Source organism: Callospermophilus lateralis, unplaced genomic scaffold, assembly GCF_048772815.1.
Source record: "Callospermophilus lateralis isolate mCalLat2 unplaced genomic scaffold, mCalLat2.hap1 Scaffold_1277, whole genome shotgun sequence".
In the NCBI taxonomy this organism is placed as follows: Eukaryota; Metazoa; Chordata; class Mammalia; order Rodentia; family Sciuridae; genus Callospermophilus; species Callospermophilus lateralis.
Genome location: NW_027512457.1, coordinates 178,238 through 250,326, shown reverse-complemented (window position 1 = coordinate 250,326; position 72,089 = coordinate 178,238).

Below are 72,089 nucleotides of genomic sequence, written 5' to 3'. Positions count from 1 at the left end.
GTCCAGCTATATCCCAGCTAGGAAGCTCTGTCCCACTATGTAAACTAACATGTCTTTTATGAACCCAAAAGTGCTTTGCCCAAGGCCTGAGTTATGAGACGCCTCTGGCACAGAACTATTTCTTCAAGAAGCCAACATCACACCAGAAAGGCCACCTAGCCTCACTGAGTCCACCTGGGAATGAGCTCAGCGAACACCATTGAGCTGTGGTGCCCAGTGTGTGGGGGCTGCTCCACAGACCTCTGTGGACCACCTGGAGTCAGGATGGTTTCTCTGCCTGAGAGGGGGAGTTCATTCCCCTTGCAAGGCTGTGGCAGGCACCTCCATGATTCATCCCACTCGGGGCTGACATTCCACTATGAGTGCGGTCTTCTATCCCACTAGGTATCACAAAACTTTGGGTCCCTGAGAGGTACATGGCAGCCCCAAGACCCAGGCATGAGGGGGCTACACACTTGGGCTTGGTGGTCTGGTGCTTACCTTGGGAACAGCAGGTCCAGCACCTGCTGGGTGGGGATGAGATCCCAGTAGATGAACCCCATGTTGCTGCTGAAATCTAGGTTCCTCCCACAAATGACAGGCAGGAGCCAATTCCTAAGCTGGTCCTGCCTGTAAGGTACAAGGCTCTGTACCCTGCAGGGCTCATCCGTGTTCTGATCATTTTCACCCTGGGTTGGGACCAAGAATGGTGGGTTCAAAATGGAAAAGGTGACAAACAGAAAAATGACTTGAGTCAAAGCACAATGGGACAGTTCCCATCAGTACAAACACACACACACACACACACACACACACACACACACATAGTCAGAATAGGAGTCCTGGGCCATTCATCGGGGATCAGACTAGAAGGCCTGCTGGGCTCACCTGCCCTGTGCTACACAGGGTTACTCTTGAGCTCCTCTGCGACATTCGCCAGAGGCTCTGGCATCTAAGATGATGCCTCCAATGTTTCCCCAAAAGGGCTACTTGGCCCCCCTGAGATTCCTGGGGGCCTGAGGCTCGGCATTGTTTGCAACCACAGGAGAACATCCTTCTCACTCCAGTGACTCCAACCAAATGAGCTCGGATGGCTTGGTCAGTGAAGTGGGTGCCTGGATACCAGGGTTCCATGTTCTGTTTGGTCCATTGTCAAGGCAATGATGTCATTTCCTGTGCTCCCCATACCTGAGACTCTTTTCACATAAGACCACCTTCAAAAGCTCTATATGGGCTGCTGATTTCTCCCCCGTGCCTACCAACATCAACTGCACATGAGTTCACCAACAAATACCCAAATACCCCCACCAGTGCCTGCCCAGCTTGGTTTCAATAGAATTCCAGCTTGGAGCCTTCACAAATGCATTCACAACAAGTCCATCCCTCTCACCAGCTTTGGGACTCTGATCCCATCATTGTGCCACTCATGGAGTGCCCAGTCTTTTCTGGAAAGTAGGGTAGCATCTAATTTCTAGGGATTCTTGTGTCTATTGGCCCATAAAACCCTGTATTCTCTCGGAGACCAGAGATGGGACTCATAGGTGGCTAAAGCACAAATGTAGAGATGGGACAATCACAAGAAGGGGAGAGACAGAGAATGCACCCTAACTCAATCAGGCCTGTGTCCCACACAGGGACGTGGCCAATGTCTGTCCCATCGTGGCTGCAGTTCCCACTCTACACCATGGCAAGTTGGAGGTGACTGAGATGCAGAGGCTGCTCCCCTCTGCCATACAACTTCCCAAGGCTTCTCCTAAGATTTCAAAAGGGCCAAGTGTGTCTACTGTTGGGGTCCCACAGAGACTCCGAGGTACCACAGCATCCTGCTGCCCAGAACCAGTTCACCCCTCACCTCAAGGGGGCTCAGACTCTGTCTCTGGATTCATGGGAACAGAACAAATCCATTTAGCAAGTGTGTCCTGGGATAAAGACATGACAATCACCTATCCTCTCATCACAAAAGCCCTGAGGCTAGCCAACATGGATCCCACCAGGAACACAGGCATGAACTCAGACTCTGATCCTCCCAGCCGAGCCTCGGTAGGGCCTGGACTCCCAGCCTCCTGAGACAAGGAAATAGAGGTGCCTACCCGAGCCATCTTGGATGAGCTGCACACAAACTGAACTCATCAATGCCTCTTGCTCTCAGTTGTGAATAAGAGGGGAGGTGGCGTTTCACAACCCTGGACATCAAGTGCAGTCTCTAGGCTTTAAGGTGTGCCCTGGCCTCTCTCTATCTGCCCAGGCCCTCCAACCCACACTGGCCTTTTATCCAGCCTCCTTCTAGGGCCAAACTCAATCCTGCCTCTCAATTTCTGCTGCCTTCCCCAACACACTGGTCCCAAAATTGAGCAGGGCTGGCTCTCTGTTATCATGCTGGTGCCAGCAGCAATGCCACCCCACTGACATAATTCTGAGTCCCAACCTAGGCACTCAGGCTGTCCTTGCCACACCTGGCCTGTTTGGGCGCTGGCTCTTGCTCTTTTCTTTCAAGCGCATGTGTTTTGAGATTTTGGGTTTCTACAGCCACAGATCTGCAGTTACAGCAGGGTAGAGCTCATGAGGTTCCATTCTGAGCCATGTTCAAGCCTGTCAGGACTGTTAACTGGGGCGACTGCTGGAACACGGTGATGAGTGAACACATGAGAGGTGGTTGGACCCACCTTGCCTCTCAGGGGCTTCCTTTCAGGACAGGAGTGCTAGGGATGGGAGCCCCTGGTGTGGGATGCTTTAGACAAGGCGTGACCATGGGCTCTCTTCCCTGGAAACACTGGCTCCACTCAGCAGGGAGAGCACTGTCATTCCTGGTGGCTCACAACAGCCCTGGACCCCAGTAAGGACCCCACACTCAAGACCTACCCCTGAGTGTGGGTGTCCTTGAGGAAATGAGGTCTCCTGATCCCAGGTGCAAAGGGGTAAGTCCTCTCAAGTCCAGGGGCAATGAAGGGACATCTGAGTTTCCCTTGTCCTTCTTTCCCTCTGCTGAACCCAGGGTGTCCTCACACTAACCACAGTTAGGACCCTGGCCTCAACCTCAATGAGGATCATTAGGCTCCATAAAGGACAGTCTCTAAGGTGTTCAGTGGACAAACACCCTCTGCACAACCCATAACCCTATTCATGAAGATGCAAGAGGATTTCTATTCAGGAAAACCAGGAAAGGGAGAGCATTTCTCAAGGACACAAGGACATTAGTGGGTGAGGGAGTACTTAATGGATGGAGAACTATGGCCACCACCAACTTCCAGGAGCATATGTGGCCCTTTGGGCACAGGTCCATACCCTTTTTTTCCCATCCATTTTTTCAGAGAAGTGAGGCTGTCTCTTAGATGGCACCTCCACACTAGGAGGGTCGTCTCCTTCTTCCACAAGAAAATAGTGGGCAACGGGCTTCCTACTATGTGCATCTGAATCATTCAGGGGGCATCTGTAGCCTTTCAAGACCCTGGGAACCATGGGGGCACCCAGCACCAGCAGAGCATTTCTGCACATCACAACAATCACCCCGGGTGGGAACTCTCCATTCCACTCTGTACTATGCCCTGTCATCTGACCTGATCAGTCGGACCCCTCTCCTTTCTGTTTCTTGATTGTACTGCTATGGTTCCAGACATGGATGCCAGGGTGCTTGTGGCCCACCACAACCGTCTGGGTGCCAGGAACAAATGACACAGTGGAATGTGTCTGGGAACTTCGGGATGATGGGAAGTCCCACCCTCCAGGTTTTCATCTTCAACACAATGAGTGCAGAGGGAGCCAGGAGGGCTCTGTCAGGTAGAGAGAGGTGGGAGCTAACTGAGCCTCAACTAAGTGCCCAAGACTCTGGGTTCAGAGCTGGTGTTATGTGGAATTGTTGAGAGACGTGAAGAAAACCCAGCTCACTATATGCAGAGACAGCAGATGCCCTCATTGTGGTCGGGCAGCTGTGCTTCTAAGAGCCCTGAGATGTCCCATGGGTGTGGAGGTGGGGAACCCAAGTGCCATCCCAGGCTTCTCTTGAGCACCTCGACCTGGATTTGAAGTATGTGACTCTGCATCAGAGTCATCACATCAATATATCCCGGCCCCCCCACCCCAAAAGTTCTCTCAGAGACACTGAGATTCCGCTGGCTCTGGACTTGCCCTTTCCTCTGGGATCCTGAGGGCCTATTAATTAGGAGGTCACACCAATTCTCAGCACACGGGCTGGGCCCCCTCACATCCCAGGAGTATCCAGGCATTGGTTCTATTTATAGTCCATCATGACCTACAACACAATGCACACATCCTGCAATCAGCTAAAGAAACCACCAGGCACAGAGCCTTCATGCACACTGGCCTGTAGAGACCTGGAGGAGGAGGGGACTTAAAGGCTGCGTGGAACCCAAGACCCTAGATCCTGGGATCTGAGCTGGACAGACGACAGCTCATGTGAACACAACCACCACCGTCACTGACAATGCAATTGAGACACCCGCAGATTTGGCAGTGAACCTGGTATGCCCACGAGTGGGGGTGAACTGCATCCCTTGAAAATGATGATGTCCAGAGAAAAACAAATTTTGTAGGATCTCACTCATCTCAGGTTCCCAATTATCAGGTTCCACAAAAGATAAAGTACAATGTTTCTTGCCTGGGCCTGGGAGGGCACTAGAATTCAGTATTGATGGCAAGAGTATGTCCATGTGAGTTCTAGAGATGCATGGTGGCGATGCCTATGCACCAATATGAACATGCTTAATGCCACTCAACTGTGCACTCCAAAATGATTCAATTACAAAATGGATGTTTGGTGTTGATTACCACAATGTAAACACTTGGGAGACTACTGATTGACTCATCTTAGCATAGTTTGTGTTGTGATGGCAGAATACAAGACACTGTTAATTCATAGCTCAGATTTTATTTCTCAAATTTGGGAGGCTGGAAGACCAAGACCGGGGGCCAACTTGTAAGAATGTTCTTGTTGTGTCCTCCTGGGGAAGCAGGTGAAACAGGGACAAGGGCTGCTTTGAGAAGCCCCTTCCCAGGAAAGAAGAATCCATGGCCTAAGCACATCTTCAAGTTCCCACCCTCTATCACATCATAATGCAGAGACAGAATAGAATGACAGCCCATGCTCCCCAGAACATCCCAACTTCTTGGCATGAGTCCATTTCTGCAACATTTCACAAGTCATGATTTTGGATAAAAGACAAGAGCTAAGCTAAACACATGGGGAGAGGGCTCCCTTCTCATCTGCTGCTTGCAGTGTTGCATGTGGCCTTACAAGCCATCACTGAGGTTCTGCACAACAGCTCAGACTGCCCTCCTATCACATCCCCATGGGGCTGACTCACACTCAAGTCCTGAACACTCCCAAGCCCAGAAACCAGAAATGTCACAGGAAATCCAAGGGAGATTTGTTCAAAGTCCTCCAAAAACACCAGCCACACAGGCTCAAGTCTCTTACAAAAATGCCAGAGTATTTGCATCTAAATGCTGCATATCTTCTTCCTGGAGCACTTCCATTATCTCCAGATGACTTCTGACACCTAATACAATGAAAGGGCAGTGTCATTCTCTGTAACACTGTAAGATCCAGGAAACAAGGAGGAGAGAAGTATCTGTCCAGAGAGACACAACTCCTTTCCTGATAGTTTGGATTTCCAGCTGGTGGGGACCATGGATGCAGAAGAATGGGTGCAGGGCCAACTGCACTTTCTTGCTTTGCATTGAGGCGAGGAAACACTGCAGCCAGGATGAGGGCTTCTAGGAGCTGATATCGTTCAAGTCAACATCTGGACACATCTGACCTTCAGGCCAGAAGACTTTCTTGCAGGGGATCCAAGGACTTGCCTACTGTGGGAGGAATCCAAAAGAATAACTTACCTCAAAGGGCATCAAAGAGGTTCAGGAGGGAGGGAGCCAACCCAATTGTCTAGACACTTTTAGAGGTCAGGGCGTGGGTTTCAATGCAAACACCGTAGTCCCATGGAGAATTCTGCAGTGTGTTGGTGATTAAAGAGAATGTATGAATCTAGGGGTCACTAGGTCCTCTCAGCCATAAGGAGGAAACCTGCCATAAAGGAATTAGAACAAGGGTGCAAGGAAGGCTCAGTGGGGAGAGATCCGAAGGAAGGAAAGTTTACTCATTAGAAGAGTGTCCCCTGAAAATTCTTAGCCACCCAAAATTTGTGCGAACTTGTGTAGAAAAAGAGTCTTTGCACAGTGATGAAGCTAAGAGCTCACATGATGGAATACAGCATCAACTGGGCCCAAATCCAATATCTGATATTCTTTTAGGAAGAGGAGAGTCTGGACCCAGAGACCAGGGAGACTTGGGGACACTGCCTACGTGAGGTTGGAGTCAGGAGGGGATGCCCATACGGGAACTACAGATCGTGGGCAGCCGTAGGAGAGTGGGCAAGGGCTGACAGAGTTGGGGGGACACTCCCCTAGAAACCTGGGAGGGGTTTTGGCACTGGGACAGCCCAACACCTACTGTGTTGAGCCTCTGGATTTCAACCGAAGGCCCTTCCTCTGCTGTAGGCCACCCAGTTGATAGGGTTTGGTTGCAGCGCTTAGGAACCAGCTGAAGGTTCTGAGCATGTTGGCCATGCAGGGTGGATCTGGGCCACAGACACACTCTAATGACTGTAGGGTCTCAGCCCTGAAGCAAGAAAAGCGCCAAGTCAGGCCAGGTGGGGAAAGGGCTAGGAACACACTGTGGGGGCTGGTGCCTGTGTTACTGGGAGCACTTCTGATCCCAATTCCCTAATCTGCTGCCAACACAGGCTACGAGGAGGGTACAGGGACACAGAGCAGGGATCTGCCCCACTCAGTGGGCCCAGGCATATGTCACATCCAGCAGCCTAGTGCCATACCCAGTGAGTCCCAAAGTGGCCCCCTCTTCCTATCCTGAGAGCTCTTCCCTTCCTCAAGTGCCGCTACCTCCCCACTGTCTCTGGCAATATCTACTCGGTGAGATGACAACATCCCTGGGTACTGCTCTCTCATCCCAGGACAGTGTGGTTCCACACACCCTGATGAAATGGTCCACCTGGACGCTGGACCTGGAGGTTTTTGAGGCTGAATGGCAGGTGTGGTCCTCTGGCACTTTATTATTTAAGTAAAAAAACAAACAAACAAACAAACAAAAACAGGTCTTGGTGCTCAAAAATATTTGATTTGTACATCCTCATCCCCCAAACCCAATATTTTCATTATTTCTTCAACATATGAAATTTGACTAGCAGAAAGTTAATTTTGTATAATACGAAGTTGATTGAAATGACATTGGTATAAATAATCAATCACCATACTTTCAATTTTTGTTCTCCTTTCCTGTTAGAAACTGCTTGGATACAAGAGAACAGAGGACAGACTCATGGAAATGCTTGAAATGACAAGAAGCTCCCATTCAAGCTCAGCATTCAGTCCTGGACAGGGTAAGACCAGGCCACTTTGATGTCTGCTCCAAAGAGTCTACCAGACAAAATCCGCTGACTGATCCCTGACTGAGTCATAGGAACTGGCTAGAAAAGCCTTCACATCCTAAATACATTCTTCACCTCAGAATACTGGACAAGCTTTGATATCCATCTCTCGTTACCTTGCTCCCCAGCCAACCATTCTTCAACAAATTCGAAGAAGCAACTCATGCAAGCACACAGACAGAGATATTCAATACACAAATCAATGTGTGAAAAAGACAACTGGTATTTCTTGTTTGGGCTATTTCAAATGAAATCCCTTCTGCATGACCTCCACAAACCAAATGAAAATATTTGTGAAATTCCCAAGTACAAGACAAGATACACTTGCCAAGGAGACAGCGCCATGAATTTTGACACTGCAAATGTAGTGTGTGTGTTTAGGAGGCAGTCACAGTTCCCATGAGAGAGTCCCATGAAATCAATTAGGAAGATCCATGCTCTAGCCCTATTATACAAGTGATGTGACCTTGAAAGAGTCACTTGGTCTTAGCAATCATCATCACTAACCACTAAGTCAATGAATAAAGGTCCTCAGGTGTCAAGCCACACGATGCGGGATGAGCATGGATGAGGATGGGTGGGAGAAGTCTTCCCCTCTAACACAATTGGGGAAGGCTGTGCCTGCCCTCAAGTGGTGGGGGGCCTGGGATCCTGCCACAGAGGGGGATTCCAAACCTCACATCCCCTGACCCAGGCCAGAAGACCAAGTAGAGTCCAAGGACCCTGGGGCGGCCCAATGGCAATAAAGGTCAAAAGGAACTAGGGATCTGCCTGGACCCTCAAACCCAAGACGAGGGCAGAGGCCATCCATAGCAATCTGCCTTAACGGAAAACTGAGGGACTGCAGGCTGCCTCTGGCTCCCTGAATCAGGGTGGTGTTTTCACAAAGCAAGACCACTTCCTCACATTTGAGCAGCAGCTCATGCGCTGACAGCATCATGGCTGGCTTGACTCAGTCCCTGAGAAATGAAATAGAAAATTCATAGCAAACCCATCTTTAGCTCTTCCACATCATCAGGGGCTCTGATTCATTTCCGTCAACAAAGATGTCTGAAATGGTATCTAAACATGCTGGGGACTCACCTCTGTGTGGAACTCTTCAGGAAAAAGGAGATCAAATCTCATGCAGCAACTCCTCTCTCTTCTAGCTCATGGGCAATGCAAGGAACCTGCAGGATACCAGAGGCTCACTTCTCATGTCTTCTGGAAATGAATCATTAATGCTTCCTTCAAGGTGAAGCAGAAGCCTGGATTCCCAGCTGCACAGAAGTGTTTGAGGGCACTGTCTCCCTTAAAACCCAAGAAGAAAAAACAGGTCATTAAAGAGGCATACGGATTAGAGTACATGTTCAATGATCCGTCCTCCCTGGAGCCTTCCACATGACCATCTTCCGCATTCACAAAGCAATGCTTGGCCGTTCTAAAGACCAGGAGACCATGATGCTCATCACCAGAAAGTCATTAAAGGACTCGAACAGAGCAGCATGGATTGCAGAAGGTGGGACACCAAGGATATTCAGCACAGCTGCTAGAACACAAGAGCTTAACTTCAGTATTGACTTTCTGCCACCTACCAAGTACAATGTTAGTGTCAAGCACAACAAGCAGACATCCAAGTAGCAGGTGACTCTCTGCATACATTCACAGAAGTGGGCATCATCTGCATTGGAACAAGGAAGTATCTTATCCTTACTCATAAAAATCATCATACACAAAGAAAAAAATGGATGCAAGATTTGTCATTTCACGATTACGTAGCTGTTGAAATTCCCCATTAAATAATACCTCCTCCAAAATAAAAAGTATCTCAGACATATGTCAACTGCACAATGAATGACATTTTAAAAATTACGGTCTTTACTTAATAATTCCGTATGCGATATGCCTAGTAAGACTCTTTGGGAGAGGAGCACATAGAATTGCATCTTGGAAAAGCGAACATTTGCTGATAAGTATTACTGCTGATGTCAGGCATGGTGATGTGAAAACTGGATTACTTTAAATACTCAAAGAATGCAATGTTGTAGGACTGGAATCCCTGATTCATAGACAGCATGTGGTTTCTATGAAAGCCAGTGACGGAGCTGGAGGAATGAAGCTGATTGAACAGATGACGTCGGGGGATACTGAGGGATAGGCCAAACTGAAGAACCTGTTCCAGCTAACTACTGGCATGTGGGCTCGTGAGCCCAAACCTGTGTTTGAAAAAGCACTCATGTAAAAAGGTCTACCATTTAAAAGTGTGTCATTTAAATGGGATCTAGTTGCACATCTGATAAAATGGCCTGTAAATTGATGAACTTCATGCAAGCGAAAAAAAAACAGATGATGGTAGATATAAAGATAAATCCTTGTCTGCACCAGGATGCCTAGAAATAGGTTTTGTTTGGCTAAGATGCAAATATCTTTAAACAGAATTTGTGATTTCTCAATGACCTTATTCAATATTATACTACACAGATCACAAGGTTTTCTTTACAGAATAGTCTCTTCTTCAAGCCTCACATAGAAAATGTCTCACAGGACATATGAGGGGAATGATCTAAGGGATGAGAAAATGGCTGGAAGCATTCTCAAATGTGCACATGGAGCCTGAAGGGGGGAAATGGGACCAGACACATTGCCTCTTCAAGACTGCACTAGGGTTGCAAGTGTATCAACAACTGTCATGGCTCCATGTCACTAACTATGCCGAGGACAGCCAACAACCTCAGTTTGAAGGCACCTAAGATAACCTAAAAGAACTATCACCCTATTGGATCCATGAATTAATACATATCACAACTTGACCACTTAAACCAAATCCCAGAAAATTGGAAACAGATGATTATTTCCTCAGATACCCTGACTTCCATTTCATTGCCCAGAGATATTTTGGAAAGAATAAAATAGAACCTCATGCTTTGAATATATCATCCAACACTTTTCTTCCCAAAATGCTAGCACAATTTCTGGGCTCACTTTCTCTTTAGGAATTTACTAATTGTTTGAAAGTTCTAGAGGGCCTGTGTTGGTCTCATAATGGACAAACAATCCAACATCTCCAGAGAACTTACATGTGCGATAAGAAAAAAACAAGGTCAAGCAGAGGAATGGGTAGGGGGATCCAGAGGAAGCTCATTTTCACGGGAGAGAATCCCCCAATGAAAAGCATCAGAATAGACACTAAGAAAAATACCAACAAAAACAGTGTGCTAGCTACTCAACATGCACAAGTCAGAAACCTAGAGAAGAGAATGCTGGCCATATGTGGACAGGTTGAGCTCTTCAGAAGAGCCACCTGGCACTGCTTAGTCAAAGATGTAAACAGACATTCTTTGACCCAGAAATTCCACCTGTCCGTACTTTACCTACATATTGCTTAAGCAAGGGGACATGCATAGGGATATTTATCCTCATGTTCCTTATAGACTTGTCTGTGTTGACAGGGAGTTGAGGGCCATCAGGATGCCCACAGCTGGGAAACTCAAGAGCTAAAACTGTGACGGCCACCAATCTGGATCTATTCAAAGATATCAATGAAAAACAACAGATGGACCCATGACAGTCAAATCCCTGAATTCAAGTTCTTGCCATCCTACCTACCAACAATCATGCTTGGTCAACACACTGGCATACCTCAAGGCAAAATAAAAACATTTTTTAAAAAAAGAAAATATTATGTCATGATTACTTTTCTTCAATGCAACAAAGGAAATGGCAATATTTCCCCATCCGAGATCTGTTACTCAGTTAAGCACACTACATGAGATTATTGTGGACATGCTCACAAATAATTATCTACTCACATACTTTCTGTGACTCACCAAATGCAAAGATCTAGGAAGAATTAAAGTCTCCATACCTGAGTTCATCATCAAAAGCCTTGAGTCAACAGGTGCTTCACAAAATGGCTTCTCGGCCAACTTGATGACCTCCTCCTCCGGCAATGTTTCCACCTGAAAGATGTCACCAACTTGTTCTCATTCACATCTCCACAGTGCCAGTAAAAAGAAACAAAGTCTGATATTCCATTGAATAAATCCTCAAGTGGACCAAACTCCATACTTGCTTCTATATTTTAAAATTAACAAATGCAACTTCAACTCAATAACTTGTATTAGGGAACATGCAACCGTCACCTCGCACACTGTGCTCTTTTACAGACTCACATGTCCTAGGTTCTGACTTAACATACATGGAGCAGTCAGAACACGTGCTAGTTCACGTTCCTTACAGGTGTCCAATTCATTCTCTGCCAAGCTGAATATAAACCCCTGGTCACAGGAGAAGGGAAGCACATCTCCCACAACAACATGCATCAGGAAACACTGAGGTTTTCAATAAAAAATCGGGCACCACCCTTTTGAAAATCACTTAACCCTGCCAGCTCACTTTCCTCACCTCTAAAACACAAGGTCCCCAGGACTGTCCACCTCGTGGTTCCATGGAGTTTCCTAGAGGAATCAGGGCTTAGGCTGGTGTCTGAAACCAAGCAAGCAGACAACACGTTTTAGCAACCAACCGCCATCGCTGGGATTATCCCATGGCACAGATTGCAAAACTGTCCTCAGGCGACTCTCTCACAGTGGAGACCCTGGAGCCAGGACGCACTCCCTTGATTCCCACACTAAGTCGCTGCTCTCTCTGAGGCACTTCCATGAAATACACAATTAAAACCCCGCAGGGTCTCTCCCCAGTGCTCACCAGGAGCAGGAGGACACAGGAGAGGGTTTTTAAAGCGAGGACTTAAGACAAGATCCACAGGTGGACAGGAAAACAAAAGGACAGAGTCAGTGAGACCGAAGTACCTGGGCGGGTCCCTCTGTAAACCGCCTCCTGCTCCCAGGTCACCTGGCTCCTCCGTCGCCCTCCCCTCTCCAGGGGCCTGCGGGTCAGGCCACCTCTTCTCCTCTGAGGTCCGCGGCGCAGGCCACACGGCTGAGGCCACCGCATCCTGAACAGGACCCTGCAGATCAGAACCCACCAGCTGTGACCAGCAGCTCCGCTGAGGAGAGCCCTCAGGTGAGGACCGGGACAGCGGGGTCGGGGTGGGCGCTGTGGGGACCGCCCCGGCGGATCCGGGGGACAGGCACCCGGGACCGAGGCTCCAAGGCGGCGGCAGAGTCCTCCCGGGTCGCACCCTCGTGTGGGCGCCTAGACCGGGGCCGCTCCCGGCAGCGCACCTTCTCCTGTCACGGACCCCGCGAGCCAACCCGCCAGGACCTGCAGCCCCGCCGCCGGGCGCTACTTCCGGGCTCCTCCCACCGGAGCTCCGCGCGACAGCGGCTGCAAGTTCCCGCCCTGGCAGAGGCCCCGCCCCCGTCTCCTTGGCGACGGCTCCGCTTCCCCTTAGGGTTGGCCTGCTGGGGGCGGGGCCCTCCACGCGACCGCGGCTCCAAGTTTCCGCCCTGGCAGAGGCCCCGCCCCCGTCTCCCTGGCGACGGCTCCGCTTCCCCCTTAGGGTTGCCTGCTGGGGGCGGTGCCCTCCGCGCGCTCCGCCTGCTGGCCTGTCACCTCAGCTGGTGACCTAGGTTGCCACCAGATCCTCACCTAGATACAAACTCCCTAGTGTGAGGCCTGCGGCTGCCCCCTAGTGGCCGTGGGACCCTGTGCACTGGGCCGGATGCTGGGCTTTCTGGTCTGAAACAGCTAGACAGGGTGACAGGTGACAGTTAGGGTGACAGGACTGCTGCACAGGAGTACAGGGGCCCTGGGAAGGCACAGAAGGACCATGCTATATCATTGTGTTTTGTCTCTACTTAGTGGTTTTATACTTTCAACGTGTGTCTCCTGAATATGATGTGTTAACAGGTGGGGACATTAAGAGGTCATTAGGCCATGGAGACTCCTTCCTTGAGAATGGCATTAAGGTCCTTACAAAGGAGGCTTCTCAAAGCCGCCCTTGTCCCACCCTGTTTTACCTTCTGACACAGGAGGTCACAGCAAGAATGTTCTCAGAACGTGGCACCTGATATTGGATTTCCAACCTCCAGAACTTTGAGAAATAAAGTCTCTTCTATAAATTACACGGTCTCTGCCATCACAACACAAACAACCCCAAGGAGTAAAACAACAATTTCTCTAATTTTGTAATTGTGTAAAATACATGAAACATCCATTTTGTAATTTTAGCCATTTTTATGTGCACAGTTCAATGGCATTAACTACATTCATGTTGCTGCACAGCCGTCACCACCATCTATCCCCAGGACTCTCATTTTGCTGTCAAGACTGAATTCTAGTGCCCTCCCCAGGCCCAAGAAAAGAAAATTCTACTTTATATTTTTATGAACCTGATTACTGGGAATGTGAGATAAGTGAAATTCTAAAACATTTATGTTTTTGTGAAAACTGTCATTGTAATTGGATGCAGTTTACCCCCACTCCTGGGAATACCAGGTCAACTTCAACTCTGCAGGTATCTCAATTGAATTCTCAGTGACAGGTAGTGGTGACTATGTGCTATGACCTGTTTGTTCATGTCAGTGGACTGCTCTGATCATAGGATCTAGGGTCTTGGGTCCCAGCCTGTGGGTTCCCTCCTCTCCAGGTCTCTACAGGCCAATGTACAGACGTGAGCATGCTAAGAAGTGGGCTGGGGCCATCCCCATGGTGAAGAGCAATCTGATTTTGTCCATCCACACACTGTCTTGTGGGTCATGAAGGCTAGAGGTAGAAAAAACACTACCTGGATTCGCCTGGGATCTGAGTGGGCCCAGTCTGTGGGCTAAGAATTGGTGTTGTCTCCTAAAGAACAGGGACTAGGGAGTCCAGAGGGCAGGGCTATTTCAGACCTGAGTGTCTTTAAGCCCACTTTCAGAGGGGGTTACATTGTTCTGATGATCCCTGAGGCAGATACACATGCTTCAAATCCAGATAGAGGTGCCCAGGTGCAGACTGGGATGTTATGTGGACTCCCACCTCCACACACCTGGGATGTCCCAGGGTTCTGAGAAGCACAGCAGCATGACCAGACTGAGGGAGTCCACTGTCTCATTGCATCAAGGTAAAAGGTTTTCTTCAGGGTCCCCAGCAATTCCACATAAAACTAACTCTGCACCCAAGACCTGGGCACCTTTGGAGGCTCAGTCAGTTCTCACACCTGTCTCTATCTGGCAGAACCTTTCTGGCTCCCTTTCTACACATTACCTTGAAGATGAAAACCTGGAGGGTGGGGCTTTCCATCATACACAGGTTCTCAGACATATTCCACAGTGTCACTACTTTCTCTATAGATCTCAACAGTTGATCCCAGCAGGGTAGGGTGGGCCACAAGCCCCCTGGGTTCCATGAACTAACCGTAGAAGGACAATCAAGGAACTATGACAGGAAAGAGGAAGGACTGTTCAAGGCACATGACAGGGGCAGAGTCCAGAGAGGAATGTAGGGCTCTCACCTGGGATCTTTGCATGTGAAGTGGAGAAATGCTATTCTGTTTGTGGGATGTCCCCAAGGTTCCCCAGGGTCAGGATGGGCTGGGGATGCCCCAGCATGCTCTTGAAAGACATGGTATGAGGTCCATTGCCCACCATTGTTCCCATGGAAGAAGTAAGAGACGCCTTAGTGTGGGGCTGCCACATGAGAAGCCTCAATTCCTCTAAAAAATCAATATGGGAAGAAAATCCAGGTGCATGAGCCAGGGATGCAAGGTCCATGTATGCTCCCAGTAGTTTCTGGTGGCGACAGTTCACCATCTATGAATCACTTGCCTAACATGATCCTTGGAAAATTATCTTCCTTTCCCAGGTTTTCTCAAGAGCAAGAAGCTTGGGGTTAGGGGGAACAGGGACTTGGATTGTGCAGAGGGTTGTTAGATTGGGCCACTCCTCCTGGTATCGTGGGGCAGGTCACTCAGAAAACACACATGCCCCAGTTTGGTCCAAATTGAAGAGTCTTTATTTAGCCAGACAGCCAGTGACTGCTCCCCGCACTCCCATAACTGTCTCTGCAAGGAACAGCCCCTAGCCTGAACATTTTAGAATATTTAAAGGCAAAAAACCATCTGGGGTGACGTAGCTCCAAGCAAGCAGGTACAGAAACTGAATTAGGCAGTTAGCAAGACAATGCAATGGGTACGTTGGTATTTCCCATGGGACTTTCCAGGTTGGCATAGCAGCAAGCAAGCAAGAAGGGAAGTGGGTCAAAATGACCCTAGTTCAGTACAAGTTAGAAAATGGATACTAACGTCTAGACAATCAATCTCTGAGAAGGTACATTGCCCAAGAAAAATGGAAACCAAAAAGAACAATTTTACATTGTATAAGAATTGCTATTTTGTGTTGCCAAGTATGTTATGCTAGGTAACTATTAATAGGTACAGAGGAGGGGCTTTCCCATGGGAGAAGCATTTGTTACATGATATGGAGTCTCACTGTAAAATGGGATGTGTTTGGTCATTGCCCAGATAGCCTGGCCCATAACACTGGGTCCAATGAAAGGACTGTCCTTTTGAAATCTAATGATCCTCATTTGGGTATGGGGCCAGGGTCATAGCCCTGGCTGAAGTGAGGACAACACTCTGGGTCCTGCAGAGGGAAAAAAGAAACAAGGGAGACTCTGATTTCCCTTCATTCCCCTGGAATTTAGAGGATTTACTGCTTTGCACCAGGGACTCTGAGACCTCATTGCCTTGGGAATACCCACACTCAGGTCAAGGTTTTGATTAGGGGTTTCCTCCCTGGGGCATAGTGCTGATGCTGACCACCAGGGGTTGCAGTATTATCCATGCTCAGAGGGCCCTAGTCATGGTATGTCCAAAGTGTCCCATGCCATGGGACCTCCCATCATTAGCATTCCTGTGCATAGTAGGAGCAACTAAGAGGCAGGGGGTTTCTGAATTCATTTCTTCACTCATCACTGTATTCCAGCACTCACCCTACCTAAAGGTCATGCTGGGCCTGCACAGGCTCTGAAAATCACCACCATGAGCCCTACCCTCTGGTAGCTGCACATCTGCAGCTGGAGGTGCACAAAATTCACAAAGCAGATGCACGTGAAAGAATAGAACAAGAGCCAGAGGCAAAATAGGGCCCAGTGTGAAGGAAAGCTGGAGTCACTAGGTGGGGACTGAGAACCATCTCTGTGATGTGGCATTGCTGCAGGAACTAGAATGACGAAAGGAAGCCAGTCCTGCGCATTTTGGGAACAGTGTGTTGGGGAAGGTATGGCCACATAGAAATTGGAAGTCCTGATTCAGTGTGGCCACAAGAGGAGGATGGATAAAAGACCAATATGGCTGTAGGGCCTGGGCAGATAGGGATAGGTTAGGCCACACCGCACAGCCTGGAGACTGCACTCAATGTCCAGAGTTGTGGATCATCACCCGCTAACTCACAACTGAAAGCCATGGGCATTTATAAGGTCAACTGGGTCCAAGGTGGCTCAGCTGGATGCCTCTGTCTCCATGTCCCTGGAGGCTTTGACTGCAGATCCCACTGAGGCTTAGCTGGGAGAATTTGCCTCTGAGCTCATGCCTGTGATCTTGGTAAAAAACCAGTTTGGCTGAGACTCAACACTTTTCTGATGGGAGGACTGGTCTTTATCACAAAGTTGTATACAAAGACAGCATATCATTTCATTCCTTGGATCAAGATTGAAAGGGAGACAGAGTTTGTGAAGTAACACCAGTGAGCCATTAAGTGTGGAGATTCCTTATTGGTTGACTGCTGTATCTATTTTATGTTAATTAGATAAGCTGTGTGGAATGTATAAATACCACTCCTGTCCTACAATAAACGGCTCCCATTCCTGCTGTATCAATGTACACAAGTTGTTCATCACCCCCCTGGTTATTTTGCTGCAGCTGGACTGTGGCAAGAGTTGGGGAAAATGCTGGAGAGGGAGCCAGACACAAGTCAGACTTCCCATAACTCAATCTTGGAGATGACATCCCATCACTTTTGTCCCATTCTATCCCTTAGACACAAGAGGGAACCAGGAAGCTATGGTATCTTAGAGTCTCTGCGGGTTACCTATCTCCTAGACTGAGAAGAGGCACTTGGGCCAATGTGAAATCTCACAAGAAGTCTTGGGAAGTTCTATGCTAGAGGGTTGACAGTCTGAATCCCAATAGCTTCAAACTTACTATAGATCAGAGTGGGAACTGCAAACAAGAGGGGAAAGTGGCATTGCCCAGGTCCCTGTGTGGGACACAGCCCTGAATGAGTTATGTTTCATTCTTTCCTTCTTGTAATTGTGAATCCTGTCTATGAGTTTCACAGACAATACAGGCATTTATGGGCACATTTGCCCAATGACATCCTAGGAAGTGGTGTGACAGTAATTCCCAGGGAAGAGCTGGGGACACTCGTGCTCCCATGAGGCTCAAAGGTAGGTCTAGCATCACAAAGCTGGTGAGGAGGGGGGACTGGTTATGAATCCAGTTTTTGAATCCTCAAAGCTGGAGCTCTAGCTGAAGCCAAGCCGGGCAAGGGATGATGGGGGTCGTTAGTGAAAATCTGTTCAGTTGTGTACTTGATGTGGGTGGGTGTGGGGCACAGTCAGCAGTCCATGGGGCTTTGGAGTGGTCTTGTGTGAATAAAAGGCTCAGGTACAGGGACTACAGGAAGTGCTTTCACTTGGTGGATGGTTCAAACAGAACATGAAACCCTGGTTAAAAAATAAAAAAGGTACCCACTTTCCTCACAAAGCTGTCCCAGCTCTCTTGCTTGGGGAGGCTGGAGTAAGAGGGATGTTCTGTTCCAGAGCATGCTGAGGCTCAGGCCTCAGGAAATCTTGGGGGTTCCCCATTGCCCAAGAGTGGGAACACTGGTTGAGCCTTTGCCCTAGTTGCCAGAGCCTCTGGCAATTTTTCCAGAGAAGCCCAAGACTAACACTGAGTAGCAAAGGGAAGGTTAGCTGAGGCAGGCCTTCATGTCTGATCACTCATTCATGGCCCAGAATTCCAACTCTCTCCCGCCCCCACCGTGTGTGTGTGTGTGTGTGTGTGTGTGTGTGTGTGTGTGTGTACACTGAAGACAACCGTTCTGCAATGGTTTTACTTTACTTTATTGTAAGGAGTCATTTTTCTGTTTGCTGCTATTTCCATCTTTAAACCCACCATTCTTGGTCCCACCCCAGTGTGAAAATTAGCCCACTCAGAACATGGATGGTATCTGTAGAGATCATGGAGTCAAAATGGGAGAAAGAGTTCATGAAGCAGTTCATGCCTGTCTTGTATGCAGGAACCCAGACTTAGGTACCACCTTTGTGTGCAACTACTCAAGGTTCATCACTACTCAGCAGGTGCTGCACCTGCAGAGCTCCCAAGCTAAACCCCCAACTTTCTAACCCAAAGATACCACCACCTAGCTGAACTTGAGAATGGCCTGTAACTTTCTAAGTCCCAATTTGCTGTGTGAAAACTGAGGAGTTTAGAGGACCATCCTCACAGGGTACTGTCAGGACCAATGGGATGAGTCCTGGAAGTGTCTGCCACTGCCTTGCATTAGAAAGTGGATTCACCTTGTCAGCCAGACTAAACCACCCTGTCTCCAGCCGGGCCACAGAAGTATGTGGAGCAGCCTACTCACACTGGGCCTCACTCCTTGATATTGTGTTCCCAGCTCATTTCCAAGTGGACTCACTGAGGTCTGTGGGTTTCTCTAGTGTCACATTGAAGAAGTTGTCTGCCATAGGCCTCACTTAACTTGGGCAAAGAAATTTTGCATCCATAAAGAATGTTCCAGATTCCATAGAGAGAAATTCCCATCCTAGTTATAGCCAGAGAAGGGCCGGGGGACTGGCAGCTCCCATGCCCAGTGAGATATGTGGTAAGCAACTGGTTGGGCTCATTCTTTGATGAGCATATATAAGAAGCACCTATTGTGTGAAGATGTTTCTCATCACATCACATCACATAATTTAGTGTAAAATGGGGGGAATTCGTGCCATCTTTCTTCAGAAAGCTGTCCCAGCTCTCTTGCTTGGGGAGGCCAAGCAAGATAAAATTGCCATATGATTTTATCAGAATCAGAAACCTCGGGTGTCATAAGTACATATTCTAATTATCACATCAACCTGTCCTCTAGGAGACATGGCTGCATCTTGTCCTACTCCAGTGATGATGCTGGACCACTGGATCAACGAAAAATGGAGTTGACTCGGAGGGCTCCTATCTCCAGTGTGGGGATATATAAGGTTTTGTGGCTTGGGAAGACTGAGAAAACACTGGTTCTCACAATTTTTTTTAACATTTTTTATTATTGTTTTTTAGTTGTAAGTGGACACAATACCCTCATTTTATTTTTATGTGGTGCTGAGGGTCGAACCCAGTGCCTCACACATGCTAGGCGAGCGCTCTACCTCTGAGCTACAACTCTAGCTCTGGTTCCCACACTTTTGAGTCCTGCTTGCAGTATAAGGCCTGGAGCCTCAATTGTAGAAGAAGGTAGGAGATGTAGGTGGAATCTTGGTCATTTGGGGAATAAGGAGACTTTGGCCTCAGAGCCAGCTCATGTGCAAATCCACCCCACCACACCCATCCCATTCTGAATGCACCACCCCCTGTCCTCTCCCCTAGGGCCACAGAAATTTTCATAGTAGTAGCACTCATCCAAGGCCTCACTTTTTGGAAATGAGAGCTAGAGTCTTAAAGAATAGTGTCAGTGGGGAGCAAGATACACAGAGAGATCACAGAGAATGAGGTAGCATGGCAGAAACCTGGGTATGAGGTGCAGTGGAGCCCTGACAATGATGGACAGGAGGACAGACCCTCCTGGAGATTGCATTCCAGTTTGGAAAGCATATGGCAAACAAAAACAAGAGTGTCAGGCCTCTCCCACGGTACGGGAGAGCTGGTCACACCATGGATCTAGAGTTTGGTGTTTTTTGGAAGGAGAGAGACCTGTCCTGTCACTGCCTGTATAGCCACTGTGTCTTGGCTGGTGTGGACTGGCCTGTGGAGAGACAGGGGAGTTACAGAAGTCAAGGTCCATAGGGGTGCTATAGAAGGCTGTGGGAAGGAAAGGCCAGGCTTCTGCTGACTGCACACCTGCCTGCCCACAGTGCCATGCCTTTCATTCTGAGCACTAGGATAGAGAGATTTCCATCAGCCTCCAGGCCTTCTGTGCCTTCAGCTGCTGTTGCCTTTCATGCAGCTCAACATGGGTGGCTTGAACCTAGAGCACTGTGCCCACTATGTGCAGGCCCAGCTTAAGGACATCAAGCGCACGCTATGGGGCAGAGCCTAAGGGCAAGGAGGCCTAGGGTGAATACATAAGGGTAAATGAAGAAACAGTTATATTTTAGCCCACTGGATGGAATCTCTTAAGTCTGGTGTTGGACTGGGAACAATTATAATGCTTTGACCACTCAGGCAATGTCCCCAGTCTGGGGAAAGGTCCTGAGTGGGCTCTGGGGCTAAGGTCTTCCTGGCAGATAGAGGTATAGGCAAGGCAGTCATGCTGGAATCTTTTCTCCTATAGCTACAACCTCAGGTCCAGTGCAAACTCTAGAATCACCTGCAGAGAGAGAGCCTTCTCCAGGAGCTACACTGCTGCCCAGTCAAGTGGCAGCACTAACGTCAGATCCAGAGCTCAAGTCAGCTCCAGCATCTCTTTGAAAGCAAGAGGCGGTTCCAGTGTTAGATTTAGTGTCAGCTCCAGAGCTAAAGGTAGCTTCAGCTCTTGCTCCACTGCTGGATCCAAGTCTGTCCCCAACTCTAGATCTGGAGTCCACCCTAGTGCCACTTCTATCAGTAGAGCTTGCCAGTCTTATCCTGTGGCCACAGAGAAAGTGCTGAGGGAGGAAAAGCCTCAGGTGTTAACATTCCCTCCAGACCTGGGGGCAGAGCTTTGTGCTGATGGATGAGGTGTATTAGCATGGCTGATCAGGGCGGCTGAACTTCCTTCTGGTCTCTGCTGCCTAGATCTGCTGTTCCATGCTCCAGAGCCTGTGTTCCTGTCCCAACCCCAGGTCACCATTGCAGCCAGGGGTGCTGACTCCTGGGAGGTGACGAGGTTCCAAAGGAAATGATATGTCCATGAACTCCGAGCAGGGCAGGTGAATCAGGACAGCATCAATGGCAGCAAAGTGACAGTCCTCCCAATGTCAGTGGGGTAGGTGTGCCTTTGTACTTTCCAGAAGGAGCAGCATGCAGACAGAAGCAAGGTAACCGAAAGTACAAGCAGCATTTTGGGGGATAAAGAACCTTTAGAAGCAGACCCTGTGCAAAGTTCAGCTTCCCTGTTTGGTGGCAGACTGTAGGGACAATGCTGTCTCTGACTGCATCCTCAATCTTTGTCCAACTCAAGGAGCCAAGATGGCTCATGCATGGGTATAATTTCCAGAACCCCCCAAACAGAACTGTGAACCTGATGTATCCCACAGTTTCTGAGATTCTACTGATGTTGCCATCCCCATGGTTCCTGGAGTCAAATTCAGAGTCCTCAGCAATGATGTCCAGCATCACTGCATCTTTGAGCAGCACCTCTTTCTGTCATCCAGGACCTTTCCCATGGCCATCAAAAGCAACATTGAGTCCAGTATGTCAGGGGTATCCACTAGCAGTTCCTCACTGCCACATATCCAGCTAGAGGAGCAGAGCATGGAGTGCAAGAGCATCCTAGTGTGGCTGACAGCAGGGGTGTCACCTGGGTGCCCACACTGGAAAAGGCAGAAAACATAGCAAACACCATAACGAGTCCTGTCCTCTTGAACAGGAGCATCTGGATGGTCAGGAATGATAAGATGGGAATCAAAGAGAAGGCTTTGACCTGAGCATCTGGATGGTCAGGAATGATAAGATGGGAATCAAAGAGAAGGTTTTGACCTGAGAGGAGAGAGAGCTCCAGCATGCCCAGATCCAGGTGTGAGTGGGCCTGCATGCTGTGGGGTTTGCAGGCCACAAGTGCAAGGGCAAGGGCTGGAGGAAGATAAAGTTAGAGACGTATCTAGGGTGGAGTCAAGGACCTTGGTGTTCCTGAGACAGACTCTGGGGTTTGCAAAGAGGAGGTGGCAGGGATTTCTCCAATGTATGGGAGGGGATTTGTTGCTGGTGGGGAGGGGCTGAGAGCCTCCTTGGCATGATATAGGTCTGTTATTTGGGGTCTACAATTACCTAGGAGCCATGAAAGAGGCCAGGAATGTCAGAGTCTGCATATCCCTTGAACGGAGAATTGGAGGGTCTCTTTGTAGAAAAATTTGTATGGATGTGCAGTATATTCCCAATATTCCAGATGTCCAGCTGCAGAGGAGCCATGTTCAATCCTCCCCCTGCTGACTAAGGGGTTTGTTCGGTGTCTTGGCTGTCAGGACCAAAGCCTTTAGAGTTTCTACCTGAGATAAGCAGATTCATCCTGCATCCCAGAGCAAATCTGGCATATAGGGTGCCACTGGCCCGTTCCTCTGATCTCGGTGGAAGTGGAAAGTAGAATAGAACTTCTACTCGAGTGAAACGTGGCTCCACATAGGACAATGGCTGGTACAGGCAGTCTTTTGTATGAAGATTAGGCTAGTAGCCTGTCAGAAGACCCCATATAATAACATGGAGGCCAGACACTAGTAGCAGGATAACAAGATGGTGCCCTTGTATTCATAGCTAAGGTATCTCCTGAATGTCCCAGACCACTATCCAGTGGGTATCGCCTCCGGGGCACATACCCTGATGACCTGTCTCCCACCCTGATCCAGGTGACCTGCCAGGGTAGAGGGCTTTGGACCAACACTTGCTTAAGGAGGAGGGAGGATCTGAATAAATTTGAGCTGCTGAAAATCATCTCCAAGCATTAGAGTAAGTGGGACAATCAGACAGTGGGGAGAAATGATCAATGAGCAGGCTCAGGACAACTCAACCCAATGGAAGAGTGCCTTAGCCTAAAAAAACAGGCAGAATATGTAGTGGGCCTTGTGCACCAAGGAAACTGCACTGAACTGGGCCTAAAATCTGTAGTAGATTCTCTGTGCGGCCCCAGGGCCTGTTGGACCTCCCTAACATGTATCCTCCCCTGCACCTGATCAGCCATTGAAAAGCTAACATCCATAGGGGCAAAGAAGAAAAGCTCCTTCAAGCAGCAGTATAACATGGGTCACTGATAGGGATGATTTAACAGTAACATGGAAAAAAATGGGCTACAAGTGAATCAGCACTGATGTGGACTGAAGCAGCACATGTTAAAAACCAGGTGTAGGACCTGAGAAGCCCTGCCTATGGGGAGAAATGTCAGTATTGTAGCAACTGGGAACAGGACACAATAACACATAAAGGCCAGGAGACCGCCTGTTTGGGCTGTCTTTTGAAAATTCCAAGTCCTTTGTGCGTGGGTGCCCATCTCCAAATGAGATCAGAACAGCCAGGTTATTATCCCTTCCTGTGTCAGCTAAGGGCATCCTAAACACATAGGCCAAAAAGCTGATCTGTAAATAATTTCATTGCTGTTTTGTTTCCTGTGAGCCAGGCACTCATAGCAGCCAGGATCCCAGTCTGTCCACAGTGAAACATACCATCCCTATGGCTCATACGATCAGTTCTCTTACATTTTCATAAATAAGCAAGTCTGAGGTTGGAGTGTCTTACATGCAAGGAAGGCTCAGGCCAAGATTGGCTAAGTTGCAGGCATGGTGTCTCATGCCTGTAATCCCAGCCTCTTGGGAGGGTGAGGCAGAATGATCACAAGTTTCAAGCCAGCCTCAGCAACTTAGCAAGACCCTGTCTAAAATGAAAAAAGCTGGGAATATGGACCAGTCGTTAAGGGCCTCTGGGTTCAACCCCTGTTACCACCTCCCCCCCCCAAAAAAAGAATAGCCTAAGAAAGTGGAATCAACAGTAGACACATCCAATCCATCATTGATTGAGAGCAAGCTCTGGGCCAGTGAGGATTGTGGGTAACAGATGTCCAAAGAAAGGACAAGCTGGATGCATGAAACCCACTTTGTGTTAGGACATATGAATTATGGCAGGAGGGTTGCAGTGATGCCAGACCTCTCCTAGTCGTTGGAACTCTTGTTTGCATTAGGGGAACTCTGGAGATGTGGCCTCTACTTTAGAAAGCCTGGTCCAGTTGGAGGCGGTTACCACCAAAAAAGGAAGCATGGTCACAGTGGGGTGCCTGGTTAGGCATCCTTTTTTCATGACTGTGACAAGTACCTGAAAAAAATACTTAAATGAAGAAACATTTCTTTTGGCTTCTGGGTTCACTACTTTCCATTCTTTGTGAACTCACTCCATTTTGGGGTCCTTAACAGAGGCCATACATAGGCAGAAGTGTGTGGGAGAGGCAAGCTACTCAGAGCAGCTTGGCCATAGAGAGAAAAAGAAGAAGGATAAGGGGAAGCAAGATGTGAAGGGGAGGAGGAGGAGGAGGAATATAAAAAGCACATGAAGATATAAAATAGCCATAATAAGATTACAAATCAGAAGGTTAATGATGAGGAGGAAGAGGAAGTGGAGCTGATCTAAAAAATATATAGTTCCTGAAGTCATCCTTCGTCCATGCACAAAAGACTTCCAATTGATACCACGTCCCAGGACTGTATTCATTTATGAATGGATCAATCCACTAAGAAGGTCAAAGCACTCACCATCAAATGCTTCCCTGAAAAACCCGTGTGTGGACATGGCTTCACTGAGAGAAGAGCTTCAGCACAGGAGCCACTGGGGCAGATCCTGATGCAGACTCTAGCAGTGTCTCTTCAGCAGGTCCAACCTCAACTGAGACATTCTGGAGTCCAAGGTGCTTTTTCATTGAAAGGTGGTAGTTTGGTTTAGTTCCTGTGCACAGTCTTTCCTCAGGAAAGAATCACTGAGAAAGCCTTTGGTAGAACTGTAGCTGGATCAGAGGGCTCTCAGGTCTGTGGCTCAGGTTTGACCCTGGCAGAGACTCTCAGGTGCTGCACGTGTCCTGTGGTGTACCCCTTGAGAGTCACCTACTACCCATTGGCCCTCTCTCTTCAGAGCTGAAGATCCCTGACAAAGGAAATGTCTTTTATTCCATGAATACTCGAGTCAAATATGACTTCAGAGAAACCATACACCAGCAAGTGAGACAAGGTAAAGGAAGGAAGATAAACACCCTCCTTATTCACTCTTTCCTCCTGGTGCCACTGCACATCCACACGAGGAGGTAAAAACCCTCAGCTCCTGGATATATGTTCTAGAAACAGGCTGGGGTGGGTTATATTTTCTGGGCTTTGCTGACGTTGCCATACCCCACAGTTTTTCAGATCAACTTTGGAGTCCTCTGCAATGATGTCCAGCATCACTCCAACCTTGAACGGCACCTCTTTTCCAAAAGCAAGACCTAGGTTCATGGCCACCAAATGGATCAAGAAGTCCAGTGTCACTGGAGGCATTATTTGCAGATCCTCAAGGACCTTCTACAATAAGCGTGTGGGAGACATCTGTTTGGTTCATTTCAGCTCAGAGGAGCAGAGCAGAAAAAAGTACAAGAATGTCCTGGTAAGCCTGGCAGCAGGGGTGTCTCCTGGTGCTTAGACCAGGGAGGGAACTAACACATAACAAAGGCCATTTAGAATAGGAGCTGGCACAATTCAGGAGCCACTTGACAAAAGAAATGAACTTTATTTTTAGAACACACACACCAAACCACACAGCTCCTCAGGAAAAATCTTCAGAGCCCAACTGCCACCACTGGCTTCCCACAAGCCTCTCAACCTCCCCCACTCCTCCTGCTCTTGAGGCTGATTGGCTGGGTCGGTGGGCAGAGTCAAAAAAAGTCCCCCAATGAGCAGCTCCGTGGTCTGAAAGGGCGGGGAAACAGCCCAATGAGCATCACCGCAGAGGAGCCAATCAGTTGGCAGCTAGAAGTTTGCTGGGGCCTCTGTGAGCCAATCATCAGCTGGCAGCTGGGATTTTGCTGGGGCCCCTTTCGGCTGTGGCTCTCAACAGAGCTTCTGGATGGTCAGGAAGGATAGACAGAAAAAAGAGAGAGGTCAATATGAAGAGCTTGACCTGAGATGAGGGAGAGCACCAGCATGTCCACCCCACATCTGGGGGAGTCTGTGGTTTAGATCCTGTGCATAATCTTCCTTCAGGGAAGAATCATTGAGGAAGTCTTTGGTGGAACTGTAGTTGGATCAGAGGGCTCTCAAGTCTGTGGCGCAGGCCTGCCCTCGCAGAGACTCTCAGGGGTTGCGGGTGTCTTGTGCTAGAATCCTTGAGTGTCACCTACCAATCCTCTCCACCTCTCTCTGCAGAAGTAATGTCCCTGACCATGCAATCATCTATTTCTCCATGCATCCTCAAATGAAGTATCATTTACTCATGAGAAAACATCCCACCATGAAGAGGACCCAGGTCAAGGGAAAGAGGTAAGCACCCACCTTATTCATGCTGACTCCTGGTGCCATTCCACATCCACACAAGGTGATAAGAAGCCTCATATGGACATATGTTCTAGAATGCCCATAGAGCAAACTGGCAAGTTGGGGTGGCCTTCAGTTTCTGGGCTTTGCTGATGTCCATCCCCCACAGTTCTCAGAATCAACAGCTCACAGTTTTCAGTATTCATTGTGATTCTTATTCTGTGATTCCAGGGAAATTCAGCACACTTGCTATTCACAGTTTAGAGCAGAAGCCCACCACAGACACAGTGGTCAGCCTAGGCCATTCTACTTTTCCACTCCTCAGGGGATTCCCACAACCACAGTGGTGTCACAGGGTTGTGTGTCCTTCTGACGAACAATCAGTGGCCATGCTGGAACTGACCTCAACCCCAGATCAAGCTGGGCCCAAGAGTCACTAGTCTTGGGTGCCTTGTGAGAAACATAAAATATCTCCCCCTGCCTCCTGCCACCACATGATAAGGCTACTGCCATGGTCTGGGGACATTTCTATCAAAGTTAGAAATACATCACAATTCCTTTGGGTCAGATTTATGGGCTCTCCCCGTTAGATGTCTAGCTGACTTAGATGCCCTGGCCAGAGCAGGACTTCTGGATAGAGCTCTGGACACAATTCCATACTGAAACATCGACCAGGCACCTTATGTCATTGTCTGGTAAACATTTCAATGATCTGAACTAGTTCATGTTTAAAACTTACTAAGAATAAAAATGCTTCATAATTTCCAATTAATAAAAACAACATAGTTATCAATTGCCATATTAAAAATGATTCAAAGTTCAAGGCCAACCTCATAAACTTAGCAAGTCCCCATGCAACATAGTGTCACCCTAATAAAATAAAAAATAAAAGGGGCTAGAGATGTGCTCAGTGGTAAAGTACCCCTGTGTTCCATATTTGTATGAAAATTAAAAAAAGAAAAATGAGCTGTTTCTGGAAGGTTGACCTTTTGTGAGATAAGTGTTCTTTTTTCCTAACCCATGATATATTACTGGTTATTGTCATTAATCCATTTCAATATCCTTTCTACCCTCTTTTGTATCAAATCTTCACTTTTCTCTTGACTCTGATTATAGAATATAGAGTATGAAATTCAGAATCCAGCAGAACTTATTGGAAAGAAATCAGATGACAAAGTTCCAGATAAAGGTATCCATTATACCACATTTGATGTTAAAAAGCAGAATCCATGCCAAAATATTCATCATGTCCTGCTGAAATAATGATGTAATTTATGCCTCTATCATGGGAAAATGTTTTCATATTTTCTTTTGGTCAAAAGAATTTTTTTAAAAAAATTGCTGAATATTTCAGAGGATTTGGAGAGTTTCCTGTGGGTCAGAAAGATAACATCTGTGATGAACAAGTCAGTGAAAGGGACTACTTAAAAAACAATAAATGTAACAAAAGTGTTTCATTAGCCACTACAGGAAAGGGAAGTTTGTGGTCTAAAACCAACCACCTGTCCCCAGTTTCCCTCCAGAGTTCTGGCTGATAAGGTAAAAATACCCAAAATTTAGTCAGAGGTGGTAAAGACACTTCACAGAAGGTTTTATATATCAGAAGGATTCATTCATTCAAAAATACTTATTGAGGAGTCATTGTGTACTTGGCAAAGTTCAAGGTACAGTTTAAAGCAATGAACAAAATCAAATCCTTTCCTTGTGAAACTTACATTGTAGTGATGAGAAAAAAATGAACATGAATAATATATGTTAGCTGGATGTTTTAATATGACACAGGGAAATGTACTAGGGATTGCAATAACAGAATTGAAGGAACACCTTTACTCTTCCTCAAAATTACACCTTCAGACTTCCTAGGCTTTCTTGGTCAGATGATATGCAACAGGGAACCAGAAAAAGACAACAGAGGCCTCAGACCACTTATTTTTCACACAGTGGTCTCAATGCCCAATACCCTTGGCCAGCCAGGCAGTAGCCTCTCCCTGAGTCACAATCCAGTCTCCCATTGATTTTGGTGTGAATGAATGGACTCACAAGGCCACCTGCCTCCTGGCTATTGGTGAACACAATGAAAAGAATAGGCGAACTCTGGACAGGGCAGAGGGGAAGGGAGGGGAGAGGTGATGTGGAATGATGGAGACAGCAATGATGGTGGAATGTGATGGACATCATTATCCAAAGGACATGTACGAAGACACGAATTGGTGTGAACATACTTTATATACAGAGATATGAAAAATTGTGCTCTATGTGTGTAATAAGAATTGTAATGCATTCCACTCTCGTTGTTTAAAAAATAAAATCAATTAAATATTTAAAAAATAAAAATAATAATAAAAACAAAAAAGAAGTACATGTCATAATAATTGAAACTTAAATCTCATGAAAGAGAAATAAAAACTCATTCTCAGGGCTCATCTGATCTGGAGAAGAGGAAAACTGCAACTTCAGGCTGTGTTTGCTGGCATGGGGGGAAGGGAAATTATGAACTCCCTCTAACCTTCCATGTGGAGGAAAATCTCCTCTAACTGTCCTCTACAACCTAAGGGGAAGGGTGGAGGAGAAAGTGAATTTCACTGAAGATGATCAGACTCCAGCACACATGGTCACCAAAATACTAAGTTATAAACCCAGGACCACAGAAAATTCCCTTTCTTCGACATCATACCCACACAGAGGCTTCAAAGTGAAACTGTGTCTGCCAGTTATTACATGTCATTCTGCCACATTCTAGTTCATCCAGGGACAGCCACAAATTGCTAATTGAGAACACACTTTGTTCCTGCAAGTGGAAGCTGCTTGCAGGAACTGCTTCACTTCTGAACTTCTAAGCTCTCCTGAGCAAGCACATTCAGAACCCACTTCTGGCCCAATAGGAAAAGTGTACCTGCAAGAGAGCCCCTGTAGCTCCAATCACCAACTTTAAAGAGGAAAGCTGCCCTTTGAAGAAAATCCATTTGCCAATGTTTCACTGAAATGAATGGCTCCCACTCATTCAGAAAACTTAACTGGAAACGCAGGTGCCTTCATGCAGGGAACCTGCATTTCCAATGTAACAGAGGCTAAAGAGAAACAGAGAGTGCTGGTTCTGAGAAGCGGTACTGCTTCATGAAGCTTCAACCAGAAACAAAGACCCTTCCTTCAATTGGAAGCTGCCTGCACAAAATGCTTCCATTCTGCACACTTCCAAGCTTTTCTCAGCCAGCAACTTCAGACAACACTTTACACCCAAAGTACAAACTGTGCTACCCAGAGAGCCCTTGGACCTAACATCACCAATATTCATGTGGAAAGTTGGACGGCTGACAAGATCAGTTGCCCAGTTTCATTGAAATCCTCTTCTCAAATTTTTCTGAAAACTCATTGGAAATGAAGGTGCCCACGAGCAACAAACTCTGCTTTATATAAGACACAGAAACTTCTAAGTAAAGCCAGTGACTGCTGGCTCTCAGAAGGGGTTCCAATTCTGATTAGTTCAGCCAGGACCAAATCTCAATGTGCTCTCTAGGAACACTTTTACATCCTGCAATTGAAGCTGTTTGCACACCCTGCTTCTCTTCTGCACTTCACACTCTTCTCATTGAGCACATTCAGAGAACAGTTCAGGCTCAATATCCAAAGTGTGCTAGCAGGAAAGCCCTTGTACCTCGGAGCACTTGCTCAGATAGGAAGTGATGGGACTGCTGGGTGGGTCAATTCCTTAAAGATTCTTTGGAATCCATTCCTCAAACAGATTCTGAAAACTATCTTGAAATTGCATGAGCCTGTCTGCAATGACCTATGCTTTACTGAGTGTGTAGATGGTTCCAAGTGAAACTGTGCCATCAGCTCTGACAAGAGGTTCTGCTTCTTGCAAGTTCAACCAGGGAAACCCCCCATGTGTTCACTGAGAACAAAGCTACTTTGATGCTTCTTGCACAAACTGTTTCTGTTTTCCCCCTACAAATGGATCTCAGGATGCACATTCAGAACACATTTCCTGAAAGACATTACAGAGTATCATTGCAAAAGTCCACTCTTGTCTAGCATCACCAACATTGATTAGGAAGGTGGTCTTGCTGAGAAGATGAATTGCACAAAGTATCCTTGTATTCCCTTACTCAATCTTTGCTGACAATTCCTTGAAACTGCAGGTGCGTGACAGCAAAAAATTTAACAATGGCACAGTTTCAAATTGAAACAGTGCCCAGAGCTCCCAGAAGCATTTTGATTTAATGCTAGTTCAGCCAGGTACAAAGCTTAATGTGCACACTGAGAAGAAAGTTATTTCCTAATATTAAAACTGCTTGCAAAATTATTCAGTGCTGCACTTCCAAAATATTTTCAGGAATTACATTCAGAGCACAGTTTCAGCCCATATACAAAGGATGCTAGCAAGAGAGCCCTATACCTAGGGTTTAACAACTTTGAGAAAAAAATGTGACCCTTCTGGAAAGATCAGTTCCCCAAGGTTGATTGAAATTCATTGCTCAATCTTTTGTCACAAAATTCACTTGAAATGCAAGTGCCTGCCTGCATTGAACTCGCATTGACCAATTGTACCGATGCTTCAAAGGGAAACTGCCACCTCTGAGAAGCAGTTGTTCTTCATGTTAATTTAAGCAGCGACAAACCCCAATGTACTCACTGAGAACAAGGTAAGTTCCTGAATGTTGAAGCTGCTGAGAGACTACTTCACTTATGCACCCCCAAAATATTCTCAGCAAGCTCATTCAGAGCCGAGGTCAGGCCCAAAATACAATGTTGGCTTACAAGAGATTCCTTGCACCTAGGATCACCAATTTTGAGAAGGCAAGATCAATTCAACCAAATTTCTTGGAAACCCATTCATCAGACCTTTCTGAAAACTCACTTGAAATGCAGGTTTCTGCATGCAAGGAACTCTAGATGACTGATGGCAAAGACATCTCCAAATGCAAACATGCCTATCAGCTCTGAGAAGCAGTTCTCATCTTCACTGTTTCAGCCAGGGAAAAATCCCCACGTGCTCACTGGGAACAAGTTAGTTTGTGCTACTTAAAGCTGCTTCCACAAACAGCTTCACTTCTGCACTTCTAAGCTGTTCTCACCAAGCACATTCAGAGCACAGTTCAGGCATGAAACACAAAGTGTGCCAGAAAGAGATCTCTTGTATCTATCATCACCAACTTGCAGGAGGAAAGAGGACCAGCCGAGAAGATCAGTTCTCCAAAGTGTTATTGACATCCATTTGTCAAACTAGTTGACAACATACATTTGAAGTGCAGGTACCCACGTGAATTAACTGGTTTTTGTTTGTTTTTTGGCACAGATGCTTCAATGTGAAAGCGTGCTTGTCACCTCTAAGAAGCGGTTCTGCTTCATTCTAGTCAATCAGAAAAAGCACCATGTGCTCACTTACAACTAAGTTAGTCCTGCAAGTTGAACTGCTTTGCAGAAGTGGTTTCAATTCTCCATTACCTAGCTGTTTTCAGTAAGCACATTCCATCCCAATGTGTGCTACCAAGAGAGCCCTTGTACCTTACATCACCAAATATAGGGAGGCAAGGGGAATGCTCAGAAGATCTATTCTCTAAAGTTCCATTGAAATCCGTAAGTCATACTTTTTCAGAAAACTCATTGAAATGCTGGCCCCACAGGCAACAAACTGTGTTTACAGATGGCACAAATGCTTCAATGTGAAACCGTGAATGCCAATCATTACAAGTGTTTCTGACACACTCTAATTCAACCAGGGACAGTCCCAGAGTACTCACTGAGAACACGCTTTGTTCCTGCAAGTGGAAGCAGCTTTCATAAACTATTTCAGTTCTGAAATGTCAAACCCTTCTCAGCAAACACATTCAGAGCACAGTTTTGGCCCAATAGAAAAAGTGTCCTAGCAAGAGGGCCCCACACCTATGATCACCTTCATAAGGTAGCTTCCCAGCTTCTGAGCGGAAGTGTACTTCTCATTGGCCCTTATGCTGTGGTGGAGATTACTAGGAGCTCAGTTTGATGCAGGATTTTTTGCAAGCCCTATGCAGCCCTCACACATGCTCAAATGTTACAGGATCCTGCAGACCAGTCCAGGCAGCAGTAGGCATCCATTCATTTTCTATGGGCCTACAGATTCCTAGATGTATAAAATGCATTATCTGTAAATTATATATATATATAATACATAACATATACACTATATATGCTATATATCATTAAAATCTGAACAATTAAAATTGGAAATATTCCAAAATCAAAACAGTGGAACCCCATTGTGATGCTACAAGTAGAAAATTCCACACCGGACCTCTGGGGATGGTTCACAGTCAAAATCAGCTTCACTAAAAATATTGCATGAAATTACCTTCAGATAATGTATAAAGTTGCATGTGAAGCACACAGGCATGTCTCTTTAGACTTAGGTTTCATCCACAAGATACCTTATGAAATTGAAAATACTCCAAAATTGGAGAAATCTGAAAGACTTCTCCAAAGTATTTCAGCATAGACCAACTCAAACTCTCTATCTATCCTTCAACAAGTGTGTGTGTGCACTTTGGAGAAGTCTTTCAGATTTGTTTGTGTGTCTTTCTTTGTGTTTGTGTCATGATGCCTGATATTTCATTGCTCCCATTGGAAAATTAACTCATTTAATACCATCTGTCAAACTCCTAAAAACAAAATTTCTTTGTGATCAAATGAAACATTTCTTCCTTTGGGCTTATATGTTTCTTCTAGGAATCAACTACTGCAATTAATACACTCAAATCATCAAAGTAGATCAGATAACAAAAAAATTATATTTTAAAAAGTGCTTAGTTTAAATAACAAATATATGATATAGTAATGAATATGTTACTAAAGGGAATATATAACAAATATCTAATGCCACACTATAGATTGGCAACTTCAAAATTTTGAAGCAAATATTAATAAATGTAAATGATCATAGGATGCTTCAGCACTGCCCAACCAAACAGCAGAAGAATGTTCTTAGAAGGATCCTATGGAGAGCTTGAGCCTCTTTTGCATCATAAGGGGTAGGTTTGGGCTGGATCCACTCATCCTTCTTCTTAGAGATGGTCCTCTTCCTCAGCACAAAGTCGTATTCAATGTGAGGGTTCATAGCATAAAAAACATTGCAATGGTGAGGAATCTTCAGCTCTGGGAGGAGAGGAGTATATGGGAAGAAGTTGGCATGCAAGAGGTACAACATGGAACACCCCAAAATATGAGAAGCTCGGCCAGAAACGACCTGAGCCACAGACCTGGGAGCTCTCCAATTCAGCACCAATACCAACAAAGACAGTCTCCACAGTCCTCCCTGAGGAAAAACTAGGCAGAGCACTTCAACAGACCTAATGTCTATTCCTTCCAAAGGCTTTGGACTCCAGAACATCCCAGGTCCTCTTGCATCTTCCAAAGCACACCCCTAGGGTTTGCATCTGAAATCTCCCACAAAAGGCTCCTGTGCTGAAGATTCAGACCCCACATGGGCCGTCTTCATAGGTGGCTTTGGAGGGAAGCATTGGATGGTGAGTGCTCTGATGTCATCATGAAATTCTCATTCAAGATGAACACACTACTGGGAGGTGGGAGGGACTGGAAGAAAGGTTGGGTATGGTTGGAAGACCTGAACAGGGTTGGGCCCTGGGCAATAGTACCTTGTCCCTGTTGGCTCCACTGAATCCTCATTCTCCAAGTAGAGGTCCTCCTCTCCTCTGTCTTTCTCTCTCTCCCTCTCTCCCAGCCTCATTCTCTCTCCCATTCTATGCCTGTTTGGCAAGGGCTGAGGAGCTCTCCACTGCCACACGCTAGAGCTTTATGGACAGTCTCACTGCACAACCAAAGAGAAAGCTGTGAAACCCGGAGAAAAGGCCTAGGATTCCTCCTCTGAGTTATTTTCCTCAAGTATGGCCACTGTGAGGACAGGCTGACCAGAACAGATACCACATTAGAGCCATGCTTCTGCGTTGGTGGAGCCCGCCTCCATGTGGACCAGGCTTCCGAGAATGGAGGCCACTCTCCAAATGCTGCCCTACTGAGAACAATGGTTCCAAAGACCAGCAAAGGGACTGCTTCCCTCCAACATGGTGTATGGTCCAGTGGTGCCATGACCCCGAGTGGGGGAATACAACAGCCCGCTTCTCCTTCCTCTGCACACCTGTTTCCTGTCGCCCTCCTCTAACCTAGAGCCTGTTCTCCATCCCTTCTGGGTTGATGAGGGGATCTCTGCTATGAATTTCGTAGGCTACCAAGGTCCCAAACTGACTTCCTCTTCCATAGACTCTACTGACCTAACAGTAGGTTAAGATGGGAGAAAACTGATCCTAGAACTCATAGGGATGGTGGTCTTCAGTGTACATAGGCTGGGATCATGGCTGCTGTGGATGTTGGGCTCACAAAAACCAACCAACCAACCAAAAAGCGCTGGCATTATTAACAGATGAGCTTTGTGGCCGATGTGCTCAGGAAGCCCTCATCTGACTTCAGTTAGGGGTCATAACCTGGCTATTGTGATCACTTCTGGGCAGGTGGACTCAGGTACAGACAGCCAGGGAATTTGTCCAAACAGAGATGATTCAGCCTGTCTCCCAGCCTGTTCTCTCTTCCCAATTTCATCCTGTTACTGCTTGCTAGAATCCTGGCCATGCTCTGCCCAGGCAGTCATTTTCTGGTCACACAGAAGGCTTTCAATATTGCTGATTCAGTCCACAAAAGTGCCAGTTCCATCTTTAGCCCATGCATTCCCATGTTCCTCTAAACCACTCCTATCAGAGAGCCGTGGGGCCCTACATTCTCTGGAAAGAGGCTTTCCTCCTTGCTACTCCTGATGTCAGCATTGGATGCCTATTCATGACCAGGGGAGGACACCTGGTAGGGAGTCACATTAGAGTCACACCTAGAGACTTTACACCAGCTCTAATTCAGTATTCTTTGTACACGAGAGCCCACACACACTTTTGAGTGTACAAGAGTCAGAGACTACTCTTTGGTGCTATGAGTTGACCTGAGTCCACTTCCTGACCATCTGACTGTCCCACTTACTCCAATGGTTAGAGATGATTTGGCCCAGCTCATAATCCTCCGGCTTCTCCTGAGTAAGCAAGTGTAGCTCGAGGGCCCTGCGGATGACGACAGGAGCCCTATCGTGGCAGGTCGCCTGGAGCAGCATGGGAGACAGGCCTTCAGGAAATGGGCCTTGAAGTGACTACTCAAGGACAGTGGACATGGGCATTCTGGTGGTACCTCCACTCTAAATACAAGGGAACCATCCATGACCCTACCACCTGAGGCTGGCCTCCTGCTCATCGCCTGCGCTCTTCCCATAGGCTACTAGCCCAATCCTTGTACATAGGATTTCCTGGACCTGCCATTGCTCTTTGTGGAGCCGCACTCCACTCGAAGTGAAAGGACCCCACTCCCTGTACACAGATGCAATCTCATCTCACAAGTTGGGAGGAATGGGACAGTGGCCTCCAAGATCCCAGGTCTGCCTGAGGATGCAGGCGGCATTTGGGGTGGCCCAGACACAAAACCTAGAGGGCTTTGGTCTGGATTGCCAGGGCCAAAACAGACCCAGGAACATGACCACACACAGGAGTGCTGAAAGACAGCCATGAGAGCTCCTGGCCTCCAGAGGCTCAGTGCTGGCTGGGGTGTAGGAGGACACCTGATCCGGCAAGGGTGGTTATTGGAAAGGGCTCCTGTCCTGCAGGTTACCTGGACATTTCATGTGTTTACTCCACATCCTTATCGATTCTGCAGAGAGACCCTCTCAGCTCCTTGTTGAAAAAACATGCAGAACCTCATACTGCTGTCCTCCTCCATGGACGCCAGCATCCCATACAGGGGAATCTGAACCCTAAGTCCTATCCTTTTTAATCGGCCACCAATACCTGCCCCTGCCCTTCTGGACTGCACGCTGCCACCCGACACACAGACTCCCTCAGTCCTGGTGGTGGACATGCTGCTGCTCTCCCTCATCTCAGGTCAAGTCCTTCACACTGACCTCTGCCTCCTTTATTCCTATCTATCCTCCTGACCAACCAGAAGGTCCAATTCAAGAGGGCTCATGAGTAGTTCATGGTATTGGATTAGTATTTGTTTCCTGCCCAGGGGTAAGCACCAGGGGACACCCCTGCTCCCAGGCTTACCAGGACAGTCTTGGACGTCTTTGGGCTTTGTGTCTCTAAGTGGACGCGAATTAAGCAGGTATCTCCCACGTGCTTGTGGGAAAGCCGCCTGGAGGACTTGCAGGTTGATTCTGAGAATGTGGGGGAAGCAACATCAGCAAACCCAGAAACAGAAAGCTAGCCCAGCCTGTCAGTTGGCTCTATGGGCTTCTAGCACATATGTCCAGGTGATGAGGCTTCTTATTTCCCTAGGTGGATGTGGAATGGCAGCACAAGTACAGCTTGAATAAGGTAGGTGTTTTCCTCCTTTCCCTTGCTTGTTTCCTCTTGATGGTGGGATGTTTTCTCGGGATGAAATGATACTTTATTCTGGGATTCATGGACAGATACATGATTGCATGGTCAGGGACCTTTAGTTCTGCAGAGAGAGGTGGAGGCGATTGGTATGTGACACTCATGGATTATACCACAGACACCCCCAACCCCTGAGAGTCTCTGCCAGGACAGGCCAGCACCAGATTTGAGAGCCCTCCAATCCAGCTACAGTGCCACCAAAGACTCCCTCAATGATTCTTCCATGAACGAAGATGATGCACAGGATCTAAACCAAAAGAGCACCTGACAATGGAAACAGCACCTGGGGCCCCAGAACTTCTCAGTGCAGGTTGGACCTGCCAAAGAGACACTGCTAGGCTTTGCATCAGGATTGGCCCCAAAGGATCCTGTGCTTAGGCCTTTCTCCCCAGGGCAGCCATGCTCACACATGGGCATTCAGGGAAGTGTTGGATGGTGGGTCAATTCATCCCCTTGCCCTGGATGAATCCACTCATGGATGAATACGCAGAGGGAATGTGTATCCATCAGAGGTAGTTGGGCATGAATATGGAGGACTTCAGCAGGGTGGTGCCCTGAGAACTCTATAGGTTCGCTCTCCTCCCCCTTGTTTCTCATCATGAGCTGTCTGCTTGGTACTTTTATTCTGGTTCTTGTTCTACTTCTGGATCTTCTTTCTGTCCTGCATCATCTTTTAGTTCTTTCTGGGTCTTTTTCTTGTTCTTACATGATTTCTTCTTGTTCCTCTTCTGTGTATCTCCCTCCACCTTTCCTTCTGTTTTGCCTCCTTCTTTTTCTTCTTCTTCCTCCTGCTCTTCATCTTTGATCCTCTCCCCACTCAGGAGTGTCCTCTTTCTCCTCCTCCTCCTTCTCCTTCTTTCTCTGGCAATGGTGGGGCGTCCTCTGAGGAGTTCAAATCTATCACACTCTTCTGCCCAGATGCAGCCTCTCTTCAGAACCCCAAGATGAAATCAGTTCTCAATCAATGGCCAGGAGTGAAACCAAGACTTGACAAGTAACTTCCTTTCTTTGTCATTGTCACAGTCAGGAAAGACTTCCTAACAGACACCGCATTCTGGAGAGGCTTCTACCCATGGTAGTCAGCACCTCATCTGGACCAGGATTGCTAAACTAGATTCCACCTCCAAAAAGCTTCCCCAATGAAAACAAGATTTTCAAAATCTAGGAAAGGGCCAGCATCACTGCCACCCTCCTGCCATAAGGCATAGATGCCATCACACCTAGTGGGTTCCAGGCCCCCTGCTAGTCCTCCCTTTTGATGTTTGTTACACACAAACCTCCCCTGGTCTGGAGCCTGCTCTCAACTGATGCTTGGGTTGAAAGTGTCTGTTTCTGAAATCACCTTCATAGACTCTCAGTTTTGTAATTCCTTATTGACTGGCTTATTTTTTAAAATTTTTTTATTTTTTTACCAGAGATTGAACCCAGAGTCCCTGCACTAAGACACATTTCTAGGCCTTTTTACTTTGATTCAGGCTCCCCTGAACCAGGCCCTGGCCTCTGGAAGCTCAGTGTGGGCCTGGTTGTAATGAGGTACTTGACTCAGCACTGGCCGGCACTAAGTTTCCGAGGCTCTTTTGAACTTCTGGTCCTCCTGCACAGCCTCCCAAGCACTGAGATTCCTAGCCACTGTTACCTTGCCCAGCTCCTTGGACTATCTGGACCTCAGTCTTCCTCATGTGTAAGACAGAGGTAAGCGAACCGACTTGGTGTGTGAAAATGGGAAAACTGACCATAAATGCCCTAAAGATAGTGGGTTCTATTGTGGACAGGCTGGGAGGGTGGAGGCTAGGAGTGTCTGGCTCACAAGAAAGGAAGAGCACTGGCAGTGTGGACAGCTCAGCATTGTGGCCTATGATCTTCAGATGCCCTTCTTTGATGCTGGCAGAAATAATTACCTGGTCATTCTGATATCTTTGGGAGATGGACACCCAGGCACAGAGGACTTGGAATTGCTCCAAAAACATCCCAAACACGCTATCCCCTGGCCTTGACTTCCTCTTCACTGAGTCCTCTTCCCAGTTGCTGCAATCCTGACATTCCTGTGACTAGGCGGGACTTCTCATGTCCTGCCCATGGATTTTAACATGTGCTGCGTCAGTCCACATCAGTGCTGATCCCATTTGAAGGCATCCTTATCAGTGAGCTATAAACCAACTGCTGATTGACTGAGCCCTTCTTCTTTGCCCCTCATGGATATTAGCTTTGCAATGCCTGCCAAGGTTCAGGGCAGGACACATTTAGGGAGGTCTAGCAGCCCCCTGGGGCCTCTTTGAGAACCTGCAGATTTGACTCGAGCATTACTGCAGTTGGTTTCCTGCACCAGGCTCACCACACTGGCTGTTTTGGGGGCCAAGGCCCACTTTCTCTTGGCTGTGAGTTATCTTGAGCCCACTGTGCATCATTTCTCCCAATTATCTGATTGTCACACTTATTCTCATGCTGAGAGACCATTTTGAGCAGCTCAAAGTCTTCTGGATTCTTGTTCTTGAGAAAATAGTGGTCAAGGCCCTGTGGATGATGCCCGTAATCTTCTCCTGGCAGGTCACCTGGATCAGGATGAGAGAAATTTCATCAGAGAACTGATTTTGGAGGAGCTACACAAAGGACAGCAGTCGAGGACATTCAGGAGCAACCTCAGCTGTATATACAAGGGCACAATCTTGTTATCCTGCTACCTGAGTGTGGCCTCCATATACCCCCTGGGTTTTTGCAATGTGCTACTAGAACAATCCTGGTACAAATGTCTGCCTGTACCTGCCATCCCCCCTCCCCCTGGGGAGCCACATTCCACTCAGGTCAAAGGACCAAACTGCCTATGCACAGACACACTCTCAACTCACTGAGATGAGAGCAATGGGCCAGGGACCTGCGTGCCAAGTGTGCTCTGGGATGCAGGCTGCCTTTCTGGGTGGAAGAGGCAGATACACTGAAAATTTTGATCCTGACTGCCACTACACAAAACAGACTCAGATACAAGAGTGTGCACTTGAGTGCTTCATGACAGCCTGGAGAGGCCCTGGCCTCTGGAAGCTTGGTGCGGGTCTGGTTGTAATGATGTACTTGACTCAGCACTGGCACACACTGGACATGTCTCCTCTGCAGCTGGACACCTGCAGCATTAGGGTGTCTACTGCACATCCATAGAAATACTGCCAAGAACCCCTTTAGCTCCCTATTCACATACATGCAAAGGCTGACATTCCGAAGCTTTGGCATGACCCCCCAGGTGATCCTGACCCCAAATTCCCACACCTAGTCATGCTAAGGAGGTTCCCTTCTCTGTCACCAGCAACACATCTTCTTCTACACATGTGACAAGTCACTGCCACCTACTCTGCTCCAACCTCACTCATTGAGAATACCAAGTTCTAGGCACTGCAGCCTGCACCCTGGACATTTCTCTGACTTCATCTGCCCACAGCACTTCTGGCCTGTAAAACCCACAATACACAGGCCCACTCACCGCTGGAGCTGGGCATGCTGAAGCTCTCCCTCCTCAGGTCAAGCCCTTAAGATGGACCTCTCTCTTCTTCATTTCCCACCACAGCCCCGGGGTTGTGATATTTATAATATTGAACTTGCATATTGAACTCAGATCCTTTTCTTACCCTTCCGTTATAGATGCAGGACAATAAACTTTTGCTGTCCATGCCTGCCAGTTACTGTCCCTGGCCATGATGGTAATGACACCAAGAGAAGATCTGCGATCAGAAAAGAGGCACCAGAACAGCTCAAGTCCCCAACCCTACACTCATACTGATCAAAGGAACAGTTTTTGATGTGACCATGTCCCTGTAGCATGCTGTTTTTAAGTCCTTTGGGTATAGACCGAGAAGAGGGATAGCTGGGTCAAATGGTGGTTCCATTCCCAGATTTCCAAGGAATCTCCATACTGCTTTCCATATTGTCTGCACCAATTTGCAGTCCCACCAGCAGTGTATGAGTGTACCTTTTTCCCACATCCTCGCCAACACTTATTGTTGTTTGAAGGCATAATAGCTGCCATTCTGACTGGAGTGAGATGAAATTTTAGAATAGTTTTGATTTGCATTTCTCTAATTGCTAGAGATGTTGAGCACTTTTCTTCATATATTTGTTGATTGATTATATATCCTCTTCTGAAAAGTGTCTGTTCAGTCCTTTAGCCCATTTATTTATTGGGTTTTTGTTTTTCAGGTGTTAAGGTTTTTGAGTGCTTTATATATCATATACTTTATATATCTATCTGATGTGCTTATGGTAAAGATTTGCTCCCATTCTGTAGGCTTTCTATTCACCTGATTGTTTCTTTTGCTGAGAAGAAGCTTTTCATTTTGAGTCCCTCCCATTTATTGATTCTTGGATTAATTCTTGCACTATAGGAGTCTTATTAAGGAAGTTGGGGCCTAATCCAACATGATGGAAATTAGGGCCTGCTTTTTCTTCCATTAGACGTAAGGTCTCTGGTTTAATTCCTAGGTCCTTGATCCACTTTGAGTTGAGTTTTGTTCATGGTGAGAGACGGGCTTAATTTCATTTTGTTGCATATGGATTTCCAGTTTTCCCAGCACCATTTGTTGAAGAGGCTATCTTTTCTCCAAAATATGTTTTTGGCGCCTTTGTCCAGCCACATCAATGTTTATAGAAGCACAATTCACAATAGCTAAATTGTGGAACCAATCCAGATGCCCTTCAGTAGATGAATGGATAGGGAAACTTTGGTATATATACACAATGGAATATAACTCAGCATTAAAAGATAATAAAATCATAGCATTTGCAGGTAAATGGATAGAGTTGGAGAATATCATGCTAAATGAAGTAAGCCAATCCCAAAAAACCAAAGGCTGAATGTTTTCTTTCATATGAGGATGCTGACTCATAATGGTGATGGAGTGGGGGGAGCATGGGAGGAATGGAGGAATTTTAGATAGGGCAAAGGGGAGGGAGGGGAAGGGAGCCGTGTCTGCCTCAATCGCTGATGTGCCTCCTGACCTGAGTACAGTGCCTCCTACATGATAACGCTTAATAAACACTTGTGGAACCAGTGAGTGAGCAGAATGACACAGGTGTGCTGCTGTAACCAGCAAGAACGTGAGGCAAGAGAAGATATCCCGGCCTTAGATGACATTAATTCAATTTCATGGATACCTGCTTCCCTCCCAGTCTTCCATCCCCATTTCTTCTGCTCTTAAACAGCTCAAAAGTAAATGAGGTCATGGCTCAGTGGTAGAGCACTCACCAGCATGTGCGAGGCCCTGGGTTCAATCCTCAGCACCACATAAAAATAAATAAAATAAAGGTATTGTGTCCAACTACAACTAAGCAATAAATATTAAAAATTAATCTTGTTAAAAAGTCACATTAATTGATTAAATCAGCTCTTGAAGTGTCTGTTTTTAAGATGAAAAATCAGTTATAATTTGTTTGATACAAAAGATGTAAATCATCCATTTGTATTTAAAGTAAGATGAATCTTAAGAATCAACCTCCTCAGACTTAAATTATAATTAACAAAACTCAGAATAACAGGTAAACAATGTTTATTTATTCCAGTGCATGGATACTCTAGTTGACATTGTGGATAGGAAAAGGGAAATTTGTCAGTCTGGGTACCCTCAGGAGAAGGTGCAAAGGTGTGAAGTTCTCACCAGGAGACATTATGTTGATGAATCTTGTAGATTCCAAGACCTGGCTTTGTCAGACTCCTGAAGATAAGTAGCATGAGAGAGGCTGGCCTTATGTGAATCACTTCTATAAAAGACTAAAATATGGGAAGCAGACTGCCAATTTATCAATTCACAATGGAGTCAAGGAAGATGAGGAGAAATATTCATAACATCACTCAAGGTATCTTTTTTTGTAGCATCATGATACCTGTGAGACCAAATTAATAATTGAGAGGTTGTTTGGTACTCATGGAACAACAGCAAAGGGAGGCAGGCAACCTTAGAGATTTCAAGTCATCCTCGATCCATGGTGGAGTTATAATAATATATGACAGTGTTAACTAATTATTACGACAGGCACCTTATAAATACTTTTCTTCTTCTTTTTTTTTTATTGGAACTGAGGATTAAACCCAGGGGTGCTCTACCTTTGAGCTACATCTCCAGTCATTTTTTTAGTTTTTGAGACAGGGTCTCCATAAATTGCCCAGGCTGGCCTCCCACTTGCGATCCTCCACCTCAGCCTCCCAAGTAGCTGGGATTACAGGTGTGCACCACTTTGCCTGGCAAAGCTTTACTTTCATTCATTCAGAAATCCTGCCGGTAATCCCACGAGGCAGCTTCCTACAAAATATCCTCTCCACTAAGTTGATGAGAAAATGGAAGAATCAGAGTGTAAGTGACTCTCGCAAGGTTACAGGGCTGGGGAGTTACGGGGTTGGATTCAAACCCAGACAGAGTCCAAAACTGCCTCTCTCAAGATCTATGGTCTTGGTTTCTCTGGGGGTAGTTTGTTTCCCTGGGTTTAGTGTTTTTCTCTTGGGAGAGTGCTGCATAAGCATTGTGGAATTCTCATTTCTTCCATTTCTAGGTTGCAAACTCTCCATTGTGACTTTGCTAGAATCTTCCTGCAGATCAGTGACAACCAGATGAGCTGTTTCTGTTTATGAACATACAATGACTTTCAAGTCATTACTGTGACATTGCATCTGGTCTGTTTGGATTGTGTCTTAGGTGTTTGTGAATTCTCTCATCATACAATTATACAATGTTTGCGTTACTCTCAGTAGGATTGTCTTGAAACTCTTTCCCCTCTAATTGTTTTGAGTATTTTACCAGTGTTACTGCAACCTAATTTCTGTTATTTTTAACATCTTGGGGTATGCTTCTAATTATTTTCTTTGTGTGCCACCAAGTTAATAAATAAAATGTTGATGGAAAATAGTCTCAGAATGGATGATAAAACTATTTAACTTCTGAAAAGTCAATATATCTTTAAGAATTTCAAATGGCAGCTGAATCTCAAATCTTTTGCAATTGTCTTTCTTGCTTCATTGGTGATTTTTAAAAACTGGGACTGGCCAAAATGTCCTTGCTTGTTGTCTCAGTTTATTTATTTATTTTAAATCTACACTTAGAGATGGTCTAAGGATAGCATGAAAGGGAATTTTCTATTTATAGTTTCTGGTATGATCGATTTTCCATCATTAATAAAGTGAATCATGGCTGAGAAATGAGCTTAAAATTTCCATCAATATATTTTATGTCTTCCTGCGAGTGAAGAGGTGACATTTGACTTGAATACTAATGTCGGGATATGTTTCAGACCGTGCTGAGCAGTTCCTTGAGACTTTTTGGAAGAAAAGTGCTTTATACAGCATTCTACAAAGTATTTGAGACAGCCACTTGTGGATTACTATGAGCTGACGACTTTATCTGACTCTACCAAAAGACATGGGGTGGATTATGAATCAGATTGTGATTCAGATTGTGAAGACAACTCAGTTTTATAGACTGTCAATCACCTTCAAGATAGGCAAGGTCATTTAACAAATACCCGTCCTCGTTCAAAAATCCTAGGTGGATGTTTAGACTTTCTGAAAAGCTCTTGATGGGATTTTCATGCCTTGACAGTAAACTACGAAATGATCAGCAAGGTGAGTGTGTCTCTTGGCAGAGTGCTAGGACTGGCTGCTACACTCATACCACCCAAAGAAGCAGAAGGGGATAGGATTTCCTAGCCCCCCCTACAGATGTGAAACCTGGATTACACTGAGTGTTCCATTCAGTGTTTGGAGGTGTTTCAACTCATAAATAATGAATGTGTATTGCTGTGCAGGTCATGAGGGAACAGTAGACGATAATTCCAAGATTGTTATTGAAGGAAATTAATCCTTTTGGGAGCAGGGGAGGTAGAATAAGGGACAAAGAGGGGAATTAGAAATGCATTTAGTCAAGAGGAGCTGAAGTGATGCGACGATGACAATTACAGTTTGGCAATGTCAGCAGCAGATGGGATCTGCCATCACTTGCCAATCGTGGAGTGTTTTGGGTCCCCAGAACAAATGCATGGCTCCCTTGGAGCAAAGAGTGATTTCACAAAACAATAGCATAAATATCTAAGGAACCTGAAGCTGCAGAACAGCTACTTAGCCATAAACCTACCCTATTGGGAGACATGTGAGGGAACAAGTTGCAACAAGAATACAAGGGGGAGTCAGCTAGAGTTGAAGAATTGTGGGGGTTTTGTTTAAAACTTCATTTAGCCATGATCTTAAAAAGTTGTTCTCTTACTACTTTCTTGGGGTGCCTATTTTTTGAACGAAACTGTCTGTCTTTGACATAATTAACTTATAAAGAGAAAGAGGTTGTTTTATTTAAGCTCATGGTTTTGGAGGTTTCAGTTCTTGATTAATTGGCTCCATTGCTTTTGGGCTTGTGGTGAGGGGGCATTTCATGGCGGAGTGCATGCGAGCAAAATGGCAAAACTGTTTAGCTTATGGACCAGGGTAGAAGGCAGGAAGGGAGGTAGGGAGAGAAAAGGGGGCCAAGGTCCCAAATCCCCTTCAGGGTTATGCCCCTAATGATCTGAAGACCTCTCATAGGCCCCACTCGTAAGCGTTTTACCAACTCCCAGTAGTACCACATTGGAGAACAATTCTAACACATTTTGGGGAGTAATTCCAGATTCAAATTATGGCAATACTTTTTCATTTTTTTAAAGGTAACTTTTATATTAATTTTTAATCTTTATTATATTTAAAAATCATATGTCTCCTGTCCTTTTAATTTGTTTATTTATTTATTTTGGGGAGTCCAAAGACACTTGGGATGTTTAGAGGAAGACAGCGGTGTAGAGGAAGTGGCGTTCTAAGCTGCACCATGGTGTGAGACCAAAGCAGTGGGTATATAGATTCTCAGCAAGGTCACTGAAATTTAATATTTGGCACTCCAACCAGCTTAGGGACTCAGAAACTTAGGGACAATGAACTAAGCTTAAGGACAATGAAGAAAGCTCACCACAGGGGGCTGCTAGAGGGGATTGGTCACAGGCAAAGGGTAGAGGAAGTTGCGTTCCAAGCTGCTCCTTGGAGTGGCTTGGTGTGGAGAAACTGAGATCAAAAACCCTGCCTAGACTTATTGGACCCTGAGGCTGCACTGTACACTGGCACTTAAAAAGCATGCTCTGCGTCTCAGCTGGCCATGGAGAGCTGAAGCAGGAGCCAGGTTGGAGCTAGTGTCCCACCGCCGTGTCTGTGGGACCCAGGAGATGAGAAAAATAAAACAACAAAACAGAACACACACAGCCACCATATCTTGGCAGGCACCTATTGAGGGACTTAGACTGAGTTTGGCTGACTGTGAGAGAAATGGGTAAGGAGTAGATGGTACTCAGGGGAATCAGAGTTAGAAGGGCAAAGCGGAGCCTTTGTGTCTAGTGCCTCCTGGGACCAGCTGAAGTAGGCAAGAGTCTGAGGGTACAGGGGTGAAGACACTCAGGGACTAATTCCAGGAAGGCTGTACTCCTGGGCAACAATGAGTGAAGGATTGCCCCCTCCCCCATACTCTGCAATTAGATTTCTTGGGAGGCACCTGAGATGAGACCTGCAGAAGTGATCGGCTACTGTCTAGCTCTAGGGGAGGGTCAGTCTAATCTCTCCAAAGAAGGTCCCAAGGCACAAAGCCCAAGGAGGCCTGATTAGACCTCAGTGCCACCTGCTAGAACTTCCCTCACAGAATACTGCAGAAGCGGTACCTTGGGAGCGCATCAAACTAGTTATAATGGACAAAATGTGAACTGACGGTATGTCCTAACCAGTCCCACCTAAGCATAATGATAATAATCATTTATGCCACAAATTTCAACACACCCAATTACATGGAAAAAATACTCCATGACATTAAATCCCACATAGACTCCAACACAATAATACTGGGGGATTTCAATACACCCTTATCACCAAGAAACAGGTCATCAACACATAAAATCAAAGCTCTCCAACCTAAGCAACACTATAAAGCAAGTAGACCTAATGGACATCTACAGAATATTTCATCCCAACAGCTGAATTTACCTTCTTCTCAGCTGCCCCTGAAACCTTTTCCAAAATAGATAATATTCTAGGCCGCAAAGAAAATCTTAACAAACACCAAAAAGTTGATATCATCCCACGTATCCTATCAGACCATAATGGAATGAAGCTAGAAATCAACAGCAAGAAAAATAATAGAAACCACATAAACACATGGAGATTCAACAATACTCTCTTAAATGAAGAATGGACGAAAGAAGAAATGACAATAGAAATCAAGAAATCCTTAGAAACAAATGAGAACAAAGACAACATACCAATATCTCTGGGACAGTATGAAAGCAGTTCTAAGAGGACTATTTATAGCACTGAACACCTATATGAAACAATTAGAGAGATCCCAAATAAGTAAGCTTGTGCTCTGCCTCTAGACCTTAGAAAAAGAATGAATTAACCCCCAAACCAGTAGAAGAGAAGAAATGGTTAAGATCATAGCCACAATCTAGTAAATTGATAATAAGAAAATAATACACAAAATAAATATACAAAGAGTTGCTTCTTTGAAAAGATAAATAAAATTTACAAACACTTAGCAAAACTAACCAAAAGAAAGAGTGAAAAGAAGCAAATCAATAGGATCAGAGATGAAAAAGGAGATATCAAAAGAGGAGATATCTGAAATCCAGAGGATTATCAGAATCTATTTGGAAAATTTATACTCCAATTATCTGGAAAAGCTGGCATCCATTGACACATTTTTAGACACATTTTAGACAAATCTGAACAGACCAATATCAGGTTATAAAGTTAAAACAGTAATTAAAAGCCTTTCAGTAAAGAAAAGCCCAAGACCTGATGGATTCTGAGTTCTATTAGACCTTTACAGAGGAACTAACACCAGACTTTCTCAAATTATTCCATGAAATTGAAAGGAAGGGAATACTCCCAAGCACTTTTTAAGAAGCTAGTATAATCCCCATAACAAAACCAGACAAAGATTAATGAAGGAAAGAAAACTAAAGACCAATATCCTTGGTGAACATAGATGCAAAAATCTTTAATAAAACGTTAGCAAAGTGCATTCAAAAACACATCAAAAAGATAATACACTATGAAGAAGTGGGTTTCATTCTAGTCATGCAATGATGATTCCAGATACACAAATCAATAGATATAATTCATCACTTAAACAGAATTAAGGACGAAAATCACATGATCATCTTAATAGATGCAGAAAAGGCATTTGATAAAATCCAGTGCCCATTTGTGTTAAAAACACCGAAGAACATTATGTACAACCATAAGAGTGGAATCTTAATCTTATACTCCCAGGTATACATGTCAAAATACACTCTACTGTTATGCATATTTAAAAGGAACAAATTAAAAAAGAGACACTATTGTATATGCCTTTAAATCTATAAAAGGTAAAATAAAATAAAATTCAAAATAAAACAAAATACTGGAGAAACTAGGGATCAGAAAGGAAATCAACAAGATCAGAGATGAAAAACATTATTAAACTTCAACATCATAAAGGTCACTTATGACAAACTCAAAGCTAACATCATGTTAAATGGAGAAAAAGTAAAAGCATTTTATCTAAATTTAGGAACAAGTTGAGGCTATCCATTCTTACTCCTATTCAATATAGTCCTTGAAAGATTAGCCAGAGAGATCAGGCAAGAAACAGAAATCAAAGAGGTACAGATAGGAAAAGAAGAAGTCGAACTATTTCTGCTCACCAACAATATGATCTTATATCTACAAGACCCAAAAAACTCCACCAAAGACTTTTAGTGCTTATAAATTTAGCAATGTAGCAGGATACAAGATCAAACACCCCTAAATTAATAGCTTTCCTACACTGCAACAGTGATTCAGCTGAGGCAGAAATAAGGAAAACCATCCCATTTACATTAACCTCAATAAATTAAATACTTGGGCATTAATCTAACCAAGGAGGTAGTAGAACTCTACAATGAAAATGATAGAACACTGAGTAAAGAAATTAAAGCCGACCTTAGAAGATGGAAAGGCATTGCATGTTCTTGGATAGCAGAATTAATATTACCAAAACGGCCACACGACCAAAAACACCAGGCAGATTCAATGCAATCCCCATCAAAATACCGATGACATTCTTCACAGAATTAGAAAAAACAATTTTTAAATTCATTTGGAAGAATAAGAGGCCCAGAATATCCAAAGCAGCACGAAACAAGAAAAGCAAAGCAGAAGGCATCACAGTACCCAATCTGAATTTATACTACAAAGCTGTAGTAAGTAGCAAGACCACATGATATTGGCATAAAATATGGACATGAAATAGAATAGAAGACAGAGAGACCATCCACATACCTGACATTTGACAAAGGCACCAAAAATATATCTTGGAGAAAAGACCACCTTTGAAACTGGAGAGCAGTATGTAGAAAAATGAAATTAGACCTCTATCTCTCACCCCCAACAAAACTCAAATTGAAATGGATCAAAGACTTCAGAATTAAACCACAACTTTACAACTTCTAGAAGAAAACATAGGATCCACACTTCATCATGTGAGTGCTGGCACTGACTTTCTTAACAAGACCCCTAAAATGCAAGGAATAAAACCAAAATCAATAATGGGATGCGATTAAACCAAAAAGTTTTTGCACAGCAAAGGAAACAATTCAGAGAGTGAAGAGAGAGCTTCCAGCTACTCCTCCAATAAAGGATTAAAGATCCAGAATATATAAAGAACTCAAAACAAACTTAACACTAAAACAACAACTACAAATAACACAATCAGTAAATGGACAAAATAACAAAACAAGAGACTTTTCAAAAGAAGAAACACAAATGGCCAATAAATATATGAAAAAATGATCAATATCTCTAGCAATCAGCGAAATGCAAATCAAAACTGCACTCAGATTTTATGTCACTCTATTCGGAATGGCAATGATCAAGAATATGGACAAGAGTCTGGTGTGGTGGCGCAAGCCTGTTATCCTAGTGACTAGGGAGGCTGAGGAAAGAGGATTGTGATTTCAAAGCCAGCCTCAGCAACTTAGGGACGCCGTAAGCAACTTATCAAGACACTCTCTAGATAAAATATTAAAAAGACTGGGGGATATGGCTCAGTGGTTAAGCACCCCTGGGTTCAATCCCTGGTACAAAAGAGAAAGAGAGAGGGGGCGAAGGGAGGAGAGAGAGAGAATATGAACAAAAATAAATGCTGGTGAGGTTGTGGGGAAAAAAGGTACACTTGTACATTGTTGGTGGGACTTCAGACTAGTACAACTGCTCTGGAAAGCAGTGAAGAGATTTCTTAGAAAACTAGCCATGAAACCACAGATGAATGATCTGCCTATCCCACTCCTTGGTATTTTCCCCAAAGATTTAAAATTGGTATACTATAGTGTCATGGCCACCTCAATGTTTATAGCAGCACAATTCATAATAGCTAAATTATGGAATCAACACAGATGCCTACCTATCAATAGCTGAATGGATTGAAATTGTGATATAAATATATATCCATTCATGTATATGTGTATACACACACACACACACACACACACACACACAGATATATATGTTCTACTCAGCCATGAAGAATGAAATTATGGCATTTACCAGTAAATGGATGGAGCTGGAGAATATCATGGTAAGAAATTAGCCAGACTCAGAACTCAAAGATTGAATATACACACACCTGTAATCCTAGTGGCTCTGGAGGCTGAGGCAGGAGAATTATGAGTTCAAAGCCAGCCTCAGCAAAACTGAGGTGCTAAGCAACTCAGTGAGACCCTGTCTCTAAATAAAATACAATGTGGAGCTTGGGATGTGGCTCTGTGTTTAAGTGCCCCTGAGTTCAATCCCTGGCATATCCCCCCTCAAAAAAAAAGTTTGAATATTTTCTCTCATATACAGAAGCCTAAGCAAAATAAAGGAAAGGGGGATAGGAGGATAAGATAACAAAAAACAAATATAAATTACTAGGCAAGTGAAAGAAAGTCTAGTAAAGTAGAGTAAGGAGAATGAGAGGGGAGGGAGGTCAGGAGGGAGGTCAGGAGGGAGGTCAGGAGAGAAAAGGGGGAAGGGAAAGGGGGATCTTGAACTGAAATCAATTTCCATGCATGTTTGAGTTTGTTGGGATGAACCCAAGTACTACATATAACTATAAAGCTCTAATAATAATAAAAAGGACACTTAGAATTTTTTATAGTAAATTTTATCAATTTTTTCATCTTTGATGCAGAATTGAGTCATATTTAGAAAAATTTTAGCCAGTTCCAAATCATAAAAGAATTCATTCACATTTTCTTCTATGGATTTTATGATTTTGTTCTCAAATGTATATTTTTATCCTTTTAGTATTAAACCTAATAAATGATTTGAGGAGTTAGATTCTATTATCTCAATGCATTATTAAAATGTTCATTTGTCCTCACTGTTTTGCCTTGATTATATACATATATGCCTTATCACATCCTACTTTTTTTTTTTTTTAGCGAGAGAGAGAGAGAGAGAGAGAGAGAGAGAGAGAGAGAATTTTAAAATATTTATTCTTTAGTTTTTGGCAGACACAATATCTTTGTTTGTATGTGGTGCTGAGGATCGAACCCAGGCCACACGTATGCCAGGTGAGCGTGTTACTGCTTGAGCCACATCCCCAGGCCCCACATCCTGTAAGGGTAAAAGAAATTGAAGTTAAAATGTAAAAGTTAAAGTGTAAAAGACCGGGCATTGTAAAGTTTCTAAGCTACAAGGCCTGAGTTAAAAAGTAAAGGACCAGGTATTGTTAAGTTCCTCTGCTACCCCCAAAACCTGAAATTCCTGTAGCTGTTAGGACAATACCCGAACTGCCCAGTAAATATTCCCACTGACCCTCTGGTTGTTTAATAACCTAGGACCCTGTGTAGCCTGGCACGTAGGCATTCAGGGCCCAAAACCAATCAGTTTGAATGTGTACCCCGCTGTAGGAATGACCAATCACCCCCGCCCAACCTGTTCCCACCAATGAATGTGCTAATCATGTCTCAGAGTTGTTCAATTTTCCTGCGCCTCATGATGATTTGTTCTGATGTATGCAAAGCCCCCGCCCTCCTCAAAAAGTGTACTTAAGCACTGCTCAACCCCTGCCCCGGGCTCTGGGCTGCTCTCCCTACTTGAGTGAGCACGGAGCCCCAGCGCGTTGGATTGGATCCTCAATAAACCCCTTTTGCTATTGCATGAGTTGGTCACTTGGTGGTCTCTTCCTCCGACGTTTTGCTGGACCCTTACAATCCTACTTTTCCATATACAATATCTGAATTTTCTTTTCTGTTCTGTTTGTCTGTTCATACATTATTACCATACTCTTATTTTGAAGAAATTGTAATATGTTCTATTTTTGATGAATCTAGCTTTTTTTTTCTCTCTTTGCTCTTCCCTTTTAGAATCTTCCTGATTATTCTTGAATGTAAATGCTTCCAAAACCTGTATATTCAAATTGCTTAGTTCCACAGAGGAAAGAATCTTGATAATTTTTATTGATAGTATCATGTTAAATTTATACATTAATGAAATAGAATGTGAAGTCTTTACAACAGTCAGTCTTTCTATTCAAGAATATGGTATGTCTTATTTTTAATGTCTATTCTTCTGTCTTGAAGGAAGTTTGGAGTTTTGTTAATAGAGTTTTTGGGTTAACTTTTTGTTCATGAATAATTTTTTGCTTTTATTTTATGTGCTGCTCAATGAAGTCTTCTCTTACATTCATTTATATATAGTAAGGATGTGTTTGGTTGTCTACTTTTAAAGCCATTTTGGAAAATGTGTTCAAAGCCTTCAACATAGCCACACTTCTGATGTAGTATTGTGAACTATTTTCCTGTTGAGGGCCACAGCCTAGTCGGGATGACGCATGGCATTTTGCCAGAAGGGAGTGGTTGAGAGGTGATGCCAGCGAGCCATTGAGATGATGATGGTTATGTTAAGCTGTGTATTCAATTGTATATAGACCTTTACTGTCCGGCAATAGAGCCGCTCTTGCTGCCTGGGGCCCGCTACTTTGGAGTTCCAATGGAGTTCTCGCAGGGGTCAGAGAGAGAGAGAGAGAGAGAGAGAGAGAGAGAGAGAAGGTGTGGAGCCCCGTGGAGAGCTGGGAGAGTTCCCGGGGAGTGTGCGTGGAGTGCTGGTGGAGTTTGGGCAATAAAGTTTCCTGTTTAAAGTGCTTTGTGGCGGCTCGGTGATTTGTGCCCAGCCAGACTGTGGCATTTTCCACTCTATTTTGAGCTTTCTATCATATGCAGTCCTGAAGCCAGTACCTACTGATGGCTCCTCATTCTCCCTCAATGATGCATTTCTGATGTCTCAGACTTCACTTACACACCATCTCTGGTCCTGCAGCAAAATTATTAGGTTCTATCTTAAGAATGTGTCTGGAGTCGAACATGCCTCAACTTCTCCTCTGCTGTAACCCTGGTCTGAGCATAATCACCTCTTGCCTCCTAGTTTTTTGCCTTCTACTCTGGTACCACTCCCTTTCCCCGGCTCAGACCCCTTTCCTGGCCTTTCATCTCATGCAGATGATAGGCTAAGTCTGACAAAGCCCTCATTAACTCTCCATTCTCATTTCCTCACACCTACTCTTTTTATTCCAGATATAATAGTAATTCTTTTAATTTTCACTTTTGATTGATGAGTAATGATCATATATATGTATGAGCTACCATGGGATATTTTGGTTCACATATAATTGGGCAATGGCCCAGTGAGGGTATTGAGAATATCCATTACCTTAAACTTTAATGATTTATTTATGATAAGTATACATTGTTAACTATATCCACCCTACTGTGCCACTAAACAGGCCAAGCCTGCTCTTTCCTCAGGGTCTCTCCTTCTATTCTTCCTTCATCCTAGAGAATTTGCCTCCTATTACTTTGTGGCCTACTCCCCTACTTCTTAGTGTTTCTGCTGAAATGTCACCTTTTAAGAGACTACTACTCTTTTTATTCTCTGTCCCCCTTATTCTGCTTCATCTTCCTTTGTAACGTGTATCCTTACCTGACACGCTATCTCTTTAATGGTTTATTTGCTGTTGTCACTCTCCCTCACACAAAATGTAGGTCCCTTGGGTTTATTAGTCCGTTTTTGCTTCTATAATAAAATATCTGAAAGAAGCTACTTTATAAAGAAAAGAGATTTATTTCGGCTCCCAGTTCTGGAGGTTCAAGGTTGAGGGATTGCATCTGTTGATAGACTTCTTGCCTACAAAGTTCTGAGGCAGCCATAACATGGCCATGACATGGCGAGAGACGTGGAACACAGGTGTGTGTCTAAGTTTGTGTGGTTTCTCTCTTCTTTAAACCCAACAGGTTTCAATCATCAGAGCCTCACACTAATGGCCTTAATATATCCCAAAGAGGTTTAAATTTCAGCATGTGAAGGCTTGGGGTTCACTCAAATCATATTCATTTCACAGCCATGGGTGTTAGGACGTTGTCTGCTTTTTTCAAAAAAAGTTTTAGTTGTAGATGGACCGATACTTTTATTTTATTTATTGATTTTTTAGGGATGCCAAGGATTGGACCTGGTGCCTCCCACGTGCTAGGCAAGTGCTCTACTGCTGAGCTGCACCCACAGCCCCTGGTCTGTCTTTTCATAATGGTGTCCTCAGCACAGAAAAAAGTAGTGGGAGCCCCGCAAATTCTTATTAGATGAGTTTCACTGAAACAGTTTAATTTATTGGAGACTTAAAAAGGGTAAATTACTTTTTAAAATAAAGAGAATTATTTTAAATTACTTAGTACTAACTCTATGTCCTATAGAAGTCATGGGAAATTCTGTGTGGGCTTGAGTCCTTAGCACACACCTTCTGGGGGAGATAGAATTTGAATGGAGAGTTATATTTGAATAAATGGAAGGGAGGAAAAAAGAGAATAGGTTTCAAGTTTTGAAAACAAAGACAGAGGCATAGAGGTATATGGACATATTTGTAAATATGAACAGAGAATTGGACAAGGGTTCAATTTTATAAACCATATATACAAAAATAAAAAAAAACTTAATTTATTTTTTGACTTCTTTGAAATGTTCTAGAATGAGCTGATACAGCCTTATAAATATATAAGTTCTTTATATAAATATGTAAGTACTTACATGTACATAGAAATTATTTTTTTATTGGTTGTTCAAAACCCTACAAAGCTCTTGACATATCATATTTCATACATTAGCATACATTAGCTTCAAGTGAGTTATGAACTCCCTTTTTTACCCCAAGTAGAGATTGAAGAATCACATCGGTTACACATCCACATTTTTACATAATACCATACTAGTAACTGTTGTATTCTGCTGCCTTTCCTATCCTCTACTATCCCCCCTCCCCTCCCCTCCCATCTTCTCTCTCTACCCCTTCTACTGTAATTCATTTCTCACCTTGTTTGTTTTCCCATTCCACTTACAACCTCTTATATGTAATTTAGTATAACAATGAGGGTCTCCCTCCATTTCCATGCAATTCCCCTTTTCTCTCCCTTTCCCTCCCACCTCATGTCTCTGTTTAATGTTAATCATTTCTTCCTGCTCTTCCTCCCTGCTTTATTCTAAGTTGCTCTCATTATATCAAAGAAGGCATTTGGTATTTGTTTTTTAGGGATTGGCTAGCTTCACTAAGCATAATCTGCTCTAGTGCCATCCATTTCCCTGCAAATTCCAAGATTTTGTCATTTTTTAGTGCTGCGTAATACTCCATGGTGTATAGATGCCACATTTTTTTAATCCATTCATCCATTGAAGGGCATCTGGGTTGGTTCCACAATCTAGCTATTGTAAATTGTGCTGCTATGAACATCGATGTGGCAGTATCCCTGTAATACGCTCTTTTAAGATCTTCAGGGAATAGTCCGAGAAGGGCAATAGCTGGGTCAAATGGTGGTTCCATTCCCAGCTTTCCCAGGAATCTCCATACTGCTTTCCAAATTGGCCGCACCAATTTGCAGCCCCACCAGCAATGCACAAGAGAACCCTTTTCCCCACATCCTCGCCAGCACTTGTTGTTGTTTGACTTCCTAATGGCTGCCAATCTTACTGGAGTGAGATGGTATCTTAGGGTGGTTTTGATTTGCATTTCTCTGACTGCTAGAGATGATGAGCATTTTTTCATGTACTTGTTGATTGATTGTATGTCCTCCTCTGAGAAGTTTCTGTTCAGGTCCTTGGCCCATTTGTTGATTGGGTTATTTGTTATCTTATTGTCTAATTTTTTGAGTTCTTTGTATATTCTGGATATTAGGGCTCTATCTGACGTGTGAGGAGTAAATATTTGTTCCCATGATGTAGGCTCCCTATTTACCTCTCTTATTGTTTCTCTTGCTGTGAAAAAACTTTTTAGTTTAAGTAAGTCCCATTTGTTGATTCTTGCTATTAACTCTTGTGCTATGGGTGTCCTATTAAGGAATTTGGAGCCCGACCCCACTATATGTAGATCGTAGCCAACTTTTTCTTCTATCAGACACCGAGTCTCTGATTTGATATCAAGGTCTTTGATCCATTTTGAGTTAACTTTTGTGCATGGTGAGAGGAGGGGGTTCAGTTTCATTTTGTTGCATATGGATTTCCAGTTTTCCCAACACCATTTGTTGAAGATGCTATCCTTCCTCCATTGCACGTTTTTAGCCCCTTTATCAAATATAAGATAGTTGTAACTTTGTGGATTGGTCTCTGTGTCCTCTATTCTGTACCATTGGTCCACCCACCTGTTTTGGTACCAGTACCATGCTGTCTTTGTTACTATTGCTCTGTAATATAGTTTGAAATCTGGCATCGCTATACCGCCTGATTCGCACTTCCTGCTTAGAATTGCTTTTGCTATTCTGGGTCTTTTATTTTTCCATATGAATTTCATGATTGATTTATCTATTTCTACAAGCAATGCCTTTGGGATTTTGATTGGCATTGCATTAAACCTATATAGAACTTTTGGTAATATCGCCATTTTGATGATGTTAGTTCTGCCTATCCATGAACAGGGTATATTTTTCCATCTTCTAAGATCTTCTTCTATTTCTCTCTTTAGGGTTCTGTAGTTTTCATTGTATAAATCTTTCACTTCTTTTGTTAGGCTGATTCCCAAGTATTTTATTTTTTTTGAGGATATTGTGAATGGAGTGGTTTTCCTCATTTCCATTTCAGAAGTTTTGTTGCTGATATACAAGAATACCTTTGATTTATGCGTGTTGATTTTATATCCTTCTACTTTGCTGAATTCATTTATTAGTTCTAGTAGTTTTTTTGTAGACCCTTTTGGGTCTTCTAGGTATAAAATCATGTCATCCGCAAATAATGATAATTTAAGTTCTTCTTTTCCAATTTTTATGCCTTTAATTTCTTTCGTCTGTCTAATTGCTCTGGCCAGTGTTTGGAGAACTATATTGAATAGAAGTGGTGAGAGAGGGCATCCCTGTCTTGTTCCAGATTTTAGAGGGAATGCCTTCAATTTTTCTCCATTCAGAATGATGCTAGCCTGAGGCTTAGCATAGATAGCTTTTACAATGTCAAGGTAATTTCCTGTTATCCCTAGTTTTTCTAATGTTTTGAACATAAAGGGATGCTGTACTTTGTCGAATGCTTTTTCTGCGTCTATCGAGATGATCATATGGTTCTTATCTTTAAGTCTATTGATGTGGTGAATAACATTTATTGATTTCCTTATATTGAACCATCCTTGCATCCCAGGGATGAATCCTACTTGATCATGGTGCACAATTTTTTTGATGTGCCTTTGTATCCGATTCGCCAGAATTTTTTTGAGGATTTTTGCATCTAGGTTCATCAGGGATATTGGTCTGTAGTTTTCTTTCTTTGAGGTGTCTTTGTCTGGTTTCGGAATCAACGTGATGTTGGCCTCATAGAATGAATTTGGAAGAGCTCCCTCTTTTTCTATTTCCTGAAATAGCTTGAAAAGTATTGGTATTAATTCTTCTTGAAAAGTTTTGTAAAACTCCGCTGTATACCCATCCGGTCCCGGGCTTTTCTTGGTGGGTAGTCTCTTGATTGCTTCTTCAATTTCATCCATTGATATTGGTCTGTTCAAATTGTGTGTATCTTCCTGACTCAGTCTGGGCAAATCATATGTCTTAAGAAATTTATCGATGTCTTCACTATCTTCTATTTTATTGGAATATAGGTTTTCAAAATAATTTCTAATTGTCTTCTGTATTTCTGTAGCATCTGTTGTGATATTGCCTTTTTCATCCCGTATGTTAGTAATTTGAGTTCTCTCTCTTCTTCTCTTCGTTAGCATGGCTAAGGGTCTGTCAATCTTGTTTATTTTTTCGAAGAACCAACTTTTAGTTTTGTTGATTTTTTCAATAGTTTCTTTTGTTTCAATTTCGTTGATTTCTGCTCTGATTTTAATTATTTCTTGCCTTCTGCTGCATTTGCTGTTGTTTTGTTCTTCCTTTTCTAGGGCTTTGAGATGAAGTGTGAGCTCATTTATTTGTTGGTTTTTCTTTTTTTTGAGGAATGACCTCCAGGCGATGAATTTCCCTCTTAAAACTGCTTTCATTGTGTCCCATAGATTCTGATAAGTTGTGTCTGTATTTTCATTTATCTCTAAGAATTTTTTGATTTCCTCCTTTATGTCTTTTGTGACCCCTTGATCATTCAGTAACATATTGTTCATTTTCCATGTGATATAGGATTTTCCCATCCTTCTTTTATCATTGATTTCCAGTTTCATTCCATTATGATCAGATAAAATGCATGGTATTATCTCCACCCCTTTATATTTACTGAGGGTTGCCCTATGGCATAATATATGGTCTATTTTTGAGAAGGATCCATGTGCTGCTGAGAAAAAAGTATATCCAGTTGATGATGGTTGATATATTCTATATACGTCATTTAAGTCTAGGTTATTGATTGTGTTATTTAGATCTATAGTTTCTTTATTCAACTTTTGTTTGGAGGATCTGTCCAATGGTGAGAGAGGTGTGTTGAAGTCACCCATAATTATTGTGTTGTGGTCTATTTGATTCTTGAACTTGAGGAGAATTTGTTTTATGAACGTCGCAGCACCATTATTTGGTGCATAAATATTGATTATTGTTATGTCTTGTTGGTGAATGGTTCCTTTTAACAGTATATAATGCCCTTCCTTATCCCTTTGGATTAACTTAGTCTTGAAGTCGATTGTGTTTGATATGAGGATGGCCACACCTGCTTGTTTGCGAGGACCGTGTGCGTGGTATATTTTTTCCCAACCTTTCACCTTCAGCCTGTGTATGTCTTTTCCAGTCAGATGTGTCTCCTGGAGGCAGCATATTGTTGGATTTGTTTTTTTAATCCATGTTACCAGTCTATGTCGCTTTATTGGAGAGTTTAAACCATTAATGTTTAGAGTTACTATTGCTATATGGTTTGTACTTCCATCCATGTTTGATTATTTGTCTCTCTTTTTTTTTTTTTAAATTTAGTTTATTTCTCCATGATTAGCTTTCCCCCCTCCGTCAGTCTTTACTGGGGCACTTCCCACTGTTGGCTTTGGTTATTGTTTCTCATTTCTTCCTCGTGTAGTGTTTTACTCAAGATGCTTTGCAATGCTGGTTTTCTGGCTGCAAATTCTTTTAGCTTTTGTTTATCATGAAAGATTTTTATTTCATTGTCGTACCTGAAGCTTAATTTTGCTGGATACAGAATTCTTGGTTGGCATCCATTGTCTTTCAGTGTTTGAAATACGTTGTTCCAGGATCTTCTGGCTTTCAGTGTCTGTGATGAAAAATCCGCTGTTAACCTTATTGGTTTACCCCTGAATGTAATCTGCCTCCTTTCTCTTGTAGGTTTTAATATTTTCTCTTTGTTCTGTATATTGGATATCTTCATAACAATGTGTCTTGTCGTTGGTCTACTTTGATTTTGTTTGCTCGGTGTTCTGTATGCATCTACAATTTGTATATCTGTTTCCTTTTTTATTTCTGGAAAGTTTTCTGTAATTATTTCATTCAGCAGGTTACTCATTCCCTTGGTTTTAATCTCTGTGCCTTCCTCTATCCCGATCACTCTTAAATTTGGTTTTTTAATGTTATCACATATCTCTTGGATGCTTCTCTCGTGATTTTTAACCAGCCTATCAGAGTTGGCTAGACTCTTTTCAAGATGATATATTTTGTCTTCATTATCTGACGTTCTGGCTTCTACTTGCTCCACTCTATTAGTGATGCTCTCGTTTGAGTTTCTAATTTGGCTTATAAGTTCCTTCATTTCTAAGATTATTGTCTGATTCTTTTTTATAATCTCTATCTCCTGATAGAGATGCTTAACTTCTTCTTTTATCTGTTTTTGTAATTCGTTCTCAATGTGTTCTTTCGCTGCTTGAATTTGCTGTCTCGTATCCTCTTTAAGGTTCCATTCCATCTGTCTAAGGTGTTCCTTGAGTTCTTTATATGACCATTTTTCTGATGAATCTATATCCTCTTGGATATTTAGGCTGTCCTGCATTGTTTGTACTCCTTTCCTTCCTTGCTTTTTCATATTGCTTCTTGTTCTGTTTGACTACTGAGTTGCTGATTACTCCTATAAATTTATTTGATGCTTGGGAGGAAAGGTATTATAGGGGGAGGGAATAAGTCACCAAAGAGAATGAAAGTAAGCAGGCAGAATTCAAGGAAGGGGGAATATGAGAATTGAAAAGAAATGCAAAGACAGAAGAAAAGAAGAGAGAGAGAAGGGAAACAGAAAATTAAAAAGAATTAAAAAGAAATCATAATCGCAATAATAAAAATGAAAATTAGTATTAAAAAATAAAATAAAATGAATTAAAAAAAATTTGGGGAAAACAACAACAAAAACAAAACAAAACCAATAAAAAGAAAAAAAAAGAAAAAATTTTTAATACATGCAGTCTTTTAGACTCATCAATTCAGATTGTTAACTACAATTCTGGTATGAGAGAGATCATCCATAGTGTGAATAAAACAGGAGACCAGAGGGGGGAAAAAAAAAATACATGCAGTCTTAGAGTTCGATTCACTATTCTTCCAGTAGGTGGAGCTGTGCCCACCGGGCAATGCTTCTCCTCTCAGTAGGCAGGAGCCAGTCACTGTGCAGCAGCTCTTCCTCCTGGACTGGGCGGGTCTCTAATCCTGAGTGCACCGGTGATGCTCACCACAATATTGGCTACACACCAAGTCTGCTGTTCCTGTGAGCCCTGTTTTCAAGAACGCCTGGGCACATTCTCCCTGTTTGCCATTCCCTTGGACCCTAAGTTTGTAGAGCTTGGGGCTGAGAACCCCCAGGGAATTTGCTTGCCCTCTGGTAGCCACGCCCCTGGAAGCTGGTGCAAGAGACCTCAGTTGTCAGCACTGGTGATAGCGGTAGCCGGAATTCCGCGCCGTGGGTCCCCCGCCACTCCTGATTCCCCCGTGCAAGAGCCGGACGGGCGGGGCCTTTAGCAGCGCCTGGCAGGCGGGGACTGTCCACACGAGCGCGGGGTTGGGGGTTGGGGTGGTTGTTTCCAGTGCCAAACCGCCAAAGGCGGCTCACAGAGCTGGGAAGGCAGGACCCAGCCTTCTGTATGCTCGCTGCAATGTGTGAGCAGCGGTTTTTCGGCTGAGCCGGCGGGACTGCGCCCCCCGCAGGAGCTGTTCACACGAGCGCGGCGGGGCAGGGGTGGGGGGGTGGGGGTCGTTGTTCACAGCGCCGAGCCGGGGGGGGGGAGGGGGTGGTCAGAGGGGGTGGTCGTTTGCAGCGCCGAACCGCCTCTGCGCTAGGCCGGCTGGGGCCCAAGCAGGCTGTGGCCGTTTGTAAGTACGCTGCAAAGTGTGGGCAGCAGCGGGAGTTTGGCGTTGGCCATGAGTTCCTGCTGAGTTTCACTCGCTGAGATTCACTCGTCTGGGACAAAGTGACCCCTCTAATAGACTTACTAATTCCCGGCAGGTCTCCTTTCAGCGGAATTTTGCTAGAAGTCCCTCAGCAGGCCGCATGCAGGTGAATTAATGGTCCTCTCTGCTCCCGTTACTGCGGAGGCATTGAAAGTGTTGCCTCCTTGCCGGCAGCCATATTGGGCCCCGCCTTCCGTATGCTCGCTGCAATGTGTGAGCAGCGGTTTTTCGGCTGGGCCTGCAGGACTGCGCCCCTGCGGGAGCTGTTCACACGAGCACGGGGGGGTTGGGGGGGGTGAGGGTGTGGGGGGGTGGGGGTCGTTGTTCACAGCGCCGAGCCGGCCGGGGAGGGGAGGGGTGGTCGTTTGCAGCGCCGAACGAACCGCCTCTGCGCTAGGCCGGCTGGGGGCCCAAGCAGGCTGTGGCCGTTTGTAAGTACGCTGCAAAGTGTGGGCAGCTTTGCAGCGGGAGTTCGGCGTTGGCCGTGAGTTCGGCTTTGGCCGGCGGGATCCTCGCTGCTGAGATTCACTCGCTGAGATTCACTCGTCTGGGACAAAGTGACCCCTCTAATAGACTTACTAATTCCCAGCAGGTCTCCTTTCAGCCGAATTTTGCTAGAAGTCCCTCAGCAGGCCGCATGCAGGTGAATTAATCGTACATAGAAATTATAAGTAGTGATGTTCTTAGAAAAACTCCTGGCTTCTTTTCTTTTGTAAACATCATTGTAATGTAAATAAGTCACATATTATTTTCTTTGGCTCCATACACCTTCATATTAGTGTGTTAGGCTATTACAAAGAAAAGAAGGTATTAAAATGTGGAATAGATGTGTGTAAACAAAGGTCTACGTCAGTGTGTTTTTTGGTTTTGTTTTTGGTACTGGGATTGAATCTAAGGTGCTGGAACACAGCCACATCCCCAGCCCTTTTTAAAAAAAATTTTTTTAGTTGTAGTCAGACACAATACCTTTATTTTATTTATCTATTTTCATGTGGTGCTGAGGATCGAACCCAGTGCCTTACACATGCTAGGTGAGCACTCTACCGCTGAGCCACAACCCCAATCCCATCCCCAGCCTTTTTTATATTTTACTTTGAGGCAGAACCAGTTGCTGAGGCTAGCCTCAAACTTGTGATTCTCCTGCCTCAGCCTACAGAGTCTCTGGAATTACAGGCATGTGCCCCGTGCCTGACTTGTCATTGTGCTTTATGCACACGGCAGAGTCATGTATTCTCTTTGATATTTAATAGGCCTTAGAGGAGGTGTCCAGTTATATGGACAGTGACTTCATAGGCCCTGCTGGAAAGGGTAGGCCTTATGGTTTCTAGGCATAGACAATATATAAACAATGAATGCAAACATTTTGTAATGCATTTATTTACAAGAGCAGGTGGTGGCTGAATTTTCCTGTGTTTGTTGTTTGCCACACCCTGCTTTAGACCAAATTCTAAATCGGACCTGGCTTTTCTTTGTGTGTCCTCTCTTCCCCTTCTTAGTCAGCCTCTTGGTTTGTGTGGTCATTCTCACATTTCTACACCAGTTAGAATCCTGTTTCCTGTGGAGGATGCTTCCAGGTAGCTGACCTAGTTGACAAGTTGCTGGACAAAGTGTGAATCTCAGGAGTTTTATCCTACTAAGGACATGCCTGCCTTTTATAGGGAATTCTGAAATGAAAAGATTGGACCTGTGACTATTACAACTAATTTTATTTTAACTGGTCATAAAAATAATGCATAATGTTTATAGAAAACCTGAAAAAGAAAGAAATCACAAGTTCTACTAGAGTCAACATTTTGGAGCACTAAGGAATTAATTTCTTGTACTTTAGGTTCTGAAGGACTCGGTTGGTATCACTATGTTGTACAGTGGACTCATCTTAAGCCTGTCATAAAGGTGGTTGCTGCCCATTTTTCTAACTGGTGAAGGAAGGTCCATATGCATATCTTCTCTTATTCTGCCTAATCCTTAATTTCATATCTCTCCAATGAATCTAATTCTTCGATAGAAGAATTGGTTTATAATGTCAATGGAAGACAGAACTGAGAAAAATAATGTGCATCTTGAGGCAAGTTGCCTGTTTTGTATGGGTATCTGTTTCCTCTTATGGCAAATAAGTAGACCCCAAACAATAGCTGAAGTCCATTCAGTCCTCACATACTAATATTTTTTGAAAGCCATTTTAACTTGATGATTTCAATTACAAGGACACTCAAAGGCCACAACAACAATAACAACAACAAAACAATTCAAGAGATTAAATGAAACTAGTATAGAATTAAAAGCAGAACCAATTAGCAGTGGATTCTAGGCTCTAAGAATATTGTGGAATATGTTTTTAAAAATAAGCTAGAATCAGAAACATTGTGAGAAGAATGAGAACTGAAGTTATAATACATTAGGAGAGAATCAGTATTGCAATAGAAAAAAATAGTGGAAGGAGAATTAATTCATTTATTACAACAGGTATGTGTTGGGAATCCTGCATGTACTGGGTCAATAGGTCTTAGAAATACAGAGATATAAAAGATACTCCTTTCTTTGAGGAGCCAATCATCTAAATGTGTAAATACATTAGCAAATACCATGAAGGGTACCAAGTACTTTATTGAAATAGAAAGATCACAAATGCTAGGTCATATAATTTTATATCTTAATGCAGGAAATTTGATGAGTTTATATTGAACACAATATTCTATTCTAGCTTTGTAAACCAAACTTACTCCTTAATTTCTTTGAGAAATTGTTCATATCCCCAATTTACAAAACACATGGAAATAGAATTTCTATGATTAAATTTATTTGCTAATTTAACAAAATGTATACAGTGCCAAATTTTTATTTTAGGACTAAATATTACTTTGTTTTTCAAAGAGAGATGAAGTGAGGGAGAATAAAACCCTGAAAAATTAAATCTGATCATTGCTGGAACATTGTTCACCAAGCCCAGCAATGGCTTGTTATCCTCGAAATATAACTTGTCATCTTGTCACAAAAACCAATTTTGAGAATAAGTGGAAATTCATTTCGATTTTCAATTGTTTAGTGTATTTGAAAACCAAAAAATTATGATAGGATGTTTTTTGGTATTCATTTCATGTCAGGTAATAGGAAGCTTTATCCCCTCATGTTCCTAGAAGATGGCAAGATTGATGAGTTGTTTACACAGGCAATCAGAATTCCATTCAGACACTATTATGCAATAGTGTCCCACTTTGACTTAACATGGTGTCACATCTTAGTTATTTCTGAATGATGCCTACAAAGAAATTTCAGCAATTCTATATGGTGGTTAGTCAATATATTTCATGACTGGTTATTTTTCTTTTGCACTTAGAGAAATTCTCAAAAATTATGTTAGATTAAATGGCAATATTTAATTTTCAATATAAAGAATGAGTAGCATTGAAAGCCTGAGGCAGAGCACAAAATCATTATAAAGAGAAAAATTAAAAGAACATAAAGAGGCTATAGCAATGTAATAACTTTATTCCAAAACATTCTCTTACTAACCAATGTTTTGCTATAGACAGTAGAGAAAAACAATATCACTGTATTATAATCATATTAATGTCATTAAATGTTCAATTGCAAAAATATAGGTGAGTTTAGACTGTCCTTACCTGTTGTCTTACTAGTTATCCTTTTTTCAGATCATAGAAAAGATGTTTTTAAAATTTTTTCTTTGATAATAAATAATTTTGTTTATTTTTACCACCTATAATCAGTAGGATTTGACAGTGAGAAGCAGGAATATCTACTTTTGCAGATGAAAACACCATTTATTTTGTGTGTAGAGGCTCATCTGTCCTGCATAGTTAAGGACAATCATATCAGAAAAGCAGAAACAGATAAAATGAATAATTAGTTCTCCAAGTGTTGCCTATCTTCTTATTTTTTCATTTTAATTTATATCTAGCTCAAACTTAAATCTTAACTATAATCACCAACCAGACCAACATGAGATAAAACACAATTTTATTAACCCAAAGTTCCTTTTGGGCCCTTTCTAATTAATAAGACTCTCTCCCAAAAGGTAACTCTTTTTCCTGACATTTATCATGATAAATTAACTTGTTTTTGAACTTTGTATCGTTGGATAGTTTGGTTCTGTATTACTTTTTAAATCATCAGTACAAATTCATTTAGCCGTCACAGTTTACGATGTTTAATGCTTCAATCTCATTATGTTCTCTCTCCCATATTAGATTTCCTGTCCATATTGTAATTAAAAGTTGGTCTCTTTTGCTTCAGTTAAATGATTCTGAGTAAAATGGGATGGGCAGGAAATTTTTTTATTTTTATTGAATAGAACATCCTGGAAGATGCTTAGGGGTATCAAACAAAGTCAGCAAATGGGCAAAGGGGCTTACTGCCCTTCAAAGTATGGAGTCAGGGGCACATATTTGAGTCTGAGTCACTGTAAGAGAGAACACATTAGGGACCCGTTTTCAGAAATGGGGTACTTGGTGGGGCTACATTACAGGAATAGGAATAAGAGCCAAAATTTGGGTCAGAAAGGAACAGCGATAAAGTGACATGCCTTAGAGTTAGGGTCTCTAGAACTGCCTGTATCCATTCCTTCTCTGACATACCCCTGCTTGTGATGGAGGGTCCCAGTCTGCATATGAAAGACACTTGGTTCCAATTCTGAGATGGAACATAGTATTATTAGAAAAGAGTTTGAAAACCCACAGAACCTGCAAAATCAAAGCCTGCCTCTTGGACAGGACAGATTTGTCCCTAATTACCAGGTTGTTCCTTAAGCTTGCATTGCTTGACTCATTGATCTCTAAACTTTGGAGATCAAATCCCTAGGAATAAGACCAGAAATTTTGCAACTGGTAAAAGAAAATATAGGGACAACATCCAACATAGAGGCACAAGCAAGTTGTGGAACCAGCTAGGTGTCTGTCAACATATGAATAGATAGAGAAAATCTGGCATATATACACAAGAGAATTTTATTCATCAGTAAAGAAGAACAAAATTAATGCCATTTGCAGGAAAATGGGTGGATCTGGACAGTACCATATTAAGAGAGATAAGTCAGAATCAGAAAGACAACTGTTGTATGTCTTCTCAAAAAATGTGGAAGCTAGAAAGATATGGAGGAAAACAGAAGGGAGATAAATAGGAGAGAGGAAGGGACCAGGGGAAGGAAGATGGGAGAGCAGAGGGAGGTATGGGGGAGAGAAGGTGGTCAAATTATGGTACGTGCATGTATGAACATACCACCATGAAACCCACTAATCTCTAAAATTAATGTGTCCCAATAAAAAAGATTGGATGACAATGACAACTAGGAACTAGTAAGATATCTTTAGTTCTTAAAGAAGATACAGGGAATTTAGAAGAGATTTAGAAATTGTCATCTCAGTACCATGATAATAGCTTTTTCTAGCGTAAGATTCAGGAAGTGAGAGGAGCTTGTGGATTTAAGTTCTTTCTGCTCTGCTGTGATAAGCCATTGAGACTGGTTCATTTTAATGATAGTTAATAGGAACTCATGGTTGTGGCCAGTTGCTTTATTCAAGAATTTTTTAGTATATCTATTAATTGCATTTGTCTTTGAGATAACAGGAGGCACAATCTATCAAAGTTTAGTATAGATACGGGTTCAAGTTCACTCCTTCTCCCCTGTGTAATCTTTGCAGTGCAGTGAGGTTGGCAACTATGATGCCTGAAGCATTAATACCAGATATGATATGTTGAGTACCTACAGTGAACTGGGAAATTGACAGATCTTATGCTATTTTTATGTATTTTACTTAATTTTCCCTTCATATTTATTATTGGTGCCTTAAAGAGGTATATGATGATGGGATTTGTTGTCACATATTGGTACATGTGACATGACATAACAATATAGTTTGGTCAATATCCCTCCCTGGCACTTTTCTATTCCCTTCCCTCCTCCCATCCCTTGGTCTCTTTCCTCTAGACTGTTGATCTCCCTTTGTTTTTCATGTGATCACTCCCTAACTTTCTTTTCATTTTTTTCTCTGTTGCTTCCACGGATGAGAGAAAACATATGACCTTTGACTTTCTGACTTTGGCTTATTTTGCTTGACATAATGGTCTCAAGTTCTATCCATTTTCCTGCAAATGGCATGATTTGGTTTTTATTTGTGGCTGAATAAAATTTCATTGTTTTTTAAAAACTATTTTTATATAGTCTTACAAGCAGGAACTTTTATTCTTACTTCCCAGATTAAGAGACAGATATTACAAGTTAAAAAACTTGTTCCAGGTTAACATCTAGTTAAAACTGGTCTCTGGCTTTTCTGCCCCCAAACCCTGGTGCTGGGAGCCATCAGCCAAGTAGGTATGACAATCTCCTTGCCAGCTTACTCCCATGCTGTCTAGTGGAAGGACTTCTGAAAGGTGACCTTGCTCAAGGACCAGGGCGGATCCGTGTTTAGGGTGTTCCCCCTTTAGAATAGGGCGGTTTAGCATAATAGGAGATTAGGGTGTTCCCCCTTTAGAATAGGGAGTATCCTGCTGCTGAGTTCCTCTTGAGTTCTTAGGGTCAGACAGTATATTTTGGGAGACAGAAGCCCAGGAGTAGTGAAATTTGGGCAGAGTGTGGATTTGGGCAGTGGTGGATTTGGGCAGAGAACGTGGATTTCCCCAGAGCGTGTTTGTAGAGGCCGGTGTGAGATCTGGAATAAAGAATTGCTGTTTGAATCTACAAGCTGTGTGGAGACTCGTGATTTGTGCCCAGCCAGAGACTGCGGCATCTGGTGGCTCGTACACGGAATGCCTGAAGATTGGGGGTAAGTGAAATTACTCGCCCCTGAAGGAGAGCAAAAGAATGGGTGAGCATTTCAAAAAACAATGTGTTCTTGTTCTGATTTATTTTGTTTTTATTTCAAGTTGCCTGTTCCTAGAACTTTCTCAGGCAAACTGGGGAAAATGGTTGGCTCAAGGTTTGAAATTGTTCGCCTCCGAGGAAGAGAAATTGTTAGAGGAAGGAGGCACCCCAGTAAGACCAAGAACAGCTAGGGCATATGTTGATATAATACAAAAATGTAGCCCATGGCTTTTTAAAGATGAGTTATTAAATATATCAATGGGACCATCATGGTATCCTGTAGAAGGATTTTTCTTCAACAAGAAAGAGATGGTTAGTTCTGTTTACTATGCTTGTCTAAGATCTTGTTTTTTACAGACATTTGATTAATTTACAAAGCTAAAGTGTTAAAAATATCAACCACTAAATATAAAATCAAGTACTCTTTACTTATTAAGTTCCATAAGGTAATATATTTAAACATTATGTGTGTTTTCATAAATTGGTGAATGGAAAAAAGTTTAATATTGCTTTGGTCTGTGTCTTTGCTAAAACAAGGTTACCAAGTGTTAAGATTCTATCAGGTGTAATTTATATACAAAGAGTATAAGAAGTTTCAGTTGGGTTTCAATTACAGTATTATAGTATCATAAAAAACATGAAAGTCTTTCATCTTCTTAAAGTGGAGTAATTTGTCTAAATCAGAAATTTTATAAGGGTTATTTCAGAATGTGAATTTATAAAAAGGGTTAATGGCTAGAAAGAAATATTAAAAGATTAAAGATGTGAAAATATATTTTAATATGGAAGGTTAAAAAAATGTTTCTAGGTGAGATAATCTCTGTGGTAAAGTAAAAAGTTGTAAAATGCCATTTTAAAAGATTTTGAGGAAACTAGACTTACTTTAAAAGTTTGAGAAAGGAAAAAGAAGAAAAAGATATTTGTACATGGCAGATTGAAACAAAGCTTCTTAATGGAGTAAAAAAGGCCTTTGGTTGAAGGGCAGCCATGTAAACTAACATTAAGCGATTTAAACAGAATCTAAGCCTCGTTTAAAAGAGTGAAGCTGTAGGTAATGAAAAAGTATATTTAAAAGTACAGTATAGATGATAATTGGAAGGCTTTAAAAGGTTAATTTGAAGGTGGTTAAGATGCCTTCATGACAGAGGAAAGATTGTGTCATTCGAAGCCTAGTTAATCTTAAAAATTGGAAAGGGGTATATATCCCCCAAAGATAAACTTAAAATAACCCTTTTTACTCTAAACTTTTTAAATTTGGATTCATCAGGACTTAGTGCTGCGGAAAGGCATATGTATCCAAAAAATGTACATAAGCCTCAGTTACATTGGAAAGATATTCTAACAGGACAATGAAAAGGTCCTGACCCAGTGATTGTCTGGAGTCGGGGTTCTGTTTTTGTTTTTCCACAGGAAGAACAGCAACCGATTTGAATTCCAGAAAGACTAACTAAAACGATGTCTACAGATCGTAAAGAAGATGATTTGACTCAAATCCATAACAGCTGATATCCAGAACTCCAGCTTGGCCATTCTTACACCTGCGACTGTGATTAACCAGGATGCTTTTTTCAATATCTATCTTATTATTGCATTTTTCCACATCATAAGGTTCTATTTTTATTTTTTGAGCTCATACAAACCTAGGTTAATGTTTTTCTGATCAGTTTTATTTTTTGACTGGAGTTTTTAAACATTGCAATGGAGATTTCACCTAGGTAAAGCTACAAGGCCTTTATTATTATCTTATGTGTTGTACGTTTATTTGCACATTTGTGTTTTGTGTTATATGTCTGTGTGTGCGTATGTCCATATTTCATATATGAGGAGCGCTCATGAAAAATGGATCCAAATTATTATTATTTTTATTCACGTGATTTAAATGGCTTAATTTAAATTAGGTAAACAGCTGTTAAGGATTGTTTTTAAAGGTGGTTAACAGATCTGCTTGTTTACTAATTTAAATCAGGTAAACAGCTGTTAAGGATTGTTTTTTAAGGAGGTTAACAGATCTGTTTGTTTACTTTCACCTTTCCTTTTCATTATATTTAATAATTCTTTTCAGGATAATGTCTTTTTAGCATCATTGCCAGAATTCCTATCTTCATCCCAATGAATATAACTCAACAAGTATGCTCAATCAAGGAGCCAACTTACTTTGGGAGGCAACGGACTTTGGGAGGAGACGGACATATTGATAGATTCCTCCACTTTGAACTGCTTGCAGAACTTGCCTGGACTATGTAACTACGTTTAGTGCAGCTAATTGTGGTAATGCTGGCATATATTTGCTGATGGTGTCACCAGTGATGCAATTTTTATTTCCTTGCCAGCGCACCACATGTTAATTGTGGTAATGCTGGCATATCTTTGCTGATGGTGTCACCAATGATGCAATTTTCCCAAAGGAACTGTCAATTGGCTTGGTGTCATGGCATTTCTGTATCCTCCTCCCTTCTGCTAGTGATGGTCTAAATTTGGGGGCCAATGGCTATATGCTGGACTGGTAGTCAGTGACGGGTATGATCCAATTGCAGTGGTATCAACCTAAGACAGGAGGCTGACGCCTAAAGGTCAGTTGCCTAAAGGTCAGTTTTCCGATGACGGGTAAGAACCATATGTTGAATTGGACAACCTACCAGGCACGGTCCTTAAGCCACATTAACCTCACTCCCCCACTGGCACCAAGGCCAAATTTGGGGGCCAACAGAGGTGAGGCAAAGAACCTCACCCCCCCCACTGGTGCATAGACCTATCCACAAGTATGGCTGTATGCTGGACCGGTAGTCAGTGACGGGTATGATCCAGTTGCAGTGGTATCAACCTAAGACAGGAGGCTGACACCTAAAGGTCAGTTTTCCAATGACGGGTAAGAACCATATGTTGAACTGGACAACCTACCAGGCACGGTCCTTAAGCCACATTACTTGTTGTTTAATTAATCAGAAGGGGGGAGATGCTGGGAGCCATCAGCCAAGTAGGTATGACAATCTCCTTGCCAGCTTACTCCCATGCTGTCTAGTGGAAGGACTTCTGAAAGGTGACCTTGCTCAAGGACCAGGGCGGTTTAGCATAATAGGAGATTAGGGTGTTCCCCCTTTAGAATAGGGCAGCTTAGCATAATAGGAGATTAGGGTGTTCCCCCTTTAGAATAGGGCGTATCCTGCTGCTGAGTTCCTCTTGAGTTCTTAGGGTCAGACAGTATATTTTGGGAGACAGAAGCCCAGGAGTAGTGGATTTGGGCAGAGTGTGAATTTGGGCAGAGAACGTGGATTCCCCCAGAACGTGTTTGTAGACGGCCGGTGTGAGTTCGGGAATAAA